Source organism: Hypanus sabinus, chromosome X2, assembly GCF_030144855.1.
Source record: "Hypanus sabinus isolate sHypSab1 chromosome X2, sHypSab1.hap1, whole genome shotgun sequence".
Taxonomy (NCBI): domain Eukaryota; kingdom Metazoa; phylum Chordata; class Chondrichthyes; order Myliobatiformes; family Dasyatidae; genus Hypanus; species Hypanus sabinus.
In genome coordinates, this window is record NC_082739.1 from 20427000 (window position 1) to 20499088 (window position 72089).

Genomic DNA, 72089 nt, shown 5'->3' on the forward strand with positions numbered 1-72089 from the left:
TAGGTATGTGAAGAGAAAGAAGATAGTTAAGAACAATGTTGGGCCCTTGAAGAATGAATTGGGTGAAATTGTTATGGGAAACAGAGAAATGGCAGAAGAATTTAATAAGTTCTTTAATCTGTCTTCACTAGGGAAGACACAAGCAATCTCCCAGATGTATTGATGGGCCAAGGACATAGGGTAACAGAGGAAATGAAACAGATTGACATTAGGAAGGAAACGGTGACGAGTAGACTAATGGGACTGAAGGCTAACAAGTCCACAGGTCCAGATGGTCTGCATCCTAGGGTACTAAAGGAGGTGGCTCTGGAAATTGCGGATGCATTGGTAATCATTTTCCAATGTCCCTTAGATTCAGGAGCAGTTCCTGAGGATTGGAGAATGGCTAATGTTATACCACTTTTTAAGAAAGGAGGGAAGGAGAAAATAGAGAACTATTGCCCTGTTTGCCTAACATCAGTAGTGGGGAAAGTGCTAGAGTCCATTATTAAAGATGAAATAGTGACATATCTAGATAGCAGTGACAGGATTGGGCCAAGCCAGCATGGATTTACCAAGGGCAAATCATGCTTGACTAATCTATTGGAATTTTTTGAGGATGTAACCAGGAAGTTAGACAAGGGAGATCCAGTGGATGTAGTGTACCTTGATTTTCAGAAGGCATTTGATAAGGTCCCACATAGGAGATTGGTGGGTAAAATCAGAGCTCATGGCATTGGGGGAAGATATTGATATGGTTAGAAAACTGGTTGGCAGATAGAAAGCAAAGGGTAGCGGTTAATGTGTGTTTCTCGGAATGGCAGGTGGTGACTAGTGGGGTGCCACAGGGCTTGGTATTGGGACCACAGCTGTTTATGATTTACATCAACAATTTAGATGAAGGTATTGAGAATAACATCAGCAAGTTTGCTGATGATACTAAGCTGGGTGGCAGTGTGACATGTGATGAGGATGTTAGGAGAATTCAGGGAAACTTGGATAGGCTGGGTGAGTGGGCAGATACTTGGCAGATGACGTTTAGTGAGAATAATTTTTTTAAAAACTTTTTTTATTGAGTTTTCAAATGATTACAGAAAGAAAAAAAATATACCCTTCCCCCTCCCCTTAGCCCCCCCCCTAACATCCCTATAGAAAAAAAAGGAAAAGAAAGAAAGAAAGAAAGAAAGAAAAAGAAAGAAAGAAAGAAAGAAAGAAAGAAAAAAAGAAAGAAAGAACGAGTGCCTGGATATCGGAAGATCCCCACAAGCTCCACGGAGTGCGTAATAACTTTAGTATATATATTTATTTCTTTCCCCAAATAACCAATTATTTTATCTTCGGAGCACCTAAATATTTAATCCTGTCTTTTGTAAATAAGGGCGCCAAATTTTCAAAAATGTTTCATATTTATCTCTTAAATTATAAGTAATTTTTTCAAGTGGAATACAGCTGGAAATTTCATTCTTCCAACGATCTATACTTAAGTATGCATCTGATTTCCAAGTAACTGCAATAGCCTTTTTGGCTACTGCCAGTGCAATTTTTATGAATTCGTTCTGATATCTATTCAATTTGGGTTTTGATTTTATCCCTTCAATATCACCTAATAAAAATAATATTGGATTATGTGGAAGTTGTGTTCCAATAATTTGATCCAATAAAACTCTCAGATTTGTCCAAAAAGGTTGAATTTTAGAACAAGACCAAGTAGAATGTAAAAAGGTACCTATTTCTTGGTTACATCGGAAACACTGATCAGATAAATTTGGATTTAATTTATTTATTTTTTGTGGTGTAATATATAATTGATGTAAAAAATTATATTGCACTAATCTTAACTGGACATTTATTGAATTTGTCATACTATCAAGACATAGTCTTGACCAATTTGTTTCTTCAATTTTAATATTCAAGACACTTTCCCATTTTTGTCTTGACTTATGGACTCCTTGTTTAATTGCCTGTTTTTGAATCAAGCTATACATACAAGAAATAAATTTTTTAATCTTTCCTTTTTGAATTAAAGTTTCTATTTCATTAGATTTCGGCAATAACATTGTTTGACCTAATTTTTCTCTTAAATAAGCTCTTAGTTGGAAGTAACAAAAAAGAGTATTGTTTGATACTTTATATTTATTCTTTAATTGATCAAATGATATTAATATACCTCCTTCAAAACAATCTCCTATATATCTAATCCCTTTTTGAAACCAATTATATAAAAGTTGATTCTCCATTGTAAAAGGAATAAGTCTATTTTGAATCAAAGATCTCTTTGCTAATAAAGATTTCTTTGTCTCATCATCAACATTTATCTGATTCCATAAGTCAATCAAATGTTTTAACATAGGAGATTCTTTCTTTTCCTGTATCCATTTAGATTCCCATTTATATATAAAATCTTCTGGTGTATTTTCTCCTATTTTATCTAGTTCTACCCTAATCCATATTTCTTTCTATCTTTCTCAAAAAAGATGCAATAAATCTAAGTTGATTTGCTTTATAATAATTCTTAAAATTTGGAAGTTGTAACCCTCCTAGATCAAATTTCCATGTCAATTTTTCCAACGATGTTCTTGACATCTTACCTTTCCAAAGAAACTTCCTCACATATTTATTTAACTCTTGAAAAAAATTCTGGGGTAGTTGTATTGGTTGTGATTGAAATAAGTATTGTAGTCTAGGGAATATATTCATTTTTACGGTATTTACTCTACCTACTAATGTTATTGGTAATATCATCCATTTATCAAGATCTTCTTGAATTTTTTTCATTAATGGTGTAATTTAATTTATATAAGTTTGTTATATCATTATCAACTCTTATTCCTAAATATTTTATACCATTTGCTGGCCATCTAAATTGAGTTATTAATCAACATTGACTATAATCTCCTTTAGTAAGAGGTCAAATTTCACTTTTATCCCAATTTATTTTGTAACCTGATATTTTCCCATATTCTTCTAATCTATAGGATAATTTACGCAATGAGTGCAATGGGTTTGTTAAATAAAGCAGATCTTCATCAGCAAATAAGTTAATCTTGCATTCTTCCTGATTAACTCTGAAACCCTTAATATCTGGGTCCATTCTAATTAATTCAGCTAATGGTTCTATCACCAACACAAATAAAGCAGGTGATAATGGACAACCTTGCCTAGTTGACCTTGTTAACTGAAATGGTGTTGAAATTTGACCATTTGTCACTACTTGAGCTTTGGGATAAGTATTTAAAGTTTTAATCCATTTTATAAAAGATACTCCTAATCCATGTTTTTCCAATAGCTTAAATAAAAATTCCCATTCCAATCTATCAAATGCTTTTTCTGCATCTAAAGCAACTGCCACACTCATTTCCTCCCTCTCTTCCAAATGAATAACCGAGTTACATTATCTGCCGATTGTCTATTTTTAATAAATCCTGTTTGATCCATATGTATTAATTTTGGTAAGTATTTAGATAATCTGTTAGATAAGATTTTTGCTATTATTTTATATTCAGTGTTTAACAAAGAAATAGGTCTATATGATGTTGGCTTTAAAAAATCTCTATCTTTTTTTGGCAATACTATTAAAATAGCTGTCGAAAAAGATTCTGGAAGTTTATGCGTTCTTTCCGCTTGATGTATTAACTCCATAAAAGGAGGAATTAATAAATCTTTAAACTTTTTATAAAATTCAGGTGGAAAGCCATCTTCTCCTGGAGATTTATTACTTTGAAATGATCTTAGAGCTTCTTCGACCTCTTTTAATGTAAAAGGCATATCTAATCCCTTCTGTTCTTCCGTATTTAATTTTGGAAGAGTTATTTGTGATAAAAACCTTTCTATCCTGACATTATCATTTTGTGATTCTGATTTATACAATTCAGAATAAAAAATTTTGTAAGTTTCATTAATTTCTAAAGGTTTATAAGTAATTTTATTTACTCTTGTTCGAATTGCATTTATCGTTTTAGAAGTCTGGTCTGTTTTTAACTGCCATACAAGGACCTTATGTGATCTTTCACCTAGTTCATAATATCTCTGTTTAGTTCTCATAATTGCTTTTTCTGTTTAATATGTCTGAAGTGTATTATATTGTAACTTCTTATTAATAAGTTGTCTTTGTTTTTCTTCTGTCATATATCTTTGAGATTCTTTTTCTAATTTTGTAATCTCTTTTTCTAATTGATCTATTTCTATCATATATTCCTTCTTAATTTTAGAAGTATAACTTATTATCTGATCTCTCAAATATGCCTTCATTTCTTCCCACAATATAAATTTATCATCAACTGAATGTGAATTTGTATCTAAAAAGAACTGAATCAGCTTTTTCATAAAATCACAAAAATCTTGACGTTTTAGTAATATTGAATTAAATCTCCATCTATAAATTGATTCCTCTTTATCTATCATTATCATTGTTATTATCAAAGGAGAATGATCTGACAATATTCTCGCTTTATATTCCATACTTTTCACTCTATCTTGAATATTCGTTGATAATAGGAAAAAATCTATCCTTGAATATGTTTTATGTCTATTTGAATAAAATGAATAATCACTTTCTTTTGGATTAATTCTTCTCCATATATCAATCAAATTTAAGTCTTTTTTCATCAATGATAAAGTTAATTTTACTACTTTTGATTTTGTGACAACCTTTGTTGATCTATCTAAAACTGGATCTAGACAAAAGTTAAAATCTCCAGCTATTAATATTTTGTCATGTGCGTTAGCCAAAATCAAAAAGACCTCTTGTATAAATTTTACATAATTTTCATTTGGTGCATAAATATTCATAAGAGTCCATAGTTCTGAAAAAATTTGACAATGTATAATTACATATCTCCCCGCTGAATCAATTAATATGTTTTGTATTTTAATTGGTAAATTTTTATTAACCAAAATTGCAACTCCTCTTGCCTTTGAATTAAATGAAGCTGCAATAACACTTCAAACCCAGTGTCTGTTTAATTTCTGATGTTCTATCTCTGTTAAATGTGTTTCTTGTAAAAAAGCTATATCTATTTTCATTTTTTTTAATGTATGTTAAGATTCTTTTTCTTTTCACCGGTCCATTAAGCCCATTAACATTAAAACTTTAAAAATTCAGTAAATTAGTCATTATTTTTAATTATGTTACTCCAATCTGTAATAATACCTAATCTGTCAACTTTTGTGGTATCTTGGGAAATCTTTTTAAAATTCTCCATGTTGCTTTGTGTGTCCCCACCAATCATCCCGGCAGAAAGATAGAAGAAAAATAGAGTATAAAGAAAAATTACCCCCCTCTGTTGTACGGGTCATGGCAATCACCATGATTACACACGTGAATCCCGCAGTAATCAATCCAAAGCTCCCCAGCCCCCCCGCAACATAAAAAAGTATATATATAAGAAGAAAAAATACTATTCTCAATTAGTATTTCTGAAATTTTGCTTTTGTCCCCTGTATCATTCTTAAATGTCCATCACTTCCATTCACTGTCTCTGTCTTCATCTTTAATCCATTATGCTTTGAAATCTCTATGTGTAATTAGTGAATAGTTGGCTGTTTTTGTGCAAACTCCTCCGCTTCTCGATAATCGGTAAAAAACCTTCTTTTTCCATCCTCCAAAAAAATTATTGATGTTGCCCCGCCCACGCATGCTCAATGGCTTAACGATATTATGGCCTGCTTGGACCTTGAAAAAATTCATTATTCAGTTCTTAATTCAGATTTAAAGTTCCATAAGGTCTGGGGACCTTTTATTGAGTACTTTCATAACCTTCCTCTTAACTAAGGTTTCTTTTTGGTCCCTTGCTATCAGCTCCTTTTTCTTTTGGTAGTAGGCATTATTATCTTCTGTTGCTAAGTATATTCACAGTTTGGGGGTTTGATTGTCCTGATTTATATTCTCCATATTGTGTTGTGGTTGGTCTAGAGTTTTTTTTGTGTTGTGGGGTTTGGGGAGGATACTAATTTTGCTTGTCTTCAATTTGGGTGCTTTCTCAATTATCTTTCTTTGTATCATATATTGTATATTGTATTGTATATTTTTGCACTGTATCAATGTTCTTCATTTTGATCTGGGGTTTTTTTTATCTGTAGTTATGTAGAAAATGTATAAAAAAACTAATAAAAAAATTATCAGTGTTGCTGGGTGACGCATTATAAATTTATAACCCTTTTTCCATAAAGCTTTTTTCGCTGGGTTAAATTCCTTCTTTCTCTTCAAAAGGTTATAACTTGTATCAGGATAGAAAAGAATTGCCTTCCCTGCTATCATCAATGGCCCATTTCTCTTTTTGGCATGTTGGGCAGCCACCTTCAGGATCTTTTCTTTATCTTGGTATCTTAAGCATTTTATCAAAATTGATCATGGATTTTGATCAGCTTGAGGTCTGAACCTTAAGGCTCTATGAGCCCTTTCAATTTCAATTAGTGTTTCTCCTTCCATTTCCAATTTTTCAGGGATCCATTTTTGAAAAAAAATTATTGGATCTTCTCCTTCTATATCTTCTTTAAGTCCAACAATTTTAATATTGTTTTGTCTACTAAAATTTTCAAGCTTATCAATTTTTTCCATGAATTGTTTTCTTTCTGATGTCCAGGCAGTAATATCATCTTCCATTTTATTCATTCTTTCAACCATCTCTTCCGTTGTAGTTTCCAAATCTATAATTCTCTTTTCCATTTTTTCCTGTCTTTTTGTCATTTTATCAAACATAATCTCCATATTTATCTTTTTTTGATTACTTTTAATGTGTTTAGTTTTTCTAATTTACGCATTATTTGCATCAAAGTCTTTTCTATATTTCCAGAAAAACTTTTACCTCCATCTTCATCTGATTTTTCCAGAGAATCTGAATTTACCTCAGATTCATTTTCACTTTCGGTTTCAATTGTAACTGGGATTTGTCGTTCAGGTTGCTCTCGTTTGTTCATGCTCTTTCCTTCACGTTTGCGCAGTTCATGTTGGTCTTTTTCTTTAGAAATGGTCGATGTTGCCGCAGTTTCCTGTTCTGTATTACCAGAGGTAAAATGTACCTGAGCCCGCGGTTCTTTGGCAGAAGTGGGTCTTGATTCTGTTCCAACTTGCGTTGTCTTCACGGTAGTAGTTTTCTTCATCTTCTGTTTGTGAGGCATAACTTGAAACAATCAAGAGTAGTTTATAAGTAACTTTTTAGAAAGTATTGACTAACTTTTCTTCACTTAAACATAAATTTTTTACAGGAGAGCTGGGTTCCAGCATCTTGATCCTACATCATCACGTGACATCCCCCCCCCCCACCGTTTAATGTGAATAAGTGTGAGGTTATCCACTTTGGGAGCAAGAACAGGAAGGCAGACTATTATCTGAATGGTGTAGAGTTAGGTAAGGGAGAAATACAAAGAGATCTAGGAGTCCTTGTTCATCAGTCATTGAAGGTGAATGAGCAAGTGCAGCAGGCAGTGAAGAAGGCTAATGGAATGTTGGTCTTTATTACAAAGGGAATTGAGTACAAGAGCAAGGAAAGCCTTTTGCATTTGTACAGGGCCTTGGTGAGATCACACCTGGAGTATTGTGTACAGTTTTGGTCTCCAGGGTTAAGGAAGGACATCTTGGCTGTAGAGAAAGTGCAACGTGGATTCACAAGGTTAATTCGTGGGATGTCCAGACTGTCTTACGCAGAGAGGTTAGAGAGACGGGGCTTGTGCACGCTGGGATTAAGGGGATTGAGTGGGGATCTGATTGCAACATTTAAGATTATTAAGGGATCAGACAAGATAGAGGCAGTAAATATGTTCCCGATGCTGGGAGAGTCCAGTACCAGAGGGCATGGTTTAAGAATGAGTAGGTCATTTAGGACAGAGTTAAGGAAAAACTTCTTCTCCCAGAGAGTTGTGGAGGTGTGGAATGCACTGCCTCAGAAGGCAGTGGAGGCCAATTCTCTGGATGCTTTCAAGAAGGAACTAGATAGGTATCTTATGGATAGGGGAATCAAGGGATATGGGGACAAGTCAGGAACCAGGTATTGATAGTAGATGATCAGCCATGATCTCAGAATGGTGGTGCAGGCTCGAGGGGCTGAATGGTCTACTTCTGCACCTATTGTCTATTGTCTATAATGCAGAACTCTGATAATCTGGCACTCGTGTGACAATGGAGGGGCTAGACTGGCATATTTTCCAGACTATTATGAACACAAGAGAATCTGGAAATACAGAGCAACACACACAATTACACAATAGTATAATCAATTTTACAAGAAGTCAGATAAGACCATAAGATACAGGAGCAGAAGTAGACCATTCGGCCCATCGAGTCTGTTCTGCCATTCAATCATGGGCTGATCCAATTCTTCCAGTCATCCCCACTCCCCTGCCTTCTTCCTACACTCTTTGATGCCTTGGCTAATCAAGAACCAATCTATCTCTGCCTTAAATGCACTCAATGACTTGGCATCCACAGCCGCTTGTGGCAACAAATTTCACAGATTTACCACCCTCCGACTAAAATAATTTCTCTGCATCTCTGTTCTAAATGGGCATCCTTCAATCTTGAAGTCGTGCCCTCTTGTCCTGGGCTCCCCCACCATGGGAAATAACTTTGCCATATCTAATCTGTTCAGTCCTTTGAACATTTGGAATATTTCTATGAACTCCAGGGAATACAGCCCAAGAGCTGCCAGCTGTTCCTCATATGGTAACTCTTTCATTCCTGGAATCATTCTTGTGAATCTTCTCTGAACCCTCTCCAATGTCAGTATATCCTTTCTAAAATAAGGAGCCCAAAACTGCATACAATATTCCAAGTGTGGTCTCACGAGTGCCTTATAGAGCCTCAACATCACATCCCTGCTCTTATAGTCTACTAGGCAGTGGGATGACCCATTGGGGCATCCTTTAAGAGAATTGAAATAGAGCTGCCCTGCCCTTTTGCTCCAGTTGGTGTTGCTGCTGAGGCTGGCCGAGCACATGCGTCGTGGTGTTGCATCCTGATTTCCATGATGGCCGATTGGCTCTCGGGTGAAAGCGAGCCTGTTGATTTTGGTGAATGAACAATTTTATATGAATATATAACCCTGCATTCTGTAAGTTAGCACATTTTAAGTTGATTTAGCCAAAAAAAGTGCTGCTGTGATGCCCCATTTGCGCTAATTGGAGTCACAAACGGACAGACAGAGTATAAGACTTTAAGAGGTATATACTAGATAGATATCTGTAGAAATGAATGCTAACATTGCATTTGCCTTCTTCACCACTGACTTAACCTGGAGGTCAACCTTTAGAGGATCCTGCACAAGGATACCTTAGTCCCTTTGCATCTCTGCCCGTTATTTCTTCCACCAAAGTGCTTGATCATACACTTTCCAACATTGTATTTCATTTGCCACTTCTTTTCCCATTCCCCTAACTATCCAAGTCTCTGCAGGTTCTCTGTTTCCTCAACACTACCTGCGCCTCCACCTACCTTTGTATCATTGGCAAATTTAGCCACAAATCCATTAATCCCATAGTCCAAATCATTGACTTACATCATAAAATATTCTGGAGATAAAAAATAGACAAGCACAGGAAAAAGCCGTTCGTCTCACAATGTTGCGTCAAACTATGGAAATGTCCATATTCTTTCATTTCCCTCACACTTATGTGTTTATCTAAATGTCTCTTAAAAGAATCTAATATCGATCACAGAACAATTTGCTGAATTTATGCAGTTATTTGATTCTCAGTTTTATTTGCTTGCAAAACATTTACACAAGAGCATAAGAAATAGGAGCAGGAGTAGGCCTTCTGGCCTGTCGAACCTGCTCCACCATTCAACAAGACCATGGCTGACCTGACCATAGACTCACCTCCACCAACCTGACCTTCCCCACAACCCTCAACTCCCCCACTATACACAAATCTATCCAGCCTTGTCTTAAATACATTCACTGAGATAGCCTCCACCACTTCATTGGGCAGGGAACTCCATAGATTATCAAATTCAGAGGGAGGATGAGAAACAGACTCCTGCTGAGTTTCAACAAAGCACTGAAACAGAACCTTGTGAGTTTCAAGGGGCAGTGGGAACCAGAATGAGGAAGAGTTTAAAGAAAGTACAGTGACCAGGGGCCCATGATTTGGAAGGGAGCACAATAGTCCCAGACCCTGGGAAATTGTGGAGACTCTAGGAACCATCACCCATGAGACAGATGCTTAACCATCATGAAGCAGGTTGTCAGAATTACATTGTACACAGCTTTTCATTTTTGAAATGTGAAGGTAATGATGGTAATAAATTATTTTGTGTTTATTTGAGAAAAAAATTGTAATAGGTACCATTTCCTAAGAAAACCTACCATTGAGAAATAAATACAATATTCAGTACACAATCTTTCTTCTAGTGTCTCCAGTTAGTGATAATGGTTGTTGATTAATAATCCCTAATTATCACTTATTACAGTCTTTGTGTTTTTATTCCTCTCCATGAAATCCTGTTCAACTCTACATATGTTGCAAGTAACTTTTGGTTACAGAAGTGAAAAAACTATACCAACCTTTCTCTTAGCTGTTCTGCATTTTAGACTGTCTATAGACAACAATCAGTCAAATTGACACACAGTACATATGCAGGAGAATGCTTTAGTTCTTTTACTTGTTTTTAAAGCTCTTAAAGGTCTGGGAAGCTTATATTACAGAATTGATTTTTGTTTTGTAATCCTGCTTCCATCAGTCTCTTAATTTTCTCTTTTATTTTCAAGTTTAGTCATAGAGTCATAGTACAGCACAGTATATATATATATATATATATAGTACAGCACAGAATCAGGCCTTTTGGCCCATCTAGACTGGGCTGAGCCATTTAAATGGCCTACAAACTGCACCGGGACCATGGCCCTCCATACCCCTACCATCGATGTACCTATACAAACTTCTCGAAGGTTGAATTTGAGGTCATGTGCACCAGTTGAGCTGGCAGCTTGTTTCATACTCTCGTGACCCTCTGAGTAAAGAGGATTCCCCTCATGTTCCCCTTAAACTTTCACCTTTCACCTTTAACCCAAAACTTCTCGTTGTAGTCCCACTCAACTTCAGCGGAAAAAGCCTGCCTGAATTTACCCTCTCTCTACCCTGCATAATTTCGTATATCTCTATCAAATCTCCTCTCAATCTTCTATATTCCAAGGACTAATGTCCTAGCCTATTCAATCTTCCCTTATAACTTAGGTCATCCAGACTCAGCACCATCCTTGTAAATATTCTCTGCACTCTTTCAATCTTGCTTACTTCTTTCCTGTAAGTAGGTAACCAGAACTGCACAAAATACACCGTGGATCTTCTACCCACCCCCCTTTCTCTTCTGAGTCACAGAGCCAGGCACAGTGCCAGGGACCCGACCACTGTTACTTTCCTCTGCTAGGTCATCCCTGCCCCCTAACAGCATTGTATGCCTGTTGTTGAGGGAAATGGCCACAGGGGTACTCTGCACTGGCTGTTTTGAGCTAGTGTTTTTACTCCCTTCTCTTTCCCCTTCCTGACTGCTACCCAGTCTCCTGTGTCCTGCACCTTGGGTGTAACTACCTCTCTATGTCCTATCTGTCACCTGCACTGCCTCCAGAATGATCCAGAGTTCAACCAGTTCCAGCTCCAATTCCTTAACACAGTCTGTTAGAAGCTGCAGCTGGATGCACTTCCCGCAGTTGTAGCCATCAGGAACACTGGAGGTCTCCCCACCTTCCCACATCCCGCAAGACCTGACCAAGGTGGCGGCGCAACGCAGGTTGCAGCGGCCACTCTGGAGCTGATATCTGTTATTTGTGCCGAGCACAATCTTAATCTGATGAAAAACAGACGTGGGAGCACGGAGGAACATCTGGAAATCTCCAGGAAGGCCCTCTTCATTGCTGCTGCTGTTGTGAGGTCTGGGTCTCTGCTGAGAAGAACAGACCCCCATTCCTTGGGGTCGTGTTGCTGGTGGCTGTTGGCGGGGGCGCTGTAGTGCGCTCGGCAGAGGATGGTGCTCGGAGAAGCTGTGCTGAAGGGGATGGTAAGAGGCTTGGAGGTTCGACTGACTCGGAGTCTGCTGTGGTTGGGGCGCTTTCACTGTGTGCTGTGTCTGCGAGGCTGGGTCAGATAGAGCTTTCACTGTGTGCTGCGTCCTGAGGCTGAATCAGGCAGTGCCTTGGAAGCCCAACATCCTGGTGAAACCATTCTGCTCCCTCTCCAACGCCTCAACATCCTTTCTACAGAGGGTTAACCAGAACAGTAAATAATACTCCAGATATGGCCCAACCAGACTTCTATAAAGTTACAATAAAACCTTTTGATTTTGATCTCAATTCCTAGAATAATGAAAGCAAGCATTCAATTAGCCTTCTTAACCACCTTATCAATCTATGTAGCCACTTTTACGGATCTATGAATTTGGTCCTCAAGATGAATCTGCCGTCAGGACTTATCCACCTTAATATTCATTAGGAGACTGAACACTTCCTGCTCCATGGCCTCCAAAAGTCCTAATGTATTTATACTGTACACTCAACATTGAACTCCTAGTCTTCCATATTCTTTTCCTTGGTAAATACGGAAGGAATATACTCATTAAGTACCTCACTCACATTCTCTGCATCCAAGCAAATGTTTCCCCCTTTATCCATGACTGGTCCCACCATCTCCTCAGTTATCTTCTACTTTTGATGTGGGTACTGGCAGTTAAACTCAACATGGAGGATAAACCGCAAAGTGATCTTGTCTTTGCAGAGTAGTTGTCTACAGTATAACCTCCATTTAGTGAGGTTACCTGTAGTTATCTATAATGGATCGGGCTTAAGATCTTTGTTTGAGTTCAGAACTTCACAAAGCATCACATTAGACGCTGAGAATGTTGAAGATTCAAGATTCAAAGTACACTTAATATCAAAGTGTGTATGCAGTATACAACCCTGAGATTTTTCTTCCTCATAGACAGCCATGAAACAAAGAACCATAGAACCAACCCACTCAAAGAAAAACATCAAACACCCCCTGCCCTCGCAAGCAGAAAATTGTCCAAATGGCAACAAAAAAAATAAAGCGAGCAAAATCACAGAATATAAAACATGGTTTTGTATTGCCATGTGCTCCTGTCCGCACTCTTGCTCTACCCAGCCCCTGTATTACTGAGTACTCCATCTCTCACGTGTTTCTCATTATTACCTGTATTGCTGCCACCTGTGTCTCATTGTGCTCCACCTATCATCTGCCTCTCTGTTTGTTGCTCAGTGTATTTCAGTCCTGTGTTTTCACCTGTTTGTTGCCAGATTGTGCCAGTGAATTTTCCTGAACCTTTCCAGCATTTGTATCTGTACTCTGTCTGTCTGAATATCGACTCTGCCTGTTTCCCAATTCTGGTTTTTGGATTTCTCTGGATGCTTTGATCTCTGCCTGAACTTTGACACTGACTTTGTTTGCACCTTGGGATTTGTTACTCAATTAATATCACTGTGTGCACAGCACTGGGTCTGCGGTTGGAACCCTGCTCTAGCTCATTATCTGCAGGCTACCTCGATTCAAAGGTAGCAACAAAAAAGGAGCAACCAGAGCTAGAACACATTATAAATCTGAACTAGAGTCCGAATCTGTAAAATACAGTGATTAAAACTTGCTCCTGCAGCAACCTCAGAGAGCACCAAGGAAAAGGGAGATCACTCAAACGTGTGGACCTTCTGTTGAGAGCAGTGAGCAAGAGGGAGTGAGAGACCACCACACACAGACACACTCCTCCCCCCAGTAGTGAGTGAAAGGCTGTTAGACAACACTCAACACTTGCTGGTCTTGATGTTTCAATCTTTCTGAACACTTTAATCTGGCGAGATTGATGAGAGATGGATTCAATCATGGGCTCATGCCCCTTCTCCTAACTTCCTGGCCTTCATGCTGTATGCCTTGCTCACAGCCTATTGGCCTAAAAACCAGTGTGTTAACAGGCTGTAATAGTAGCAGAACCATATCTAAGATGAAAAGAAGATGGAAAAGAAATGAAAGGAGTTTTGCTTTGTAAACCATCTTGAAGATGTTGCCTCAGTCCAGACTCTGAGGATATTGCTCAGGAGTCTGAGGATAATATTTAGTCTATAAAATAGTACTTTGGGAACTGAAAGCTGAGATGGACCATGGTTTAAAATCTCATCAAATCTCAAACCTCCAGCAGTACACCTGTCCCTACAGGATTCAAGCATCAATCCAGCCAATAGACCATGACACAGACTTTCTGACTGAGAAGTGAATGTGCTGCTCTCTGAGGCACAGCTGAGATAGTCCTTAGGTTGCAGCTTGACAGTTATTAATAGAATAGGCAGTATGCAAAATGTGGACTGACTTTAAGAAAATGCAAATAAAATATCAATTCCAGTCTCCTATTGGTGATCAGAGTCAAGCAGAGGATAATATTGTGGGACATTGATTAATGTTGCCTTTCCTGGAGGTGATCATTGCCGTGTAATGCTTTACAGTTCCAGTAACTGGGTCTGAGTCCATTGTTTTTTGTAAGGAGTTTGTACATTTTCCCCGTAACTGCGTGAGTTTCCTCTGGGTCCTCCAACATTCCAAAGACCTATGGGTTAGTAAGTTTTTGGGCATATTATGTTGGTGCCAGAAGCATGGCAAAACCTTTGAGCTTCCCCCAGAACACCTTTGGACTGTGTTGATCGTTGATGCAAACAACACATTTCACTCTGTTTCAATGTTTTGATATACATATAATAAATAAAGCTAATCTTTAATTTTTCAATGACATGCAATGAATGTGATTTGCCATTCACCCATCCAAGCCTGAGTGTTGTGTAGGTCTTGCTACATGCAACAGATAGAAATGCAATTAAACATAGTGCAGTCGCCAATGAAGACAAATGGTGGAAATACTGATGCTAGTAGCGAGAAGAGAACATGGCTTGGTTGGTGGTGGTGGCATTAAAGATAGATACTGCTTTCTTGTGGTTATGCTTTTTGTAAATGAGCTCAATGGTGGGGAGTGCTGAGGTGACTGATCTCCAATTCTTCATAGTATGAATCACTGCTCCACGTTTCCCCTTGATTTCCACTGAGTTTCACTTGACCAGTTTCTTTGATGCTATGCTTGGTCCATGATGACAGACAAAAGAAGCTTGTTTATCTTAACTGACGTCTTTATTGCAACAAGCACAAAGCAGATAGGGAGCTATGACCCTGGGAGAGAACCCACTCAGTCTCATACAGACAGAGGAGGTGATTATTACACACCCAGTTACAGTCAGGGTGACCCACAAGCACACATGCAAATAACTGTATAACCCAAGCTAACTGGAACAATAAATTATCTTGAACTTCCCATCATAATCCCATGAAAGCATTTTAACACAAGAACAATTAGGGAGATTGGGGCAGGGCAGACTGTTGATCACGTTCCCCTCCCCATACCCCAGGGCATCACAATATCACTCTCTCCATGGCCACAGCACCAGCAATAGGGGTTCAATTCCTCCCCTGTCTGTAAGGAGTTTGTACATTCTCTCCATGACCTTGTGGTTTTCCTCTGGGTGCTCCGGTTTCCATCAGACCACAAGACATAGGAGCAGAATTAGGCCATTCATCTCATTGAGTCTGATTCACTTCCCTCTCAACTCCAGTCTCATCCTTTCTTCCCGTAACCTTTCACACCCTGACAAATCAAGAACTTATCAACCTCCACCTTAAATGCCTGGGATGACCTGGCCTCTGACAACACATTCCACAACTTCATCACCTTCTGGTTAAAGAAGTTCTTCCTCATCTCTGTTCTAAGTGGATGTCCCTCTATTCTGAGGCTGTGCCTTCTGGCCCTAGACTCCCCACCAAAGGAAACATCCTTTTCAAATTGTCTAGGCTTTTCAATATTGATAGGGTTTAATGAGACCCCCCCCCCCCCATTTTTCTAAATTCTAGTAAGTACAGGCCCGGGACCTTCATTCGCTGCTCAAATGATAACCCTAGCATTCCTAGAATCATTCTCGTGAACCTCCTCTGAACCCTCTCCAATGCCAGCACATCCTTTCTTAAATAAATGGCCCAAAACTGGTCACAATACTCCAAGTGAGGCCTCACCAGTGTCTTGTACAGCTTCAGCATTACATTCTTGTTTTTTATGTTCCAGTCCTCTTGAAATGAATGCTAACATTGCCTTCACCTTCCTTGCCACTAGTTCAGCCTGCAAATTAACCTTTAGGGAATCCTGCATAAATGTATGGAGTTGAGTGGAATCCAAAATCATGATTAAATGGCAGAGCAGAGTCAATGGGTTGAATGGCCTAATTCTGCTCCTATGTCATATGGACTTATATGCTAGTCTTCTTGTAATGAAGGCTAACATTACATTTGCCTTCCTCACCACAGACTAAACCTGCAAATTAACCTTTAGGAAATCCTGCATAAGGACTCATAAGTTCCTTTGCACCTTAGTTTTTTTGTATTTTCTTCCCATTTAAAATGGACTATGCTTTCTCAATTGCTTCCTCCACCTCTTTCAGAACTCTGGGGTGTACACCATCTGATCCAGGTGACTGATCTACCTTCACACCTTTCAGTTTTCCAAGAGCCTTCTCCCAATTAATAGTAACTGCTCTCACTTCTGCCCCGACTCTCTCAAACTTTCAGTATACTACTACTGTCTTCCTCAGTGAAGACTGATGCAAAATGCTTACTCAGTTTGACTGCCATTTCCCATTACTATCTCTTCAGCATAATTTTCCAGCAGTCCTACTATTTCCTACTCTTTCCTCTTTTGTACTCTATATACCTGAAAAAAACTTTAGGGTTTTTTTGATATTATTGTCTAGCTTACCTTCATATTTCATCTTTCCCTCCTTATGTTATTTTAGCCACCTTCTGTTGGCTTTTAAAAACCTCCCCATCCTCTAACTTCTCATTAAGTTTTTCTCTATTATATGCCTCTTTAGCTTTTACATTGGCTTTGACTTCCCTAGTCAACCACAGTTGCATCATCCTGCCTTTAGAATACTTCCTCTTCTTTGGGATGTATTTGTCCTGCATCTTCTGAATTGGCCCCAGAAACTCCAGCCATTGCTGTTCTGCTATCATCCTTGCTAGTGTTCTCTTACAATCAACTTTGGCCATCTCCTCTTTCATGCCTCTGTAATTCCCTTTACTCCACTGTAATATTGATACATCTGACTTTAGTTTCTCCCTCTCAAATTGCAGGGTGAAGCCTATCATATTATGATCACTGTTACCTAAATGTTCCATTACATTCAACTCCCTAATCATATCCGGTTCATTACACAACACCCAATCCAGAATAGCTGATCCCCAAGTGGGCTCAACCACAAGCTGCACCAAAAAGCCATATCGAGGCATTTCACAAATTCTCTCTCTTTGGATCTAGTATCAACTTAATTTTCCCTATCCATCTGCATATTGAAATCCCCTATGACTAATGTAATCTTGCCCTTTAGACGTGCTTTTTCTATCTCCCATTGTAATTTGTGGCTGATATCCTTGCTACTGTTTGGAGGCTTGTAATTAACTCCCATCAGGGTCTTCTCACAGGATTTCTTAAATCTACTCGGAAGGACTCTATATCTTTTGATCCTATGTCATCTCTTTCTATAGATTTGATTTCATTTGTTACCAGCAGAGCCACTCTTCCTCCTCCTCTGCCTACATGCCTGCTCTTTTGATAGATATTGAATATTTAGCTTCCAACTACAATCATGTTTTAGCCATGATCCACAACGTTATACCTGCCAGTCTCTAATTCCACTACAAGATCAAATACTGTATTTTGTATACTGTGTGCATTCAAATGGAACACCTTCAGTCACTGTTTGTCACTGTTTTCAGTTTTGTAGCCCCTTTTCATGCAACCCATCCCACTGACTGCAATTTCACCCTATCATCTACCTGTCCTCCCTGACAGTCTCACTATAAACATGTCTGTTTGTAAGTCAACAGCCCTATCCTCAGCAGTAGGCATGTTGTGGGCATGCTGTGCAGGTACTGGATGCAGGACAACATCACATTCTCAGACTGTGCTGGTCATTGATGCCAACAATATATTTCACTGCTTTTCAGTTTAGGTAAGGGTCTGGACAGAGAACACTTGATACTGTAGGTGAGAAGGATTTGAAGTCACGGGAGATAGATGGCAAATCAAAAGGGTGTGTGAATTGTTGAGGTTGAATAGACTACTGACTTCAGAATGAAGAGAAGAAAGACTATTATGATCAGTGGAAATTGGAGATTTGTGACTCAGAGCTCCTGGAAATGGCTAAATATCGGAAGTTTATGTGAGGAGCAGCACTGTAACAGGATATACATTAAGCACATTGGAGAAATGAATAGTCAAAGCACATCATGTTCAGGACAGTATTACCTGACAACCACTAGACTCCTGAACTGAGAAGGATAACTTCACTCTCCTGAACTCTGCACTCATTCCGCAACCTACTGACTCACTTTCAAATAATATTTATTTATTTATTATTTACACAATAGTTGTGAGTCAGTATTTGTGGATAGTTTTTCACAGATTCTATTGTATTTCTTTATTTTCTATAAATGCCTACAAGAAAATGAATGTCAAGGTAGTAAATGGTGGCATATACTGTATGTACTTTGATCATAAACTTCAAACAGAAAACATTGAACATGGAACACTGCAGCACTGTACAGGCCCATCACAGGGTAAAAAACATGTAATTTCCTCCAATTACCTTAAATTATGCCCCTTGGTACTCGCCAAGTGATAAAATGTCTTGGGGCTCTCCATCATTCCACTTCTTTTAATCCTGTGCCATTGCACTTAAAAAAACTTTTGTATTTAAGAGTTGCATCATTCTTCATGTAACTGATTTAAGTGGATGCTGTCCCTCATGCATACATTGATGTACTGTGAGTTTACACTGCCAATTGAAAAGGCTGTCAATGATTTCAGATGCTTTTCTTCAAACTTATGTGTTCTCATTTCTGCTTCCCTTCCATCGTAAATAACCCTCCATTTGACATTCTACAAAGAGTTTCTTAAATGTCTGAAATGTATCTGCCTCTACCACCTACCTTAGCAGTGAGTTCCAGTCTGTGTAAAAATCCTACCTCTGACATCCTCCCTGTACTTTCCTCCAATTAGCCTTAAGTGATGTCCCGCTAGTATTAGCCATGAGCATATAGCAATTTTCTTTCTATATTCTTCATTTTCAGTAAGGGTCTGGACAGAGAACACTTGGTGCTGCGGATGAGCAAGATTTGAAGTATAGGGTGGAAGGTGATATGGATAGTCTGGGCTGAATAGACTGCTGACTACATTCAGAAGAGAAGAAAAACTATTACAGCTAGTGACAATTGGTGGTCCGCAACTTTGGGTTTCAAATACCCCAAACTATACCATTTTGGATACTGTTATGGGTGAGTTAGTTATTGTGGGAGAATGATGCCAGCAGAACTGGTGGAAGGAGGTTCAATTTCAGCCATTAAGAGAAACTTGGATAAGTACATAGATGGGAGGGATATGGAGGTGGGTGGGACTAGGCAACATAATAGTTTGGCATGGACTAGATGGGCTGAAAGGCTTGCTTCTTTACTGTAGTGTTCTAAGACTCTATCGTGCAGTCCAACAGTAGGCTACCCATTTTCAACCCACAACTCTGCGAGTTTCCAGTCTAGCTGAGAACAGATTAGCTCTGGTGTGTATTAATAATTGGTTCAGCTTTCCTTTGTGGAACACAATACATCCCATAAATTAGCTTAACAAAAATGAACAGCTATGAAAACAGTGTGGACCTTCTGTTGCCCAGGGTGCTACATTCTGAATAACAAGCTGAAGTAATGAGGTACCTGAGCTCATACAATGACGTCAGATAATGTGTAGATTACACTCAGTGGCCATGGTATCAAACTGGATTGAGAACTGAGCACAAAACAAACACAAAATCACTATTAAGGCTTGTGATTGAGCACTGAACCTTAAATGCTAATCCTTGGTGCCTGAAACATAATAGCTAATTAGTGAGATTGTTCTGAATCTTTAAAGGAGCCGCACTGAGCATCTAAACCTCAGAAGCTGACATAGATGGGTGTGTGTCATTGCATTCTCTCATTAGCAAGGCATTTTTGCCCATAGAACTGGATGCCAAACTCACTGGATGCCTTGTGTTTTTCAAACCAGTCTCTGTAATGTTACGTATTCAGGCAACAATAAATATATGAGTCAGGCAAGGATTTTTATAACAAACAATACGTTTATTAAACACTGAAAACAAACCCCCCAAAAGTAAACAAACACTAACGTAACTGGAAATCAGCTGCTGTACAGCAGCTTAAACAGTTCTTAAAGCGATGCAGCTCAAACAGTTCTTAAAGCGATGATGCAAAAACAGTTCTTTTAAGTAGTATTGCCAAAAGTTCAAAAATGCTCACAATCCATTTAAAAGGAGAGACTTCATAAAACGATTTAAATTCTCTTTCACATCGCTTTGCTTTGATCCCCGGCGTCGAACTTCCCACAAAGAATTTACGAAATGAAACGGCTTAAAGGCACTGACCTTTCCTTTATCACACTGTCCTCAATCTTCTGCTATCCCGCAGAGATTAACATGAGAACAGTCAACGAATTCCTTTTGAATAAGGATTAAATAAGGTCGAACCCATTTCACCGTCGTAAATCGATTCTCCTCGATCTTTAACTCCCGAACTCCGATCTTCACTCTCCACTGATTCTCAAACTAGCAGTATTGTAAAGAACCTGCTGGCAATGACCTTTTAAACTTTAGGCATTAGATAAAACTTCATCTTTCAACTAAACTGCGTCATCACATTAAATCACGCAGTGGCATGAAGTCAACTTGGCAAATCCAGCCACGAACTGCCCCTCCTCACAGGGTGGGGTCTTCCTTTTATAACCTGTAAAAAAAACCTGTCACATGATCTCTACTGGCGGGAAAATGACGTCACTCCACCATCACATGACCATTACCTCAAGTTCAGTATAGCTTCAACCCCAGTCATGTGACAAGGGTACCACTGTCATGTGTCATGAGTACATAACAGTAAATTCTAGAAATGTTGTGATGAATGGTCCCAGGACCATTTCTGAGTTAATTAAACCACCCCATCTGGCACCAACAATCATTCTACAGCTTACTTCATTGACCTGCACTGTGACCATAGCCCTCCATACCCCTACCATCCATATCCCTATCCAAACCTCTCTTGAACATTGAAATCAAGTTTTTCATTCATCACTTTGCTGGCAGCTCATTCCACACTCTCACAACCCACTGAGTGAATAAGTTTTCCCTCATATTCCCCTTAAACTGCACACCTTTCACCTTTAACCTATGACCTCTGGTTGTAGTCCCACCCAATGTCAGTGGAAAAAGCCTGCATGCATTTACCCTGTCTATAATCCTCATAATTTTGTATACCTCTACTAAATCTCCTCTCAATCTTCTACATTCTAAAGAATACAGTCCTATTTAATCTTTCCTTATAAGTTAGGTCCTCCAAACCTGGCAACATCCTTGTAAATTTTCTTTGTACTTCTTTCATTCTTGTTTTCATCTTTGCTATAGGTAGGTGCCCAAAACTGCACACAATACTTTAAATTAGACCTCACCAACGTCTTATACAACTTCAACATAACATCTTCTGTACTCAACACACTGATTTAAGAAAACCAATGTGACAAAAGCTTTCTTTCTGACCCTATCTACCTGTGATACCATTTTTAATGAATTATGGACCTGTGTTCTCAGATCCCTTTGTTCTTCCACATTCCTCAGTGCCCGACTGTTCACTGTGTAAGACCTACCCTGGTTGGTCCTACTGAAGTGCAAAACTTCACACTTGTCTGTATTAAACTCCATCTGCCATCTTCTAGCCCATTTTCCTGCTGATGCAGAACCCTCTGAAAGTCATGATACCCTTCCTCACGGTCCACTAATTTGCTGATCCAGTTGTAGGACTCTCAGTACCAGTAACTGTGCTGTTAACTGTTCAGGCTAACAAAATGGCTTCTCTGTAATGCTGTGATGGGTTTCTGTGTCTGGCATGTTTGGGTTATGACTACCGATAAGGGGGAAAATAACCAATGGAGAATTGTTATGTTATCTTGTATGTGTAAGCTGAGCGGGAGTTCACGGTCTTTTTCGGGAGAAGAGCGAAGAGGATGGATGTGAGGAGCAGACAGCGGTTCCAGAGCGGTGGATACTGGACGTCAGCGGTTCGGACGGTGGCCAAAGGCTCGAGAGTTTGTTGTGGATGGAACCAGTGGAATGAGCTCCAATGTATTAAAATATTATGTGCACAAACTGATAAACATTGATTTGGTGCCTTTAGGTTATCTGTTTCTACTAACCCATCACTGAGAAATAACTATAAAGTTGCAATTATTTACTCACCTTTGGTGTATTGTCTGATATTTGTGTTGCGGGCATGTACTGGGGGGGGCATTACACTGTATTTACTCCATAGTATTGCACTATTGGCAGGGCGACGGTGGTTCACCCTAGGTGAACGGGGGTAAATTGAGGGCACGGAGGCTACATTTGTGGTGTTTCTTGTCTGGGATTGTATTTGTCACATACGGGGTAATTCGCCCCAGTTTAAACGAGGGGAGATGGATTCGGATAAGATTGAACTCTGGTGTGAGATTGAGGGAGTCATGCCTACGTATTAAGTGGGGTGCACATGCGTACCTCAGACAAAGTGTTAATTCGTTGTTTGAGTATGGTTAGAGCTATCGGTAGGGTCGAAATTGTAGTTTGGTAAAATGGGGGATTTAGCCTTTGTGTTAGCGCGGATTGGGACTGCCGCCGTTTCTCAGTGACCTCAGTGACGCAGGGCCATGGGGGTTTGACGTGTCTGATGGGACACCAGAGGAGTTGCCAGCAGCTGGGGGTGGAGATTTTCGAGAGCAGGTCCTATCGTTTTTGAAGGATGAAGGAAGGGAGTGGTCAGATTTGGAAAAGCTAATTGGTTCCCCTCTCCCACGGAAGGGGGAGGGTTCAGAGTTGGCGTCAACCATTAACTCCTTGGCAAACAAGACGGCAGGTCCCTGTCAGAAGTTAATGAGGGGAGGATGCCTTTGTGAGCTGGACAGAACATGTCTCTCAGCTGCTGGGTGAGTGGCAGTGTTCAGGAAGAGAAGCAGCAGAGATTGGTTGACAGTTTGAGAGGGGTGGCAGTGGAGGTAGTAAAAGATGTGAAAGGCAGCAAACCCTTAGCTACCAGGAAGGAGTATCTAGAAGCATTAGAGGAGTCTTTTGGTCTGACAGTGGAGCTTTCAGGGGGGGCTTCGGAGCCTACGTCAGGAGAAATGGGAAAAGCTTTCTGAGTATCCTTTCCAGGTAGAGCGAAGGATAAATTGTTTGAGGTGACGGGAGGTCATTTCAGAGACGGAGGTGAATCAGATCAGGATAGACCAGGTAGCATGATGTGATTGCTACGAGTATCCAGCAGTCCCATAGATCGTGGGCGCCCCCATCTTTTGTTCAGTTGCTCAGAGAGGTGAGGGAGGAGGAGGACGCATTGGAGTCAGAAGAGGACGGTGCAGTCCTCCATGGTAGCCCCTTGCAGTGAAGTGACTGGGGCCAGCTCCAATCGGGCAATAATAAGGGGGGTCACGACAGGTGGGGTCCCTCCACGTGAGGGGACTGGCAGAGAGGGCCCCTCCCTGAAGGGACGGAGGCCTGGGGATGGCCGGGGTCCCACGAGATGAGGTGTGTGTTATAACTGTGGGAAAGAGGGGCACTTCAGGCGGGAATGTGACTGGCCTGGAGCCCCCCGGAGGGAGATTCCACTGGTGTTCCAGCAGGAAAGGGGAGTTGGGAAACTTAGAGGAGACCAAGTGAGAGAACGGCCTGGAGTATCTGGGAAAACATGCTCCTAGCAATGTGCAACGGGACCTCCGAGAGGGAAAGATCCTATCCCAGAGGGATTGGTGGTACCCCAATCCAGTGTGTCAATCCGGATAGAGGGAATAGATGCAAAAGCCATACTCGACACTGGGTCGCAGGTCACGCTATTGTACCGTTCGTTCTATGATCAGTATTTGTCGCATTTACCCTTGATGCCTTTCGGTGCCCTGGAAATTTGCTGTATCAGTGCTGATGATTACTCATACGCTGGTTATTTGTCTGTGAGGCTGGAGTTCCTCGAGGCCGAGGTGGGAGTGTCTGAGGCTCATGAGGCCTTGGTGTTGGTTTGCCCAGACCGAGTTGCGACTGGAGGTGTGTCAGTTCTGTTAGGGACCAACACCCCAATTGTGTGGAGGATCCTGGGGGAAGGAGAAGGCTGGTGAGGACGTTTTGGAGACCCTGTGGTGTACCCAGTGTTTCAAGCTGCCTTTAAGGAGGTGTGTGGTCACATGGGGCGGGACACGGCATTAGAAAGAGGAACTGGATGGTGTGCCCAGTCGAAGCCCAGTGTTGTACGATCCGGTGAAGTAGCGAGAGTGATGGGGATCCCCAGATACTCCGGAGTGCCTGAGGGTGAGGCCTTTTTAGTGGACACCCCAGAGGATCTCGAGGACGAATCGAGATTCCTGGCTGGGATGCTGGGTCCCGAACTGCAGAAGCTCTTGGTGGTACAAGACGCTGGGTGGTGGTGATCGTCAGGAACACCACACGATGGGAGGTCACTTTTAAACGAGGGATGCCCCTGGTGCATTTGTTCCCAGTGACAGTGATGCATAGTTCCCCCGTGAGGCTGGCGGGGGGAGGGCCATTGGAAAACAGGGATAAATTGACTGCTGGGGCGTTTAACTTTGGGGTCTCGCCTGTGCTGGAGAGTTGAAAACGGAGGATGTGGAGAAGATGTTGATGCTGAAAGATGTTTTTTCCCTATGTGAGTTGATATGGGCTGTTCCAGGAGCAGTCGGCACACCATCCGGGTGACTGAAGACACCCCGTTTTCAGAAAGGTTGCGGCGACTGGCCCCTGCAGACGTGGAGGATGTGCAGCAGCATTTGAGTAAGTTGAAGGAAGCTGGGATCATTACGGAGTCCCACAGCCCTTATGCGTCCCCAATAGTCGTGGCCAGGAAGAAAAATGGGAAGATTTGTGTGTGTGTGGATAGGTGCACCATCCCTGACCAGTATATGGTCCCAGGGTCGAAGACACGCTGGGCTGTCTGAGTGGAGTGAAGTGGTTCAGCGTGTTGGATTTGAGGAGTGGATATTACCAGATCCCAACGAGAGGGGCGGATAAGGAGAAGATGGCCTTTATATGCCCTCTGGGATTTTACCAGTTTGAAAGGATGCCCCATTGGGGGCCCCTGCCACCTTCCAGAGGGTCATGGAGAAGACCATGGGGGATATGAACCTGCTTGAAGTGTTGGTATATTTGGTACACACACTACAATTCCACAGACCACTCCCACTCCGATATGTCTATCCATGGCCTCCTCTACCGTCAAGATGAGGCCACACGCAGGTCGATGGAGCAACACCTTATCTCCCGCCTAGGTAGCCTCCTACCTGCTGGCATGAACATTCAACTCACTGACCTCCGTTGATACCCCTGCCCCCCATCCCTATCTATAATTTTAGTCTGGTTCTCTTTCTCTCTCTTTTTCCCCCCTCACTATAATTTCCCCCCAACCCTACCTTTCCTTCTCTTTTATTTCCCATAATTCTCCACCTCTCCCCTAGCCCATTTCCCTTCAGCCTATCACTTCCCAGCTGTCTACTTCATCCCCCCACTTCTTATCCCCCCCTCGGCCATCCCATGTTACTTCACTCCTGATGAAGGGATTCGGCCTGAAACATCGTCACTACCACCTCCCAGATATGCTGTCTGGCCTGCTGAGTTCTGCCAGCATTTTGTGTTTTTATTTATTTCCAGCATCTGTAGATTCACTCGTGTTGTCTTTAAATTTTGTTATTTTTCAGCTTAAACCTTTTCAAAAACGATTAATAACTATCATTTATAAACAGTTAATGAATGATCGCATGTCACCTAATGATAGGGTTCAACGCATCTGGGAAGTAGAACTTCAATATTCACTTTCAGATAATCAATGGAGTAAAATTTATTATCTAGTCAATAATTCATCTATGTGCGCATGCCATACTTTAATTCAGTTTAAGATAGTACACAGGGCCTGTATGTCCAAAGATAAACTGCCGCATATTTTTCCTAATATAAGCCCCATTTGTGACAGATGTAATGCAGAAGTGGCTAGTTTAACTCATATGTTTTGGTCATGTGTAAGCTTAAACAATTTTTGGAGGAATGTGATTGGAATATTATCTAAAGTTATAGATGTGGATGTTCAACCCAATTTACTTACAGCAATTTTTGGGATTATTCTAGAGGAAGCAAGCAAAGTGTCTGCTTCCGCTCAACATGTGATAGCCTTTTCAACTTTACTGGCTAGGAGAGCTATCTTGTTACATTGGAAAGATTCTAATCCACCTACTGTTTTTTATTAGCTCTCCTCCATTATGTCATGTCTAAGCTTGGAGAAAATTAGAAGCCAGACATTTGATACATCCTTTAATTTTAAACAAGTCTGCCGACCCTTTATTCAATATTTTCACATGATTTAATTTTATTTATTTATTTATTTATCTATCTAGCCATCTATTTATTTATTTATTTATTTATTTATTTATTTTTTCTTTATTCTCTTTTGGGAAAATCCTTATCCGTGAAGGTTCAGAGATGACTGGAAGGATGTTTATTTTTCTCTCTTTCTCTTTTTTCTAATTTTATCCTCAATTGGACTGCCCAATCTTTCTTTTCCTTTTTTTTTCTTTTCACTTTTTTTTTGTTTTAGTTTAGTTAGAGGGTTTTTTCCCTTTATCAAACAAAATTTCCAACTTTTTTTTTAAGATTGCTATGAGGAGTTGTAGTTTCTTTTGACTATATTGTATATATAACAGCGTAACATTTTACTTATCTGATCTTGACAATATATACTTTCTGTTTTTATTATTGCTGTTTACATGCCTTTTATATTATCTGTTTGCAAAACTCCTCCTCTGATTTGTATATTCTTTATTTGAAAATCAATAAAAAGATTGAAAAATGAAGTGAAATGCAAGTCCTGCATATGTTGCACATGCTGGAAGACGCTGCCTGTACAGGCTGCTCCTTTGTGGCACTTGCAGAGAGCGGGGCCTTTGGATCTGGTGTGTATGGATTTCCTGGCCATAGAACCCGATACCAGCAACACGACGAATGTCTTAGTCATCACGGACCATAGCACCAGTGTTCCCCACCAAGGATCAGAGGGCAATTACAGTGGCAAAAGTACTATGGGAGAAGTATTTTGTGCATTATGGCCTTCCCCGGTGGATACATAGTGACCAGGGGCGGGACTTTGAGAGTAAGCTCCACTGGATATGCTGGGAATTGAGAAATCGAGGACCACGCCCTATCATCCACAGGGTGACCGACAGCCGGAGTAGTTTAATCGGACCCTGCTAGACATGTTCGGGACTCTGGAGATCAGCAAAAAGAGTCGATGGGGTCAACATATTGGACATCTGGTTTGCTGTTACAATTGTATATGCAATGACGCTACTGGCTACTCGCCCTATTATCTGATGTTCGAGCGTGAGGCAAGGTTGCTCATTGACCTCTGTTTTGGGACGGCTGGGGGTGAAGTATCGCCAAAACCTTACTTGAAGTGTGTGGCTGATATGAAGAAGGAACTGCAAAGGGCTTATGAGTTGGCTGGGGAGGCGGCCACCAAGCAGAATTGGGGAAATAAGAAGAGGTATGATCAGAAAGTTTAGTTCTCCCAACTCCTACTGGGAGATCAAGTCCTCATAAGGAATCTGAGATTGCCTGGGAAGCACAAGCTGGCTGATCGCTGGTCGGGCATGCCCTATGGGGTGGAGAGTCAGTTGCACAACTTACCGATCTTCCAAATGCGGCCTGAGGATGGGAAGGGGCCCGTCAAGATTCTCCACCGGAATCACCTATCGTCTCTGGGGTGAGATGCACAAGTAGAGTGGGAGCCGGCTGCACCTCGTACCAGGGCTTTGTGTCCATGCGAGGTGGAGAAAGAGCCCACACCAGGAGAGGCGGGCCTGGGCCCAGCCCCTGTGAGTGATACTGACTCGGAGTATGATAACTCGGATGACTGGTACATGCTGCCGTTCGCTGATGCCCCCGTGGTGGAGGGGGAAGACTCCTGGCCCTTCCCCCAATGGGTTAGAGGGGGTAAGGGGGCTAGAGATGGGCTGTCAGGAGTACCACAGGGTGTTGGCAGGGAGGGTGTGGGGCCTCAGCAAGAGATAAAGGGTTCTGAGGTGCGGAGGGGTTTGGGTGACTGCTCATAGGAGGGTTCACCTCATAGTTTCCATGAGTCTCCTGTAGTGTCCAAGGTGGAGGAGTTAGAAGAGGGAGTGTACAGGTCTCAGAGAAGTAGGTGCTCCCCAGATAGGTTAGCCTATGTTGCGCCCAGGGAACAGGGTGTGATCTCCACTGTTTTGGGGAGTTATGTCACTGCTTTCTGCACTTGGGTTGGGCTTTGTGTTTTGCAGGAGGGGTTGGCAAATTATCTGAGCGTTATGAGGGCATTACTAAATTTGGTGGGGGGAGAACGTAGGACTCTCAGTACCAGTAACAGTGGTGTTAACTGTTCAGACTAACAAAATGGCTTCTCTGTAATGCTGTGATGGGTTTCTGTGTCTGGTATGTTTGGATTATAACTGCAGATAAGGAGGGGAATTAACAAATGGAGAATTGTTATGCTACCTTGTATCTGTGAGCTGAGCGGGAGTTCGCGGTCTTCTTCGGGAGGAGAGCAAGGAGGACGGACGTCTGAGGAGCTGACAGCGGTTCCAGGGCAACGGATACTGGACGTCGGCAGTTCGGACAGTGGCTGAAAGCTCGAGAGTTTGTTGTGGATGGAACCGGAGGCGTGTGCTCCAATGTATTAAAATATTATGTACACAAACTGATAAACATATTGATTTGGCGCCTTTAGGTTACCTGTTTCTACTAACCCATCACTAAGAAATAACTAAAAAGTTGCAATTATTTACTCGCCTTTGGTGTATTATCTGATACTTGTGTTGCGAGCGTGTACTGGGGGGGGTGCATTACACTGTATTTACACCGAAGTATTGCACTATTGGCGGGTCGAAGGCGGTTCACCCTAGGCGAACAGGGGTAAATTGGGGGCACGGAGGCTACACATTATCACCCAGATCATTGATATAAATAACAAACAACAAAGGACCCAGCGCCGATCCCTGCAGCACACCACTAGTCACAGGTCTCCAGTCAGAGAGGCAACTCTCTACCACCACTCTCTGGCTTCTCCCACAAAGCTAATGTCTAATCTAATTGATTGCCTCATTCTGAATGCTGAACGACCCTGAAACTTCTTGATCAGCCCCCCTTGTAGAACCTTGTCAAGTGCCTTACTAAAGTCCATGTCGACAATATCCACTGCCTTGCCTTCATCAACTTTCCTGGTAACTTCCTCAAGAAATTCTATAAGATTGTTTAGACATGATCTACCTTGCACAAATCCATGCTGACTATCCTTAATCAGTCCATATCTATCCAAGTATTTATATATCTGATCTTGTAGAATATCTTCCAATAATTTTCCACAACTGATGTCAGAATCACTGGCCTATAATTTCCTGGTTGATGTTTAGAGCCTTTTTAAAACAGCGGAAAAACATTAGCAATCCTTTGGTACCTCTCCTGTCACTAAGGTAGATCTGTCAGTCTTTATTTCTGTATAGTTTTTCATAAACTCTATTACATTTCTTTATTTTCTTGGAATGAAGGTAACATCAGATGTATGACAACTCTGGCACGGTTTGCAAGACATTACTTCCTACAAAGTGAAACCCAATAGCATGAATGGCAGCGATGCTTCACTACCAGATGAACTCAACGGTTTCTATGCCCACTTTGAAAGGGAGAATATAACTACTGCTGCGACGATCCCTGCTGTGATGATCCCTGCTGCTCCTGATCACCCTGTGATCTCTGTCTCAAAGGCCAATGTTAGGCTGTATTTGAAGAGAATGAACCCTCGCAAGGCAGAAAGTCCCGATGGAATACCTGGTAAGGCTCTGAAAACATGTACCAACCCAGCTGCCGGGTGTATTCAAAGACATTTTCAACCCTTCACTGCTCCGGGCAGAAGTTCCCACTTGCTTCAAAAAGGCAACAATTATACCAGTGCCTAAGAAGAATAATGTGAGCTTCCTTAATGCCTATCGCCCAGTCGCACTCACATCGACAGTGATGAAATGCTTTGAGAGTTTGGTCATGACTAGACTGAACTCCTGCCTCAGCAAGGACCTGCACCCATTGCAATTTCAATGTCAATGTCAGGATGTTGTTCATCATCTATTGCTCAGCATTTAGTACCATCATTCCCACAATCCTGATTGAGAAGTTTGAGAACCTGGGCTTTTGTATCTCCCTCTGCAACTGGGTCCTCGACTTTCTAACCAGAAGACTACAATCTGTGTGGATTGGTTATAATATCTCCTCCTTGCTGATGATCAACACTGGCACACCTCAGGGGTCTGTGCTTAACCCACTGCTCTACTCTCTCTATACCCATGACTGTGTAGCTAAGCATAGCTCAAATACCATCTATAAATTTGCTGACGATACAACCACTGTTGGTAGAATCTCAGGTGGTGATGAGAAGGCATACAGGAGTGAGATATGCCAACTAGTGGAGTGGTGTCACAGCAACAACCTGGCACTCAACGTCAGTAAGACAAAAGAGCTGATTGTGGACTTTAGGAAGGGTAAGGTGAAGGACCACATACCAATCCTCATAGAGGGATCAGAAGTGGAGAGAGTGAGCAGTTTCAAGTTCCTGGGTGTCAAGATCTCTGAGGATCCAACCTAGTCCCAACATATTAATGTAGTTATAAAGAAGGCTGTACTTCATTAGGAGTTTGAAGAGATTTGGTATGTCAACAAATACACTCAAAAGCCTCTACAGATGCACCGTGGAGAGCATTCTGACAGGCTGCCTCACTGTCTGGTATGGTTGGTGGGTTGGGGTGGGGGGGGGGCTACTGCACAAGACCAAAAGAAGCTGCAGAGGGTCGTATGTGAATTCATAGAGACTCAGTAGATTGGGTTTGAAATTGGATTGGTTGGCAAATAGAAATCAGAGTAATATTAGAGGGGTATCATTCTGACAGGAGATCTGTGACTAGCTGTGTTCTGCAAGGATCAGTGTTTATGATATGTATGAATGATTTGGGCAAAAACGTAGGTGGGCTGATTTGCATGGCTGCAGATGACACAAAATTGAGAGTTGCATATAGTGAGGAAAATTGTCAAAGTATTCAACAGGATAGAGATCAGTTAGAAATGTGGAAATGTGGACAGAGAAATGGCAGAGGGAATTTAATGCAGACACATCTGAGATGTTTAACTTTGGGAGGTCAAATGTAAAAAGAAAGTATACAATAAATGGGAGGAGCAGATGTACAGAGGGATCTTAGGATGATGAAGAAGGCATAGAGCACAACAAGTATCATTTTCCCCCAGGGTCAAAATATTTAACACTAGAGGGTATGCATTTAAAATGAGATAGAATAAGTTCAAAAGAAAAGTGTAGAGAGACTGGACGAGATGTACCCTAGGCTACGTTGGGAAGCGAGGGAGGAGATTGCTGGCGATGATCCTTGCATCATCAATGGAGATGGGAGAGGTTCCGGAGGATTGGAGGTTTGTGGATATTGTTCTCTTTTTCAAGAAAGGGAGTACAGACAGCCTAGGAAATTATAGACCAGTGAGTCTTACCTCAGTGGTTGGTAAGTTGATGGACGAGATCCAGAGAGGCAGGATTTATGAACATTTGGAGAGGTGTAATATGATTAGGAATAGTCAGCATGGCTTTCTCAAAGACAGGTTGTGCCTTACGAGCCTGATTGAATTTTTTGAGGATGTGACTAAACACATTGATGAGGGAAGAGTAGTAGATGTAGTGTATATGGATTTCAGCAAGGCTTATTTCAGATAAGGTACCCCAGGCAAGGCTTATTGAGTCTCTTATTGAGACTCCTGGGTAGGTCGATGGAGCTTAGAAAAATAGAGGGCTATGAGTAACCCTAGGTAATTTCTAAAATAAATGCATGTTTGGCACAGCACTGTGGGCCAAAGAGCCTGTATTGTGCTGTAGGTTTTCTATGTTTCTATAAATTTAGTCGGCTCCATCTTGGCCTACAAAGAACACAGGACATCTTTAGGGAGTGGTATCTCAGAAAGACAGTGTCCATTATTAAGGACCTCCAGCACCCAGGGCATGCCCTTTTCTCACTGTTACCATCAGGTAGGATGTACAGAAGCCTGAAGGCACACACTCAGTGATTCAGGAGCAGCTTCTTCCCTTCTGCCATCCGATTCCTAAATGGACATTGAATCCTTGGACACTACCTCACTTTTTAATATACAGTATTACTGTTTTTTTTGCACAATTTTTAATCTATTCTATATACATATACTGTAATTGATTTACTTATTTTCTTAGTTTTCTTCTATATTATGTGTTGTATTGAACTGCAGCTGTTCAGTTCACACTTTTCATGACACATTCCAGTGACAATAAACCTGATTCTGACATGCCTGTAAGAAAATGAATCTCAAGGTAGTATATGATGTCATATGTACTTTGATAATAAATTTACTTTGACCTAGATTTCTGAATGACATCTGATGCGATGACTGTTATCATGTGGGAAACAGAAACATCTCCCACAGACAGCTGTGTGATAATTACTGACGGGGCCATTTATGGTAGTGATCTTAATTAAGGGATAAAATTCCCATTCATCATCAGTGGTCAGTTAATTTGTTTCCTTGCTGACTAATTCTGCTAATATCATAGTTTCAGTGACTACAATAATTAGACAATGTTTAGGTTAGGATTTTATTCCTTGGAGAGTTGGAAAATGAGGGCCAATTTGAGAGAGGAAGGGGTGGACACATATAGAGTATGGCAAAGTGTCAGAGAGACTCTAATTCAAAAGCAAATCAATTTTCTGTATTGTTACTAAATGAAGTGCCTTATAATTAACCTAAGAGGAACACATTTCAGCACCAAACAGTTATGTGCAATTTTATACATCAGTAAACATCAGCAGAATTCTGGAGCATTTAAACTAATTACCCACAGGGTATTAAAGAACAGTGTTCAACAAAGGCAGCTAGAATTGTCTGAAGTCCAATTAAATATACAGAGTAGCTTTATTTGTCACATGTGCATTGAAAGATTGAAGCATATAGTGAAATGTGCCATTTCTGTCAAAGACCTACACATTCTGAGGACGTGCTGGGGCAGCCCACAAGTGTGTTGTCATGCTTTTGGTGCCAATACATCATACCCACAACTTACTAACCCTAAACTGGACATCTTTGGAATGTGGAAGGAAACCAAATTACTCAGAGGAAACCCAGACGTTCACAGGGAGGAATACAAACACCTTATAGACAGCAGTGGAATAGAAATCTAATACCTGGCTCTGTAAAGCATTATGCTAAACTGCTAAAATGCTCAGAGTTACATGTCAATTGAAGTTGCATCATCATTAACTGAGAACTCATTCCAGCTGCCCAATGCCTCACTGGTACCAGCCTACCTGGCATCAAGGTGCTGGAAAAATAATATTAATAACTTTATGAATATTATGAATAGAGCATTTTTCATACAGATGATGCATTTCAAAATGTTTTAGAATGAGATAGAAGAACAAATGTGAAAAATAAAAATTAAACATGAAAATAAAAGACAAAAAGATGACAATGAAGAGAAAGGTCAATGAATAGGTTTTGAGCTGGTGTTTAAAAGCGTCAACTGAGTCTGCATCCAAGATAGCTTTATGTATTGAATTCCAAAGCTTAGGAGCACAGTTTGAAAAAGCTAACCTGCCAATGATCTTTTGGGGGAGGTTGTTTAAGTTTAAGAGACTGGCAGAAAACATGCAGGAATACAAAATGAAAATGGTTCTGTGATCTAGTCTGGTCCAAGACCATTAGGAGCTTTAAAAACAAGCAAGAGAACATTTTGCTAGGTCAAATATGATGGCAGAATATAGTATTAATGGTAAGTCACTTGGCAGTGTGGAGGATCAGAGAGATCTTGGGGTCCAAGTCCATAGGATGCTCAAAGCAGCTGCACAGGTTGACACTGTGGTTAAGGCAGCATATTCTGTATTGGCCTTCATTAATTGTGGAATTGAATTTAGGAGCTGAGAGATATAGGAGATATAGGAATTTAGGAGCTGCAGCTATATAGGACCCTGGTCAGACCCCACTTGGAGTCCTGTGCTCAGTTCTGGTCACCTCACTACAGGAAGGACATGGAAACCATAGAAAGGGTGCAGAGGAGATTTACAAAGATGTTTTACAAAGGCATTTATGAGAATAGGTTGAGTGAACTTGGCCTTTTCTCCTTGGAGCGACGGAGGATGAGAGGTGACCTGTTAGAGGTGTATAAGATGATGAAAGGCATTGATCGTGTGGATAGTCAGAAGCTTTTTCCCAGGGCTGAAATAGTTGCCACAAGAGGACACAGGTTTAAGGTGCTGGGGAGTAGGTACAGAGGTGATGTCAGGGGTAGGTTTTTCCACTCAGAGAGTGGTGCGTGCGTGGAAAGGGTTGCTGGCAACAGTGGAGGAGGCTGATATGATAGGGTCTTTTAAGAGACTTTTGGATAAGTACATGGAGCTCAGAAAAATAGAGGGCTATGGGTAAGCCCAGTAGTTTCTAAGGTAGGGACATGTACAGCATAACTTTGTGGGCTGAAGGGTCTGTATTGTGCTGTAGGTTTTCCATGTTTCTAACTTTAAAATCAACTCTAAAAGATACAAGAAGCCAATGCAGAGTAGCTAGTATGGGGGCGATATGTTCCCTCATCCTAGCTTTGGTTAAAAGTTTAGCAGCAGCATTCTCAATGAGTTGAATTTATCAATAGATTGCTTTGGAAGGCCAGTAAAAAGTGTGTTGCAGTAATCTAGTCTATTTGAAATAAAGGCATGAAAAAGGTCAGTAATATCATGAAACATAGCACAATACAATGCAACTTATCCAACTTGAGGCTTTCCAAAAGCTCCAGCACATCTTCTTTCTTAATATCTACATGCTCAAGCATTTCAATCTGCTGCAAGTCTGCACCAAGATCCTTTTCCATAGTGAATACTGAAGTAAAGTATTCATTAAGTACCTCTGCTATTTGCTCTGGTTCCATACACACTTCCCCACTGTCACACTTGATAGGTCCTATTCTTTCACATCTTATCCTCTTGCTCTTCACATACTTGTAGAATGCCTTGGGGTTTTCCTTAATCCTGCCTGCCAAAGCCTTCTCATGGCCCCTTCTGGCTCTCCTAATTTGCTTCTTAAGCTCCATCCTATTAGCCTTATAATCTTCTAGATCCCTAACCTTACCTAAATCTCTGAACTCTTTGTAAGCTTTTCTTTTTTTCTTGAAAAGATAACAGCTTTTGTACACCACGGTTCCTGTACCCTACCATAACTTCCCTGTCTCATTGGAAAATACCTACACAGAACTCCACACAAATATTCCCTGAACATTTGCCACATTTCTTCCGTATCCTTCCCTGAGAACATCTGTTCCCAATTTAAGCTTCCAATTTCCTGCCTGATACCTCATAATTCCCCTTACTCCAATTAAACACTTTTCTAACTTGTCTGTTCCTATCTCTCTCCAATGAGATAGAATTATGATCACTATCTCCAAACTGCTCTCCCACTGTAAGATCTGACATGTGACCAGGTTTATTTCCCAAAACCAAGTACAGTCTCTCCTCTTGTAGGCTTATCTATATATTGTGTCAAGAAACCTTCCTAAACACATCTAACAAACTGCACCCCATCTAAATCCCTTGCTTTAGCAGGATGCCAATCGATATTTGGGAAATTAAAATCTCCCATCACGACAACTCTGTTATTATTACACCTTTCCAGGATCTGTTTCCCCATCTTCTGCTTGATATCCCTGTTATTATTGGGCAGCCTGTAAAAAACACCCAGTAAAGTTATTGACCCCTTCCTGTTCCTAACCTCCACCTGCAGAGACTCCATAGAAAATCCCTCCATGACTTCCATCTTTTCTGCAGCTATGACACTCTCTCTGATCAACAGTGCCATGCCCCCACCTCTTTTGCCTCCCTCCCTGAAACATCTAAAACCTGGCACTTGAAGAAACCATTCCTGTCCCTGAGCCATCCAAGTCTCTGTAATGGCCACCACATTATAGCTCCAAGTACTGATCCACGCTCTAAGCTCATCCGCTTTGTTCACAACACTCCTTGCGTTAAATTAGACACATCTCTAACCGTTGGTTTGAGCGCGATCCTTCTCTATCACCTGCCTATCCTTCCTCACACACTGTCTACAAGCTTTGTCCATTTGTGAGCTAACTCCTCTTCCCCAGTCACTTCAGTTTGGTTCCCACCCCCCAACAATTCTAGTTTAAACTCTCCCCAGTAGCCTTAGCAAACATCCCTGCCAGGATATTGGTCCCCCTGGCATTCAAGTGCAACCCGTCCTTTTTGTACAGGTCACTCCTGCCCCAAAAGAGGTCCCAATGGTCTAGAAATCTGAAACCCTGCCCCCTGCTCCAATCCTTCAGCCACACATTTATCCTCCACCTCATCCTATTCCTATACTCACTGTCATGTGACACAAGCAGTAACCCCGAGATTACTACCTTTGAGGTCCTGCTTCTCAACTTCCTTCTAAACTCCCTTTGGTCTTTTATCAGGACCTCTTCCTTCTTCCTACCTATGTCATTGGTACCAATATGTACCACAACCTGTTCTCCCTCGCACTGCCGGATATCTTGGAAGCAATCTGAAACAACCTGGACCCTGGCACCTGTGAGGCAAACGACCATCTGAGTTTCTTTCCTGCGTTCACAGAATCGTCTGACTGATCCCCAAATGAAAGAGTCCCCTATCAGTACTGCATTCCTCTTCCTTTCCCTACCCTACCCTTTTGAGTCACAGGGCTGGACTCTGTGCCAGAGGCACAGCCTCTGTTACACGGTGGGCATTGATGGGGGACCCAAATGCAAGACACAGACACTGAAGTACTAAGAACAGGGCTAGGTTCATCAAGATAGCAAGGTGAGCAAAGAAGAAATGACGCTGGACACATAGTTGCTGGATGAGACTAGAATTCAGGGCCAGGGCTAGGCCTAAGACTAGGAAAGTGGGACCAGGACAAGGAACTAGGAACTAGGTGCCTGGACAAGGACTCCGAGCCAGAGACTGGACAGGGACCTGGAACCTGGGTCTTGACTCGGGCTCAGACCCCGGGTCTAGGCGAGAATGAGACGTGGCTACAGGACTGCCGTGGAACTCTTGCACAAGATGAGGCATGTGGACAGGACAAGAACACAATGCCGCAACTTGGACAGGATGAGGTTCTAGGACTTGGCTTGGACAAGACAAGAGACTCCTGGACACAATGAGGAAACTCTAGCACCAGGCTGGGCGAGGTACTCTTGGGCTAGTTTTGGCTTGGCTCTTGGACTCGGCTTAGGTAGGCTCTTGGGTATGGGACCAGGACTCATCCATGGAGCGCAGGGCCAGGATGACTGCCAAGGATACTTGTTGAGGTCAACTGCTGAGGATTCAGATGGGGACAATCCAGCACAGGACAAGGTACTCCTGGGCTGGATAAGGCCCCACAACTGGATGAGGACACGAAGCTCAGACTTGGACAGGGAACACAGTACTCTGGAACAGAGCCTGGACAAGGACCTGGAACCTAGGTCTTGGTCAGAACTTGGAACCTGGGCCTTGACTCAGAATCAGAACCTAGGTCTAGGCTAGGACAAGACATGGCTACAGGTCGTGGCATGGCTACAGGACAGGACAAGACACACGGACAGGACAACAACACAAAGCCTTGACTTGGTCTTGGAAGACAGGAAATAGAGCCTTGGCCTGGGCAGGACATGGGACTCCTGGGCAGGCAGGGCTCCCAGCATGCCAGCATGGCTTCAGAAGGAAGGGGAAGGGAACAGTCCAGCCACCTGAAGCTTCTTCTTCCTCCTTGAGTTTTTACGGCAGTTGGCATCCACATTGTTGCATTGCTGCCATCTTCAGGATTTACTGTCCCTCATCGTCCGTTCACTTGACTGCCTAAAGTCATCTTTCCAGTCCCGTCGCCCTTAAAAAAGCTAAACAACCATTTCCTCCCCTGATCTCTCTCCCCACATTCCAATAAACCTTTAACACTGTTCTCTACCAGTCCTATTTTGTGTAATTGTTGTAGCATTTGTTGTCTTTCCAGTGCAAATTTCCTGCATGAAATAAGGATATGCTCTTCTGTTTCAGTCTCCTGACATAGATCACAAAAACCTGTCAGATGTTTATTTATGATGGCCAGAATACCATTAAGGTTGTTGTGCCCAATTCTCAGTCTACTTATAATTACTTGCTCCTTCCGCTTTACTCCCCTACTCCTTCCCATATCTACTCTGTTCTGAATTGAATGTAAATGTCTTCCTTTTATTGCTCTATCCCAAGGCTGCTGCCACTGTTGATTTATCCTTCTCCACACTATGCTCTTCCCCTCTGATTTTGATAGTTTAATATTGACCTCTCCAGATCCTTTCTTGACTGCTGCTTTTGCCAGCTTATCTGCCGTCTCATTTCCCATAATACCCAAATGTGCTGGAACCCACATGAATGCAATATTTTTGCCTTGTCTAGCCAGTCTTGAATTTGCAAACAGGATTTCATAAAGCAGATCCTGGTGTCTTCTAGCTGTACCCACCTTAATGCTTGCGAGGGCCGATGCAGAATCGCTACATATCACAATATTATTACAATCAACCTGCTCACTCCATTCTAGTGCTAACAATATGGCAAACATTTCAACTGCATAAACACTCAAGCAATCTGGTATTCTCTTGCTAATTTCCACTTGATGATTTGGCACAACAATTGCAGACCCTGTTGCACCCGTTTCTGGATCCTTTGATCCATCTGTAAAAATGTGTACGTCTTTATTTTTACGTTCCCTATAGCTATGATATTCACTGAGTATATCAGCTGTTTTATTACTGCATTTAATCTTAAGCAATTCCAAATCTACAGAGGGATTTTCTAATACCCAGAAAGGTCTGACAGGCCACACCACACTTGGACAAAACTCTTTATCAAATACACCCATATCTTTTGCTGTTTGCTCTCCTGTCCAGCCAAAACTTTCTTTTTGTGTCCTTTCCTTCTCCCAGCATGTCTCCAACACCCTTTTTGTAGGATGGCTATCACCATGCCCCCTTAAATTAATCCAGTAATTGGCCTCCAGCTGTTTATGACGCAGCCCCAATGGCATTTCATTTGCTTCAACTTGGAGTACACACACTGGGGAAGTTCTAACCGCTCCCAAGCACACCCTTAGAGCCTGAGCTTGCATGATATCCAGTCCTGCTAACAGATTTTGCTGCTGACCTGTAACCAATACTTCCATAATCTAGTCTTGATCTTATTAATGCTACATAAATATACTTCAGCAATGCAAAATCAGCACCCCATTCCAAATCAGTAAGACACCTCATGACATTTATCACTTTGTTACGTTTAGCAACTACATATCTAATATGTTCTCTTCATGTTAATCTCAAGTCAAAGAACACTCCCAAAAAACAAAAACTTTCAACTCTCTCCAGGTTACTTCCATTAAGTCAGATTAAGTCCCCTGAGCTTTTCCCTTGTAAAGAACATGGTTTCTGTCTTCTCCACTGAAAATTTAACACCCCACTTTGTCCCCCACTCTTCAACTCGATTAATTCCATCTTGCATTTTCATAACTATATGTTCAATATTTCTCCCTCTTTTCCACAAAACCCCATCATCTGCAAACAATGACCTCCCCACTTCCGTTGGTATATTTACAAATATATCATTTATCAAAATGGAGAATAAAGTTGGACTCAATTCACTCCCCTGAGGAGTCCCACTTTCTACAACATACTGGCTTGATAGTTCTGATCCTATCTTCACCTGAATAGTTCTCCCGTTTAAAAAGTCCTTAACCCAATTGAACATTGCCCCCAGATTCCCATTAAATGCAGCTTGATTAGGAGCCCCTCCTTCCATAACATACCATAAGCTTTCTCAACATCAAGAAAAACTGCAACCACTGTCTTTTTATTTACTTGTGCTTTTCTTATTTCGTCCTCTAGACACACCACTGGATCCATAGTATTCCTTCCTTTCCTGAACCCGCTTTGATACATAGCCACTCTACTTTCCAGAAAGTACACTAACCTCTCATTTATCATACATTCCATAAGTTTACATATATGAGCCATCAAGGCAATTGGCCTGCTGGCATCTTTTCCAAGTTTCCTTATTGGAATAATCATTGCCTCTTTTAAGCTCCCTGGTATTCTCCCTTCATCCCAGACCTTGTTATACAGAAGCAGTAGTTTCTCCAGACTTCCTTCACTCAGGTGTTTTATCATACTATAGTATATTTCATCTTTACCTATGGAGTCTTTCCTGTTCTATCTAGTGCCTTTCTTAATTCTCCCATGCTGAGAGGGACATCTTGCACACCATCAAGGTTAGTTTTCCTACATAAAGCCTCCATATTTTCAGCTTTTGTTCTCTCTCTACCTCTTTTTCCCTTCTCAGACAAATTATCAGAACTATGTACCATAACAGAAGTATTTGCCAACAACCTCACACTGAGGTTCTACATTTTGGCAGGAATAATCCAAATAGAACATACAGAGTAAATGGTAGGGCATTGAGGAATGCAGAGGAACAGAGAGATCTAGGAATAACTGTGCATAGTTCCCTGAAAGTGGAGTCTCATGTAGATAGGGTGGTGAAGAGGGCTTTTGGAACGCTGGCCTTTATAAATCAAAGCATTGAGTACAGAAGTTGGGATGTAATGCTAAAGTTGTACAAGGCATTGGTAAGACCAAATTTGGAATATTGTGTGCAGTTCTGGTCACCGAATTATAGGAAAGATATCAATAAATTAGAGAGAGTGCAGAGACAATTTACTAGGATGTTACCTGGGTTTCAGCAATTAAGTTACAGAGAAAGGTTGAACAAGTTAGGTCTCTATTCATTGGAGCGTAGAAGGTTGAGGGGGGATTTGATCGAGGTATTTAAAATTTTGAGAGGGATAGATAGAGTTGACGTGAACAGGCTGTTTCCATTGAGAGTAGGGGAGATTCAAACGAGAGGACATGATTTGAGAGTTAGGGGGCAGAAGTTTAAGGGAAACACGAGGGGGTATTTCTTTACTCAAAGAGTGATAGCTGTGTGGAATGAGCTTCCTGTAGAAGTAGTAGAGGCCAGTTCAGTTGTGTCATTTAAGGTAAAATTGGATAGGTATATGGACAGGAAAGGAGTGGAGGGTTATGGGCTGAGTGCGGGTAGGTGGGACTAGGTGAGATTAAGGGTTCGGCACGGACTAGGAGGGCCAAGATGGCCTGTTTCCGTGCTGTGATTGTTATATGGTTGTTATATGGTAACACTGCCTTTTCCTTGTTTGTTACTGCAGTCACATTTCCATCCACCAGAACTAGGTACCTCCACTCTCTCCTGTCCCCTCCCATCCTTTTTATCATCCCCCACACCTCTCCTACTTGGGTTGTGTTTCCGATTGAATAGCAATACTTTTTCCAGTGCATCCTTTAGGCATTTCTTATTGTCCTCCTTACTACTGCCTGTGCTTGTTTGTACTGAATCATATGTTGGAAGTTATGAGTTCTTTTAACCAATTTAAAAGCCTTATTTCTATTTCTCATTGCTTCCTTACAATTATCATCCCACCATGGCATTACTTTGTTCCTCCTTTACTTTTAGGAATGGATTCTAATGCAGCTGATATTATACCTTGTTCTAATATGCTGTCAAGTGTTTCTATGTCCATCTCATCACTGACCTGACTTCGATATCTATCACTTTTTTCCAGAAACTTCTCCCAATTGCCTTTCTCAAGGATCCATTTCCCACCTATATCCTTTGTGACCAATGAGGCAGAAATATTTATCTTGCACCAGATTGGGTAATTATCATTCCCTACAGTTCCTTCTTGGTACACTCACATACTGATGCAATAGAGTTTGATACTAATGTAAGAGCAAGCACAGATTCTTTACCTGTATTAACATCAATTCTAGTACGACTGCCATCATTTAGGCACACTAAATACTTCTCATCTAGCAACTCCTCTATTACTTGACCATTGATGTCTGTTCTGTCGCTCCCCCATAATACATTATGTCCTTTAAAATCACCACGCTAAACAACGTTACTATTATTCTGCCCTTCTATCTCCTCTAGCCTTTTGCATGAATTATAGTAATTCACAATCACCAACTCTTTCCTTTCAGCCCATACTTTTACTACCACATATTCTTGTTCACTTCCTATACCTAGTTTTCTATAAGGAATACCTTGCTTTACACAAGTTGCACATCCTCCTCCTCCCCCCTTTCTCCTGTCTCACCTTACTGCTTCATAACCATAAAACAAAATCTAAATTAGGTTTTAACCAGGTCTCCTGGATACATCTAGCTTTTCTCTCCTACTAGCTATAAACTGCTTGAAATCTTGTCCGTTACTAATCAGGCTTCTTGCATTCCATTGAAGAAGTAGCATTATTAGTAATATCAACCCACACATACTGTTTCTTGACTTGACTGTACCCTGAGTTCATCATTTACCTCTTCCTATTTTAATCCTATCATACCCAAATGGTGCTCTGCAGCTTTCACAATAATCTGAATCCTTTCAGTTTTAGATTTGATCTCACAAGTTGCATTTACCACTCCTGCTATAAAGGTCACCTATTTCTTCTTCTCTATCCATGCATTCTTCTTATCTTGCCTTTCTTTAGCTGCCACTTGCTCTTTGCTACATCCTCCCTCATTCATTTTTTTCTGTCCTACCAACTTGACTGCCTCAGCATGAGACTTTTTCCTTCACCCTTATCTTCTGCACCTCCACCTCTTTTCTCTCCACTTCACATCCGCAGTACGCTACACTATGGTTACCTCCACAATTACAGCACTTTGGTCCCACTCCCTCTCCACATTTTCCATATTCATGTTTCCCACCACACCTTGCACATCTTCTCTTTCCTTTGCACACTTTGGCCACATGCCCAAACTCCTGGCAATTGAAACACCTCATAGGTTTTAGTATATATTCTCTTACATTGTATCTCAGAAATCCAAAATATAACTCCTTCCACCGAGATGCAACACTGAGCGTCATAGGAAGTCATTCCTGCCTGTGGCCATCAAACTTTACAACTCCTCCCTCGGAGTGTCAGACACCCTGAGCCAATAGGCTGGTCCTGGACTTATTTCCACTTGGCATGATTAACTTATTATTATTTAATTATTTATGGTTTTATATTGCTATATTTCTACACTATACTCGGTTGGCACAGCTGTAACAAAACCCGATTTCCCTCAGGATCAATAAAGTATGTCTGTCTGTCTTTGGAGGCGCCTTATCCTCAAATTCTACCAGAACAGTTTCAGTCTCCCTTTTCTCTGCTCCCCTTGTCATTCTTTTCACACTCTTCACTGAACTATTCCTCACCCTTAAGTTCTTCACTAGCTCCTTCATATTAACACTGAGGGGAACCCCGGAGATCACCCCCTTGCAACCATTGACCCTTTGTGCTCCAACTTTTACAACCCTGGACACTTTGACTTTCCCAATATTAGTCACCTTCATTGCCTCCTCCATCTGCTCTTTAGTTTTACATCCTATCAGCAGGTTTCCATCTCCTAAAATTCACATATGGCTCACTTCCCCGACTTGCCCTCTGATGATTTTTGTTAAATTAAGCAGATTGATTTTCTTTACTCCCCCTTCCCCCTCAAATCTTAATACTCCATTTAGCCATTTTGACCTCAGGCCCTCCTCAACTTCTCTTCCCTCATTTTCCAATCCACCTACACTAGACCCACCTCCTTTCTTTTTCACCTTCCTATTCTTAGTCCCTCTCCCCACCTCTTCCCACTCAAACTCCATGTTGCTGCTGTCACCATCAGTCTCCCTCCCTGCCATCCTATCAGAGCTTACAAGGAACCGTGCACAAATATCATTCCAGACCTATACAGGCCATCAGTCAATATTCCCACAGAATGTTCCCCACAACACCCCAGCAGTTCATCAGCCCCAATTCCAAGTCCAGCTCACACCCCCATCATCACCACCCACTTCAACTCCTCAGACATTCACCACCACAGACCCAGCCTCACCACCTGAAGCTGAACCCCGAAGCTATTTATGGAGCCAGCCTAAAATGAGAATTTTAGGGAAAACAGGAAAACCCAGAATAAGGATCAATGGACCGGACCATGAACTGGAATGCAGATTTCATTTTTGGTTGCCTCATTATGGTAAGGGTATTATAAAGCTTTAGAGAAGGTGCAGAGGAATTTTACCAGGATCTGGGGTACAAGATGATAAAAAGTATATGATAGCCAGATATTTTTCCTGGGGCGGACATGGCTTAATACTAGGGGGTATCATTTTAAGGTGTTGGAAGCACAGGTGGACTATCTGAAGTAATATTTTTACACAGAAAAGGGGTGGGTGCGTAGACACCCTGCAAGGACTGGTGGTAGAAGAGGATACATTAGGGACTCTTAGGCACATAGATGATAGACAAAATGAAGGAGTATATAGGAGAGAAGGGTGAAATTGAACATAAAAGGGTAGCACAACGTTGTGGATGAGTGGTCTGTACTGAGCTCTAATGTTCGGTATTCTATGTTCTTTGTTTGATGATCCTAATGAATAGACAAGTTGATTCATGAGGTTGTATGATATAGTACCTATCTCTTGTATCCTTGTTATCGCAGGAAAAAATCTCAGGAGCAGCAGAGAGAATAGATCAGGTCGACTCAGAGAGTTGTTCCAGACTAGAGGACTTTATTTCATAATTATCATGGAGAGCTCAAAAAGCAGTGATTAGAGGCTCTGCTTATCTTGCAGACCCTTTTTCTTATATAGGCACAGCGTACGTTCTGGACTTCGCTGGGCAAAGATTAGTTATCTTTAGATAATGAACATAGGGTGATAGGTTTAATTTCATGCAGATCATAAACTGAAACATTGTGGATTATTTTCATTGCAATGACATATATGGGCCTTTATTTTTTAAAAACTTTATTTTAGAAGTACTGCATGCAACAAGCCCCTCCAGCCCAACAAGCCAAACCGGCCAGCAGCCCACCTGTTTAACCCTAGCCTCATCACAAGCTGTTGGCCGGTGGTACAGTGGCATCCATGCCAGACTTCAGGGTGCATGGTCCTGGGTTCAAATCTACTTCCATGCCTTCTATCCATGCTGGATTGAATGTTAGGCTAGCAACTCAGCCTCGTAAAACAGACAAGTGGTAAAGTAATGGAAAGGTTGCCACCAGATAGCCAAGCAAGGAATGGGGAGGAAAAAAATTACAGGACAATTCACAATGACCAATTAACCAAATAACCGGTACATCTTTGGAAAGCGGGAAGAAACCAGATCAGCTGGAGGAAACCCATACAATCATGGAATTCAGAATTGTTCTGTTGTTATGTCAAGAAAAAGAAAGTAAAACTTAAAAAAAATATTTTTGGGAAGATATCTTTAAAGTAGAAGTTAGCAAACTTCTGACATGCAGGAGTAGAACAAGAACATGTTTAAGTTCTGAGGTTGTACCTTAAATAAGACCATAAAACCTTAAGACACCCTTCAACAACTGGCACACTGCTAGTGTCTTCCACAGTGAACACTGATGCAAAATAATCATTTAGTTCATCGGCCATCTCTCTGGCCACTATTATTATTTCTCCAGCCTCGTTTTCTAGTGGATCTATATCCAATCTAATCTCTCTTTTGTTTTTTACTTTTACTTTGTTTTACTTTGTTTTTTGTTTTTGCTTTTAGACCATAAGACCATAAGACCCAGGAGCAAAATTGGACCATTTGGCCAATCATGTCTGCTCCACCATTCAATCATGGCTGATCCATCTTTTCCCTCCTCAGCCCCACTCGCTGGCCTTCTTCCTGTAACCTTTGATGCCGTGTCCAATCAAGAACCTATCAAGCTCTGCCTTAAATGCACCAAATCAGTTGGCCTCCACAGCTGTCTGTGGTATTAAATTCCACAAATTCACTACCCTCTGGTCACCCTGACTGCCCTGTGTAGGGTCAACCCATGGAAGGCTGCTGGACCAGACAATATTCCTGGTAGAGTGCTCAGAGGATGTGCAGACCAGCTAGCAAATGTTCTCACTGACATCTTCAACATCTCCCTGAGCAGTGCCATCTTTCCAATGTGCTTCAAGGCCACCATCGTCCCCATGCCAAAGAAGTCTTCAGTGTCCTGCCTCAATGACTACCATCCCGTTGCACTCGCATCCATCATCGTGAAGTGTTTCAAGAGGCTTGTCATGAGGCATATCAAGACCCTGCTGCCCCCCCTCACTGGACCCCCTGCAGTTCGTGTCTTATCCCAACCGCTCAACAGACGACACCATTGCCATCACCCTCCACCTGGCCCTAACCCACCTGGACAAAAAAGACACATACGTTCGGATGCTGTTCATAGTCTTCTGTTCAGCATTCAACACAATCATTCCTCAGAAACTGATTGGGAAGCTGAGCCTACTGGGCCTGAACATCTCCCTCTGAAACTGGATCCTAGACTTCCTGACTCAGTCAGTCCGGACCGGGAGCAGAATCTCCAACACCATCACACTGAGCATGGGGGCCCCCCAGGGCTGTGTGCTCAGTCCACTGCTGTTCACTCTGCTGACCCACGACTGTGCTGCAACACACAGCTCGAACCATATCATCAAGTTTGCCGATGACACAACCATGGTGGATCTCATCAGCAAGAATGACGAGTCAGTTTACAGAGAGGAGGTGCAGCAGCTAACAGACTGTTGCAGAGCCAACGACCTGTCTCTGAATGCGAACAAAACAAAAGCGATGGTTGCTGACTTCAGGAGGGCACGGAGCGACCACTCTCCACTGAATATTGACAGCACCAAATTTCTTGGTGTTCACCTGGCAGAGAATCTCACTTGATCCCTCAACACCAGCTCCATAGCAAAGAAAGCCCAGCAGCATCTCTACTTTCTGCAAAGGCTGAGGAAAGTCCATCTCCCACCCCCCCCCCCCATCCTCATCACATTCTACAGGGGTTGTGTTGGGAGCATCCTGAGCAGCTGCATCACTGCCTGGTTTGGAAATTGCACCATCTCGGATCGCAAGACCCTGCAGCGGATAGTGAGGTCAGCTGAAAAGATCATTGGGGTCTCTCTTCCCGCCATTACAGACATTTACACCACACGCTGCATCCACAAAGCAAACAGCATTATGAAGGACCCCATGCACCCCTCATACAAACTCTTCTCCCTCTTACCATCTGGGAAAAGGCACCAAAGCATTTGGGCTCTCACAACCAGACTATGTAACAGTTTCTTCCCCCGAGCCATCAGACTCCTCAATACCCTGGACTGACACCAACTTACTGCCCTCTACTGTGCCTATTGTCTTGTTTATTATTTATTGTAATGCCTGCACTGTTTTGTGCACTTTATGCAGTCCTGGGTAGGTCTGTAGTCTAGTGTAGTTTTTTCTGTGTTGTTTATACGTAGTTCAGTGTAGTTTTTGTACTGTTTCATGTAGCACCATGGTGCTGAAAAATGTTGTCTTGTTTTTATTGTGTACTGTGCCAGCAGTTATGGTCAAAATGACAATAAAACGTGACTTGACTTGACAAAGAAATTTCTCCACATCTCTGTTTTAAATGGACACCCCTCTATCCTGAGACTGTGCCCTCTTGTCCTAGACTTGCCCACCATGGGAAACATGCTTTCCACATCTACTCTGTCTAGGCCTTTCAACATATGAAAGTTTTCAATGAGATCCCCCCTCATCCTTCTAAACTCTAGCGAGTACAGACCCAGAACTATCAAATGTTCCTCGTATGATAATCCTTTCATTCCTAGAATCATCCTTGCTTGTTCATGAATCGCAAAAAGTTGGCTTGCAGATACAACAGGTTATTGAAAAGGCAAACGGAATGTTGGCCTTCATTGCTAGAGGGATTGAATTCAAGAGCAGGAAGGTCATGCTGCAACTGTGCAGGGTACTGGTGAGGCTGCATCTGGAGTGCTGTGTGCAGTTCTCGTCTCCATACTTGAGGAAGGATATTCTGGCTTTGAAGGCAGTGCAGAGGAGGTTCACCAGGTTGATTCCACAGATGAAGGGGTTAACCTATGAAGAGAGATTGAGTTACTTGGGACTATACTCTCTGGAATTCAGAAGAATGAAAGGGGATCTTATAGAAACATACAACATTTTGAAAGGGATAGATAAGATAGAAATAGGAAAGTTGTTTCCATTGGTAGGTGAGACTAGAACTAGGGGACATTGCCTCAAGATTCAGGGGAGAAAATTTAGGACAGAGATGAGGATAAACTGTTTTCCCAGAGAGTGGTGAATCTGTGGAATTCTCGGCCCAGGGAAGCAGTTGAGGCTTCTTCACGAGATATAGTTAGATAGATTTTTACATAGTAGGGGAATTGGGGATATGGGGAAAAGGCAGGTAGATGGAGCTGATTTTATGGACAGGTCAGACATAATCTTATTGAATGGCGGGGCAGGCTCGATGGGCCGGATGGCCTACTCCTGCTCCTATTTCTTATGTTCTTATGTTCTAACCTCCTCTGAATCCTCTCCAATGCCAGCACATCTTTTCTTAAATGAGGAGCCCAAAACTGTTCACAATACTCAAGATGAAGCCTCACCACTGCCTTCCCTGATCTCGTACCCAAGACCTCTTGAAATAAATGCTAACATTGCATTTCCCTTCCTCACCACCAACTCTACCTACAAGCTAACCTTTAGGGTGTTCTGCACAAGGACTCCCAAATCCCTTTGCATCTCAGATCTTTAGATTTTCTCCCCATTTCATATGGGAAAAATGGTTTAACTACATAATGCCTCATAGGCCTGATTTTATTCTCACAAATCAATGAATCTGTTGTAAAAAAAAAGATCACTCCCTACTTGTACATAGTTCTTTCTTTTTGCTTGGTTTTTCTTTCTACTCTTTTCTATAAGTGAATACCTCAGATAAGTACTTTGTGGAGATTTGCGATATATATGATTATATGATATATATGTACAATGTCTGAAATACATCTTATGGAAATATTTGTTTGATGATGAATTTCAATAAAAAATAAATTACAAAAAATAAATAAAACTAAAATAAATCCTCAAAAAAAATATTTTCTCCTCATTTAGAAAATAGTCTGCACATTTATTTCTTCCACCAAAGTGCATGACCATGTATTTTCCAACATTGTATTTCATTTGCCACTCCCTTTCCCATTCTCCTAAACTGTATAAATCCTTCTGCAGCCTACCTGTTTCCTCAATAATACCTGCCCCTTCACCAATCTTCATATCATCTGAAAACCTGGCAACAAAGCCATCTTTTCCACCATCTAAATCATTAATATATGATATAAAAAGAAGTGGTCCCAACACCAACCCCTGTGGAACACCACTAGCCACTGGCAGCCAATCAGAAGGGGATCCTTTTATTTCCACTCACTGACTCCTACAAATCAGACAATGCTCCAAACATGTTAGTAACCTTCCTTTAATACCTTGGGCTCTTAACTTGGTAAGTATGTGTGGCACCTTGTCAAAGGCTTTCTGAAAGTCCAAATATACAACATCCATTACATCCCCTTTATCCATCCAGCATATAATCTCCTCAAAGTATTTCAACAGGTTTGTTAGGCAAGATTTTCCCTTAAAGGGTCCATGCTGACTTTGTTCTATCTTGTCTTGCATCACCAAGTACTCCATAACCTCATCCTCAACAAATGACTTCAACAGCTTCCCAACCACTGAGGTCAGGATAACTGGTCTATAAGTTCCTTTCTGTTGCCTCCCTCCTTTCTTAAAGATTGGAGTGACATTTCCAAGTTTCCAGTCCTTTGGCACCATGCCAGAGTCCAATGCCTGGTGCAATGCTTGGAACGTGCATGACCTCAATTCCTTTAGTTCCCCAGATCTGGAGTACCGAGTGCTGCTGTGTAGACCTTCCTGGCTGCCTAGGGATTTCATGGCTGTTACCACAGCTGTGTGTATTCCACTGCAGGCTGTTACTGACTTGGCTCTCAAGGAACTGTATGAGACCATCAGCACCTTGGAGACTGCACACCCAGAGGCTATCTTCATCATTGCTGGTGACTTTAATAGAGCATCGCTGTCTAAGGTCTCTCTGAAGTTTTGCCAATGGATCCAGGCAAGCACATGGGAGATAGCATACTTGACCACTGCTATTCTCCCTTCTGCAGCGCTTACAAAGTGCTCCTTCGCCCTCCATTTGGAAAATTGGATCACTCTTTCATCTTCTTGCCAAAGAACAGGCAGCAGCTGAAACAAGAGGCAGCCATAGTTAAAACCATCCACTGTTGGTCTGACCAATCGGCCTCCATGCAGCAAGACTGTTTTGATGACGTTGACTGGAAGGTATTCCATGATGAGGATGCCCCTGAGTTCAGGGAAGGGGTCACAAATTTCATCCGGAAGTGTATTGAGGATATTGTCCCCCCAGAAATCAGTCAGGGCCTATCCAAATCAGAAACCCTGGATCAACAGCAGCACTTACTATGTGACACAAATCTTACATTGCCAGCAATCAGCTAGAGCTCAAGAAATGCAGCTATGATCTGTGCAAAGTTATCAAAGCAGCGAGACAGCAATACAGGAACAAGATGCTTGATTTGATGTTGCCAATACGGCTATGCCTACAGTTGATGCAAATGACAGCTTGGTCATCTCTGAGGCTGAGGTACGCAGATGTTACCAATGAGTGGACAGTCACAAGGCTGTGGGACTGGACAGCATCCCAGGGCTCACGATGTGCGCAGCACAACTAACAGGTGTGCTTACAGACATTTTTTGATCTCTCCCTTTCCCAGTGTAGAGTGCCTTCCTGCTTCAAATTATCCACCATTGTCCCTGTACCAAAACAGACCAAGGTAACATGTCGGAATGACTGGTGTCCTGTCGCACTCACCTCAATAATAAGCAAATGCTTTGAGAGGCTGGTCAAGGATTACATCTGCAGCATGCTGCCACCCAAACTGGACCCCCTACAATTCGCCTACCTACACAACCCATCAACAGACAACACAATAGCCACTGCTCTACGCACCGTCCTTACACTTCTGGAGAAGAAGGATGCTTGTGTGAGAATGCAGTTCAGCATTCAACACCATAATTCCATCCAGGCTTGACAGGAAGCTCAGAAAGCCTTGACCATGCCTTGTGCATCTGGATCCTGCAGATGGTAAGAGTGGGCTTTCTCACCTCTCCCCCTCTGACCCTCAACACAGGTGCTCCTCAGAGCTGTGTACTGTTATGTACCCCATAACTGGGTGTCAGACCAGCAGAGAAAGAAGAATCCATTGGAGTCTGGTGGTACCAAAAACTAAAGACGTTTATTAGTAAACTACACAATACAGTATCAAAAATGCAAATATACATATAAAACAAATTAGCAGTAATAAACCTAAAAGTGTAGGAATAGTAATAAGTAATAATAAACAAGCTCTATCAATGTCTAGGGGTAAATGAATTGTCATAGAAGAGTATAAAGTTCAGTTGAGTTCATGCGTGCTGAGGTAGTTATGGTTGTGTTGCAATTGTTGGAGAGAGACAGAGCAAAAGATTAGGCAGCTGCTGCAGGCAAACCTTCTGTGGCTTTCTTAACCCATCGTGTCGTTGTGGCTATTCAGTTATGACCCCTCCAACCTTCAGCTAGACCTTTCTTCTGTGGTGGACTCGTCACTCTGGCATGAGTGGACACACACACAAGTCCCCACTGGCCCTGCTGTCACACTATGAGCTTTATTGACCGATCTCCTGATTCGGTCTCTGAAACCCCCACCTTTCTGTGGGTTCACAACACTCAGTCAGTTTCCACTGGTGTGTCTGAAGGGTGTCTCTCCAGACCTGTCTTTTATCCCTACTAACGGGGTCTCCACTATCCATCAACTCTGAATGACTGCGTCCATCAAATCAGGCCACTCCTGCTGTCTCCTGAGGAATGTTAATGAGCAAAGTAAAGTCCTTGTAGTGAAAAGTAAATAATCCAGGAAGAGTCAAAATACAATAGATCAACAGTCTCTCTCTCCCTCTTATCTACAGCAGATGTCCTTGCCTGGGCTTCATCTCTCTTTCTCATTAGCAGCATAGCAACAGCAATAGTTCATAGTTCTCATTCTTTCTTCATTGTGATCAGGAGGAGTACAAACCAAGTGTATGTTCTGAACCTTTTATTTGAATGAAGTCCTTCTTTAGTGGAGTCCCTGTTTGATTTTCAATCATTTCATTAATTTACTTTTTCAAATATTTCATCTGTATTTGACAGTTAAGCGAGTATATTAAAGTACAGTTAATTTTACAGTAACATGTATTTTCTAATTTTAATTTTTAATCTCTCCCTCTCCCAGTGTAGAGTGCCCTTCTGCTTCAAAACATCTACCATTCTCCCTGTACCAAAACAGACCAAGGTAACATGTCTGAATGACTGGTGTCCTGTCACACTCACCTCAATAATAAGCAAATGCTTTGAGAGGCTGGTCAAGGATTACATCTGCAGCATGCTGCCACCCAAACTGGACCCCCTACAATTCGCCTACCTACACAACTGATCGACAGGCGACACAATAGTCACTGCTCTACACACCGTCCTTACACATCTGGAGAAGAAGGATGCTTGTGTGAGAATGCTGTTCTTGGACTACAGTTCAGCATTCAACAAGATAATTCCATCCAGGCTCAACAGGAAGCCAGAGACCTCGGCCTTTGACTCTGCCTTGTGCAGCTGGATCCTGAACATCCTGTCAGATCGCTAGCAGGTGTAAGAGTGGGCTCCTTCACCTCCAACCCTCTGACTCTCAACACAGGAGCCCCTCAGGGCTGTGTACTAAGGCCCCTTCTTTACTCGCTGTATACCCATGACTGCGTCACCATAGCTCTTACCTGTTAATTATATTTGCAGATGACACAGATTTGCAGATGGCTTTCTCTCAAACAATAATGAGGTGGCCTACAGGGAAGAAGTCATCTCTCTGACACAGTTGTGTCAAGAAAACAACCTCTCCCTCAATGTTGCATAAACAAAGGAGCTGGTTGTGGGCTACAGGAGGAATGGAGACAGGCTAGCCCCTATTGACATCAATGGATCTGGAGTTGAGAGGATGAACAGCTTCAAGTTCCTCAGCATAAACATCACCGAGTATATCACGTGGTCTGTGCATATTGGTTGTGTGATGAAAAAGGCACAACAGCACTTCTTTCACCTCAGATGGTTGAAGGAGTTTGGTATGGCCCCTCAAGTTCTATAGGGGCACAACTGAGAGCATCCTGACTGGTTGCATCACTGCCTGGTATGGGAACTGAACCTCCCTCAATCGCAGGATTCTGTGTGGACAGCTCAGTGCATCTGCAGTTGTGAACTTTCCACTATTCAGGATACTGTATTTACAAAGACAGTAGTGTAAAAAGGGCCTGAAGGATCAATGGGGACCCGAGTCACCCCAACCACAAACTGTTTCAGCTGCTACCATCTGGGAAATGGTACCACAGCATAAAAGCCAGGACCAACAGGCTCGGGGACAGCTTCTTCCACCTGGCCATCAGACTGATTTATTCATGCTGACATAACTGTATTTCCATGTTATATTGACTATCCTGTTGTACATACTAATTATTATAAATTACTGTAATTGCACATTTAGATGGAGACGTAACGTAAAGATTTTTTACACCTCATGTATTTGAAGGATTTAAATAATAAAATCAATTGGATTCAATTCAAATTCACAGTGAAGGCAGATAGAAAATACTCATTGGGTTCATCTGCCATCTCCTTGTCCCCTGTTATTATTTCTTCTGCCTCGTTTTCTAGTGGTCCTATATTCACTTTCCTATATCCATTTTTTAGCGGTCCTATATTCTAGCGGTCTATATCTTATCTACTTGAAAAAACTTTTTCTATCCACCTTGATATTATTTGCTAGCTTGCTTTCATATTTCATCTTTTCCCTCTGTATGATTATTCTAGTTGCTTTCTGTAGGTCTTTAAAAGCTTTGCAATTCTCTATCTTCCTGCTAATTTTTGCTTTGTTAAATGCCCCCTGATTTGCTTTTCCATTAGCTTTGACTTCCCTTGTCAACTATGGTTGTACTTTTTTGCCATTTGAGTAATTCTTTGTTTCTGGATTAGATCTATACTGCATCTACCTCATTTTTTCCCAGAAACTCACACCATTGCTGCTCTGCTGTCATCCCTGCCAGTAGCTCCTTCCAATTTACTTTCACTGACTCCTCTCTCAGACCACTGTAATTTCCTTTACTCCACTGAAATACTGTCACATCAGACTTTACTTTCTCCCTATCAGATTTCAAGTTGAACTCAATCATATTGCAATCACTGTCTGCTCAGGGTTCTTTTACCTTAAGCTCCCTAATCACCTCCAGTTCATTACATAACACCCAATCCAGTATAGCTGATCCCCTAGTATGCTCAGCAATAAACTTCTCTGAAAAGCCATCTCATAGGCATTCAACAAACTCACTCTCTTGAGATCCATTCCAACTTTTCCCAATCGACCTGCATATTGAAATCTCCCATGACAATCATACCATTGCCCTTTTGACATGCCTTTTCTATTTCCTGTTGTAATCTATGGTTCAGATCCTGGCTATTGTTGGGAGGCCTTTATATAACCGCCAACAGGGTTCTTTTACCCTTGCAGTTTCTTAATTCAACCCACATGGATTCAACACCTGCCAATCCAATGTCACATCTTTCTGCTGATTTAATGCCATTCTTTACTAGCAGAGCCACCCCACCCCCTCTGCCTACTTTCTTATCCCTCTGATACAACATGTAACCTTGGACATTCAGCTCCCAACCTCAACCATCTTTCAGCCAAGATTCAGAGATGGCCACAACATCATATCAGATAATCTGTAAAAGTACTACAAGATCATCCACCTTATTTCTTATACGCTGTGCATTGAGATATAACACTTTGAGTACTGTATTTGCTACTCTTTTTGACTCTACATCCCGAATGCACTGATACTCACCCAGCTGAATGCAATTTTGTCCTAACATCTGCCTGCCCTTTCTGACAGCCTGAATGTATCATGCTATCATTGCTTTTTCCCCACCTGTCCTATTTTGAGTCCCTTCACTCCAGTTCCTGTCCCCCTGCCATATTAGTTTAGACTCTACTCAACAGTGCCTGTGAGAACATTGGTCCCCCTCGGGTTCAGGTGCAACCTGTCACTTTTGTACAGCTCATACCTCCCCCAGAAGAGATCCCAATGATCCAAGAACCTGAAACCCACCGCCTGCACCAGCTTCTCAGTCACACAGTTATCTGCCAAATCATCCTGTTTCTCCTCTCACTGGCGCGTGACACAGACAGTAATCCAGAAATTACTACCCGGGAGGTCCAGCTTCTCAGCTTTCTACCTAGCTCTCTAAATTCTCTCTCTTTTCTTTTGCTTCCAATGTCATTTATTTCCTCAATATACAACAGAGGGTGCTGTGACTGCATTCAGTTGCTGCATTAGTTCACATTTTAATAACATTGAACAGCCAATTTTTTAGACATGTTGCATCCTCAGAAATGTTTTATGGTTATCATAAGTAGATTGAAATTGAATGCAAATATAGTTTCAGACTACTTGTATCATGTAGGAATTTGGAGAAACAAAAAATTAACTTTTATTGAATATAATTGTAGTGTTCTCGCTCGGGTGTAATGGAACGCCGAACTAAACACCGAGATAGACCGTAGTCAATGAAAATAGGGTCACAGTAAGATTAACCATTTACTGTTCACTCTTCCACATTAACGTATAGTGAAAACTGTTGATAAAACAATACAAGATTTGTACAGCATTTGTTTCCTTCTTGATATTACATTTACATTGTAAATACTTGCAAAAGTAAAACTACAACAACTAATCACATTAAAGTGCAGCATACAGTCAGAATCTACCTATGCCATTGACTGCTTTAAATACACTTCAACACAAACTATCTGCAACTCTTTAACTAACGAAAACATAAACCTTATCGACCGTCGTTACTTTTAACAGGATCGGCGTTAACATTTTAATTCAACATATTGATTATCTCATGACTTACGGCGTTGCTCCCACTATGTTTCTAGTGCATAGAAAGACAATCTTTCTTGCACTGGATTCGCACATGTATGGTCCCCACCTTCCTGTTTCTCCAAACTGGTATTTTCCCACAGGACGCGGCGAAACTGGATGTGACGTCATCGCATGCCGCAGTATATCACAGACAACGAATTTACTTTAAACAATCCTAACTTTAACTAAAATGCTAACAAGCGAATTACTAAGGTGAAAATATTATAAACTAAATAACTGCCATAAAGGCAACACAATAATGCCTTTAATTGCAAATTGATACTGACACTTTGCAATAGTTCAACTAAGCTAAAAAGGTTGTGATGATAATTTTCATTTGTAGTCAGTCTCTGAGGCTTCTCACTTAAGTGGCCAACAATAATCAACCAATATTGATGGATTCCAGTTGCTCTGATAGCACTTCTCAATGTCCTGGTGAAACCTTTTACCATGCTTCTCATTGACAGCGTAAAGTTTTACAGGGAAGTCTAAATGGGAATGCAGAAAATGAATCATTAGTGACATGGTGCACTTCATGGTTTTGTATTCTTGAAACATAGAAACATAGAAAATAGGTGTAGGAGTAGGCCATTTGGCCCTTTGAGCCTGCGCCACCATTCAGTATGATCATGGCTGATCATCCAACTCAGAACCCTGTACCTGCTTTCTCTTCATATCCCCTGATCCCTTTAGGCACAAGGGCCATATCTAACTTCCTCTTAAATATAGCCAATGAACTGGCCTCAACTGTTTCCTGTCGCAGAGAATTCCACAGATTCACCACGCTCTGTGTGAAGAAGTTTTTCCTCATCTCGGTCCTAAAAGGCTTCCGCTTTATCCTTAAACTGTGACCCCTTGTTCTGGACTTCCCCAACATTGGAAACAATCTTCCTGCATCTAGCCTGTCCAATCCCTTTAGAATTTTATAAGTTTCAATAAGATCCCCCTTCAATCTTCTAAATTCCAGTGAGTCAATCCAGTCTTTCTTCATATGAAAGTTCTGCCATCCCAGGAATCAATCTGGTGAACCTTCTCTGTACTCCCTCTATGGCAAGAATGTTTTTCCTCAGATTAGGGGACCAAAACTGCACACAATATTCTAGGTGCGGTCTCACCAAGGCCTTATACAACTGCAGTAGAACCTCCCTGCTCCTGTACTCAAATCCTTTTGCTATGAATCCAACATACCATTTGCCTTTTTCATCGCCTGCTGTACCTGCATGCCCACCTTCAATGACTGGTGTACAATTACACCCAGGTCTCGTTGCATCTCCCCTTTTCCTAATTGGCCACCGTTCAGATAATAATCTGTTTTCCTGTTCTTGCAACCAAAGTGGATAACCTCACATTTATCCACATTAAATTGCCCACTCACCTAACCTATCCAAGTCACCCTGCATCCTCTTAGCATCCTCCTCACAGCTAACACCACCGCCCAGCTTCGTGTCATCTGCAAACTTGGAGATGCTGCATTTAATTCCCTTGTCTAAATCATTAATATATATTGTAAACAACTGGGGTCCCAGCACTGAGCCTTGCGGTACCCCACTAGTCACTGCCTGCCATTCTGAAAAGGTCCCGTTTACTCCCAACTCTTTGCTCCCTGTCTTCTAGCCAATTCTCTATCCACATCAATACCATACCCCCAATACTGTGTGCTTTAAGTTTGCACACTAATCTCCTGTGTGGGACCTTGTCAAAAGCCTTTTGAAAATCTAAATATACCACATCCACTGGCTCTCCCCTATCCACTCTACTAGTTACATCTTCAAAAAATTCTATAAGATTCGTCAGACATGATTTTCCTTTCACAAATCCATGCTGACTTTGTCTGATGATTTCACCTCTTTCCAAATGTGCTGTTATCACATCTTTTGATAACCGACTCTAGCATTTTCCCCACCACCAATGTCAGACTAACCGGTCTATAATTCCCCGGTTTCTCTCTCCCTCATTTTTTAAAAAGTGGGGTTACATTAGCCACCCTCCAATCCTCAGGAACTAATCCAGAATCTAAGGAGTTCTGAAAAATTATCACCAATGCATCCACTATTTCTTGGTCTACTTCCTTAAGCACTCTGGGATGCAGACCATCTGGCCCTGGGGATTTATCTACCTTTAATCCCTTCAATTTACCTAACACCACTTCCCTACTAACATGTATTTCCCTCAGTTCCCCCATCTCACTAGATCCTCGGTCCCTTACTATTTCCAGAAGATTATTTGTGTCCTCCTTAGTGACGACAGAGCCAAAGTAGTTATTCAATTGGTCTGCCACGTCTTTGTTCCTTATGTTCAATTCACCTGTTTCTGACTGTAAAGGACCTACATTTGTCTTGCCCAATCTTTTTCTTTTCACTTATTTATAAAAGCTTTTACAGTCAGTTTTTATGTTCCCTGCCAGCTTTCTCTCATAATCTTTTTTCCCTTTCCTAATTAAGCCCTTTGTCTTCCTCTGCTGGTCTCTGAATTTCTCCCAGTCCTCAGGTGTGCTGCTTTTTTTTGGTAATTTATATGTTTCTTCTTTGGACTTGATACTATCCCTAATTTCCCTTGTCAGCCACGGGTGCACTACCTTCCCTGGTTTATTCTTTTGCCAGACTGGGATGAACAATTGTTGTAGTTCATCCATGCGATCTTTAAATGCTTGCCATTGCATATCCACCGTCAACCCTTTAAGTATCATTTGCCAGTCTATCTTAGCTAATTCACATCTCATACCTTCAAAGTTACCCTTCTTTAAGTTCAGAACCTTTGTTTCTGAATTAACTATGTCACTCTCCATCTTAATAAAGAATTCCACCATATTATGGTCACTCTTACCCAAGGGACCTCACACGACAAGATTGCTAACTAACCCTTCCTCATTGCTCAATACCCAATCTAGAATGGCCTGCTCTCTAGTTGGTTCCTCAACATGTTGGTTCAGAAAACCATCTCGCATACATTCCAAGAAATCCTCTTCCTCAGCACCCTTACCAATTTGGTTCACCCAATCTATATGTAGATTGAAGTCATCTATTATAACTACTGTTCCTTTATTGCACACATTTCTAATTTCCTGTTTAATGCCATCCCCAACCTCACTACTACTGTTAGGTGGCCTGTACACAACTCCCACCAGCGTTTTCTGCCCCTTAGTGTTATGCAGCTCTACCCATTTAGATTCCATATCCTTCAGGCTAATGTCCTTCCTTTCTATTGCGTTAATCTCCTCTCGAACCAGCAATGCTACCCCACCTCCTTTTCTTTCCTGTCTATCTTTCCTGAATATTGAATATCCCTGGATGTTGAGCTCTTATCCTTGGTCACCCTGGAGCCATGTCTCTGTGATCCCAACTACATCATATTCATTAATAACTATCTGCACATTCAATTCACCCACCTTGTTACGAATGCTCCTCGCATTGACACACAAAGCCTTCAGGCTTGTTTTTACAACACTCTTAGCCCTTATACAATTATGTTGAAAAATGGCTCTTTTTGTTTTTTGCCCTGGATTTGCCTGCCTGCCACTTTTACTTTTCACCTTACTACTTTTTGCTTCTACCCTCATTTTACACCCCTCTGTCTCTCTGCACTTGTTCCCATCCCCCTGCCACATTAGTTTAAAGCCTCCTGAACAGCAGTAGCAAACGCTCCCCCTAGGACAGGGGTTGGCAACCCGCGGCTCCGGAGCCGCATGCGATTCTTTCATCTCTGTGCTGTGGCTCCCCGTGGTTTGTTAGTTTTTGAAATGTAATTCGAAATTTGAAGATTATGGTGATCTTTTACAATCTAAATAAAACGTTGTGGCGACCCCATTTGACATTGACATCCGAACCGGCTCACAATTAGCCACCGTTCCGGCTAAGGGAGATAGCCTACGGGGGTTTGTGAGTACGTGTCTTTTGGAACATCCGCGCCCACGGGGGGGGGGGGGGCGGGTTGAGGGAGGCTTTAAAGCAAGGCTGGTTAGTTCGAATAAAGTTATCTTTGACTGCAGTGTCATTATTTTAGCGCTGCGTGTAGCACACCGCTACAACGTGTTTTTTATCGCTATTAATATACATCACCACTGCCAATGCCAGACAACCACCAATGCACGCTTTCTTTTAATTCTTCGATCCAAGGTAGGCTAACTATGGAGTAACCTTCAACCCAACATCTTTTTTTCGGAGTTCAAAATGTTTTTGTTGCATGCAGAAATGTAATTTCGTTTTCTCTGCAGGAGTTCATCAATTTCATAAATGCAACACATTATAGTTTGTTTATACATAGCATGAAGGCAAAAAAAAACCATTGTGTGCAGTGTTATTTCATTTTAAATGTCAAACGGGTTTTGTGGCTCCCAGTGTTTTCTTTTCTGTGGGAAATGGGTCCATATGGCTCTTTCAGTGGTAAATGTTGCCGACCCCTGCCCTAGGACATTGGTTCCAGTCCAGCCCAGGTGCAGACCGTCCTGTTATACCGGTCCCACCTCCCAGAACTGGTTCCAATGCCCCAGAAATTTGAATCCCTCCCAACATGAAGCATGTTGTCAACAAGCTGCATGTAGTTTGATGCTCTGTCATTGCCAAGACATTTTTTAACAACATCCTTGAATGTCTTCCATATGATTTTCTCCAGTCCCACTAGAAGTCCTTTGAATTGCCTGTTATTGATGACCTGTTTGATTTGTGGACCAACAAAAATGCTTTCCTTAATCTTGGCATCAGTTCTTCTGGGAAACATCTGTTTCAAATATCGAAATCCACAGAAATTTTTGGCATGGTGACAACTCGAAGTCTTGAACTCAAGCCTTGTCTTTGACAAACCCAAGTGTCACTTAACTCAGGACAAGTTATCAGATGAGGCTTGCTCAACATAAAGGGTTCAAAATCTCTATCAGTATCTGTTGTTTTCCATTCCTGGCTCATGCATCATGATATCTTCATCGACCTCCTCTAGACTCTGTGTCTTGTGTCTCTGGTGGGTTTGGTAGTGGAAGTATATCATCATGAGGTACAGGTCTCATGGCTGAAGGGAGATTGGGGTATTCAATAGATTCCTTGTTTTTGGTAGCGTAACCAGACTCACTGGTCAGAAAGAAGTAGTATTCTGTCACATGATCCTTCTGCTCTCGTCAGATCTTTGGGCAGCGAACAGAATTGGCTTCCAAGTACCTCTGAGCCAGCTCCAAGATTGACAGTGCATGGTGTGCAACAAATGTGAGAAGTCTAGGCTTTGACTTGGTCATTAATTTTGCACAAAGTAGAGCTCATAAGCTTTCTTAATAAGAGAAGTCATGGTCCATCTTTGAGAACTAAGTGTATACTCGCCACAAATATATGCAGAAAGTGTTGTGGCTGTTGCAACATTGGTGAGACATTTTGCTGTCACAAATACTCCTGAAAATACAATCACTATTATAATGAGTACACACAATATGATAAGCATGTAGAGCATGCACGTCAATGTGATCACAAACCAATATACATGTAAACGTAATGCATAGAACAGTGAGTGCCTGATGCTTTTATAGCCTTTCTAAACCTGTCCTGCCATGCTACATCTATCCTGCCTAAGCCTGCCCAGGAATGCCTAGACAAGACAGAAAACCTTTCAGCATACATTGTGGGGAACATTTTAATTGACTTGAATGATGAATTGAGATTGCAAACATCAGTGATATTTAAAAAAAAGGTGCATGTTAGGGAAACTTCTCAGTGATTTTCATGATCAGCAGCCCAAAATCCATAAGGTAAACCCAGATCAAAATCTTAGTTGTCCAATGTAATCTGCTTGGTTTAGTCAACATTAGGATGAGTAAGTTTGCTTATAATTTTAGTAGGAACAATTAAAAGAAACCCTGCAGCTTTGTCTTCCTGCTTTCAGTGGGTTCTATTTGCAAGATTAGTTGTTCTATTTACTTTGACAGGGCAAATATTTTTATTTAGAGATACAGTACGGTATAGGCCCTTCTGGCCCCATGAGCCACTCTGCCAGCAAACTCAATTTAACCCTAGCCTAATCACAGGACAACTTACAATGGCTAATTAACCTAAGTACACCTTTGGACTGTGGGAGGAAACCTGAGCAGCCAGAGGAAACCCCCGCATTGTATGAAGAGAATGTACAAATTCTTTACAGAGGATGCTGGGGTAGAACTTTAACTCCCATGCCAGGAGCTGGAATAGCTTCGCAATATCCGTGGTTTCATAATTAGTAAACCATCTGAGAAAGGGGACTTCTCAACTCAAAGACAGCTACCATCAATGGTGGTCTTGAACCATAAGATGGACTTGACTGCACAGTGACTGGCACCTTACGTTAATGTGCAGTGCACTTTCTCTGTTCTGCATTTTGATTCTGTTATTGTTCTGATTCACATCATTTACTTAGAATATGTACATTGAAGCATACAATGAAATATGTTGCTTGTGTTGACAACCAAAAAAAACAAAGGATGTGCTGAGGGCAGCCTGTAAGTGATACACACACACACACACACACACACACACACACACACACACACACACACACACACACACCTCTAACCTCAGGCCTCCAGAGGTGGACATTTGGGTTAAGCTTGATGAGGAAGCTGTAAACTTGATATGACATTATTCCATTCAATCAGATCATGGCTGATCAAATTATACACCACCACTCAGTAATCCACCCCTCCACAGTCCCAACCACCACTACCTTATTGTTTCCTGTCTGTCACCTTATGTACAGATGCTCCTGTGCCTGGTATCACTTTATGCACATCTATATATATATATATATATATAAAAGCTATCTTACATATTTATTATTATTAATAATAATAATAATAATAATAATAATAATAATAATAATAATAATAATAATAATAATAATAATAATAATAATAATAATAATAATAATAATAATAATAATAATAATATTTTCCTTATCTCATTGTGTAATTTTGTGCTGCATTGGGTCCAGAGTAACAATTATTTTGTTCTCCTTTACTATTCTTGAAAGAATCTTGAATCTATAACTTCAGCTTCCAACTCCTATCTACCTGCACTGATCTTTCATCTTCCAGTTTAAAAAGAGTCCACCTACCTCTGCCTTAAAAATATCCAAGGCTCTGCTTCCACTGTCCTTTGGGGAAAAGAGTTCCAAAAGCAAATGAGAGAAGAAATTTCTCCAGCATTGTGTGTGCATTACAACAACAATACTAGCACTGTCAAGTTGAAGTTTCAAACAATCTGCTGGAGGAATTTGGAGTATCCAGCAGCCTCCAAGTGGTAAAAGATGTTGCCATTGTTTCAGGTTGAAACACAGCCCCAGAACAATTACTTTCCTTCAGCAGAACACAGAGCAGGAACAGGAGTAGGCCTTTCAGCCCACAAACTAATTAAGATAGTAATTAATTTTGGGCGGCACTGTATTGCAGTGGTTAGCATAATGCTGTAAAAGCACCAGCTGTAAGATGGGGCTTCGATTCCTGCCACAGTCTGTGAGGAGTTTGTACATTTTCACCATGGCCGTGTTGGTTTCCTCCGGGTGTTCCAGTTACCTCCCACATTCCAAAGTTGAATGGTTAGGGTCAATGAGTTATCGGTATGCTATGTTTGCAACATTTACGGGTTGCCAAGCACAATCATCACTGATCTGCATTTCACTCTACACTCAGTGGCCACTCATTAGGAACACCTGTACACCCGTTTACTAATGCAAATATCTGATCAGCCAATCACGTGACAGCAACTCAATATATAAAAGCATGCAGATATGGTCAAGATGTTCAGTTGTTGTTCAGTCCAAACATCAGAATGGGGTAGAAATGTGATCTAAGTGATTTTGACTGTAGAATGATTGTTGGTGTATCTCAGAAACGGGTTGTCACGCATAACAGTCTCTAGAGTTTACAGAGAATGGTGCAATAAACAAAAACATCCAGTGAGTGGCAGTTCTGTGGTGGAAAGGCATTGTTAATGAAAGAGGTCACTGGGAAATGGCCAGAATGGTTTAAGATGACTGGAAGCAACAGTAATTCAAATAACCACACATTACTACAGCAGTATGCGGAAGAGCATCTCTAAATGCATAACATGTCAAACCCTGAAGTGGATGGGCTACAGCAGCAGAAGACCACGGGCATATACTCTATGGTAACTTTATTAGAAAGTAACCACCAAGTGCATGTTTCAATGTACAAACAATGTGACAAAGTAATTTTTTAATCTTTAATCATTAATTAGCTAGTCTAGCTAATCTAACCCCTTCTACTCACACAATGCCCATGCCCCTCCATTCTCTGCACAGTGATGTGTCTACTTATGAGCCCCTGAAATGCTTCTGTCATACTTGTCACCACCACTGTCCCTGGCAGCACCTTCCAGGCATCCACCACTCCCTGCTAAGTTGCCCTGCTGAGCTCCTCTAGCTTCTTGTTGCTCCAAATTCCAGCGCCTGCAGTCTGTTGTGTCTCCTCAGACTTCACTGAGGAACTGACAGTGATGAGGATGTGGCAGGAAAATAATGTCTGTGGTGTAAGAGTGTGGTGAACTACATATACCTGTCTGGACATGCCCCCCCGCTGACTGCTCCTGTGGCTCCTCCCACTGACCGTGGCTCCTCCCACAGACCCCGGTATAAAGGTGATTGGGGCCTGAGCCCTGCCCTCAGTCTCCAGGATGTAGTATGGTGGTCAATTGCTGCTTGTTGTTTGTTCTTTCTTCCAGTCAATAAAAGCCTATATTTCACCTCACATCTCAAGACAGTTATTAATGGTGCATCAAAGAGCAGCCATGGTCTTGTCACCTACTGGATTTCTTGAAGGCGAAATGATCTGTGCCTTTGAACTTCTAAAATTGTGCTCCTTCAAAGAGCTGATCTTTTAAAGGTGAATAACCTCCCATTTCATACCACATTAACCAAGCTGTACTTTTGAATCCTAAAGCCAAAAGTGTCGACGAGTTAAATGCAATGTCAAATTGAATTATTGATATAATTGCATGATATTATTACGCCATTGTTTCATGATCATACTGGAGAATTATTTTTCAAGTTTGAATTAATAGCCATTAATTTTTACTGCTTGGTAATTTTAAATTATTGTTATTCTACTGGGAAATGCAAATTAAAACTTTCAAACATGAAATCCTTTTAAAATAATTAAAACTGCAAGGATTTATCTGATCAAAGATTAGCAAATTTCTCAGTCAGCAACTATAATGATGGCTTCCTGATCTTATACACATTATCACTTACTGTTTGGTGGTGTATTAACTGAAAGACACTTAAAACCCTTCTGCACCAATGCACACTACATGAGATAAAGATTATATTGGCATTCGCATTGGCTTGTTGTACTGGGTTCAAGTGTGCTAAGGCAGACCAGGAGAAAATAATGGATAAATGACACCCACCATCCAGGCCATGTCCTCCTCTTGTTGCTGCCATCAAGGTCAGGAACAGTTATTACCCTTCGACCATCAGGCTCCTGAACCGGCATGGACATCTTCACTTAGCTCAACTCTGAATGGATTCCACAGCCAATGGACTCACTTTCAACTCATGTTCTCAGTATTTATTTACTTATGCACATACAGTATAATCTTTCCACACCCAGTGTACAATCCACAACACATGCACAATTTGTACACAGTCTGTGTATAATTTATCCACAGCTAATGTACATTCAGCAGTTCATATACAATCTACACGTGGCCACTATGTAATGTTGGCACAGCTCGAGGAGAGATAGTACATGGGCATTGTTAAGACTATAATGTTACACACTGTATCTAGCTCTGCTGTATGATGGCATTCCTGAAGTTGTTTGAGTGTGGCTTCTGAGCTAGGGAACTGGGAGGGGAATCAAGACAATAAATATTGAGCCATAGACTCATAGTCTATTGAGTCATAGTTACTCAATACCTGCGTTATTTAGACGAAGATTTTCTAAATGGGGAGCAAATTCAGAAACCGGAGGTGCAAAGACCATAAAACCACAAGACAGGAACAGAGATATTGAGTCTGCTCTGCCATTTAATATTCTACTCAATCCCATTCTCCTGCCTTTACCACCAACTCAACCTGCAAAATAACCTCTACTGACAAGGGCTGTGCTCTCTGGTCCTAGACTCTTCCAAGTCTCCACGTCTTTCAATAAAAAAGCTGTTATGAAAATCATATATAGGCCTCCAAATAATAGCCAAGATGTGGGGTTGAGATTGCAAAGGGAGCTAGAAAGCATATGTACGAGTAGTAAGGGTAATGTTAGAAAAGTAATGGGAGACTTCAACATGCAAGGAGATTGGGAAAATCAGGTTGGCTTCGGATCGCAAGAGAGAGAATTTGTTGAATGCCTATGAGATGGCTTTTTCGAGCAGCCTGTGCTTGAGCCTACTCAGGAAAAGGCTATCTTAGATTGGGTGCTGTGTAATAACCCAGATCTTATTAGGGAGCTTAACGTAGGAGACAGTGATCATAATATGATTGAATTCATACTGCAATGTGAGAGGAAGAAGCACAAGTCATATGTATCAGTATCACAATGGAATAAAGGGAATTACAGAAGCATGAGAGAGGAGCTTGCCCAGGTGGATTGGTGGGGACGATGGCAGAGTAGAGATGACAGAAGTTCCTGGGAGTATTTCACAAGGCACTGGATAGACATGTCCCACAGAGGAAGAAATTCTCAAATGGCAGAGCTAGGCAATCATGGCTGACAAAGGAAGTTAAGGACAGCATAACAGCCAAGGAAAGGGCATATCATGTTGCAAAAGTGAGTGGGAAGTTAGATGATTAGCTTTTAAATTCCAACAAAAGATAAGCTATAAGAATGGAAAAGATGAAATATGAAGGCAAACTAGCCAATAATATAAAACAGGATGCGAAAAATAAAATTTCAGTTATATAAAGAGTAAAAGGGAGGTAAGAGTTGATATTGGACCACCGGAAAATTATGCTGGTGATGTTGTAATGGGGGAAAAAGAAATGGCAGATGAACTTATTGAGTACTTTGCATCAATCTTCACTGCTGAAGACACCAGCAGTGTGCCAGAGGTCAGTGAATGTCAGGGAGCAGGAGTGAGTGTCATTGTTATTACAAAGGAAAAAGTGCCAGGCAAACAGAAAGATCACCTGGACCAGATGGACTACATCCCAGAGTCCTGAGAGAGGTTGCTGAAGAGATAATAGATCTTTCAAGAAATACTTGGTTATGGCATGATCCTGGAGGACTGGAAGATTGCAAATGTCATTCCACTCTTTAAGGAGGAAGGGAGGCAAAAAAAAAAAATTATAGGCCAGTTAGCCTAACAGTGGTTGAGGAAGTGTTGGAGTCTATTATTTTAATTTCACTCTCCATTCCCATTCTGTTATGTCCATCCATGGTGAGGCCTCATTTAGAATGGAGGAACAACACCTCATGTTCCGTTTGTGTAGCCTCCAATCTGATAGCACGAACATCAATTTCTCATTCTGGTAATGCCTCCCACCCCACCTCCTTCATCATTTCCCATCCCCTTATCCCTCTCCCACTTCATCTCTTTGTCTGCCCATTGCCTCCCTTTGGTGGTGCTGAAACATTGACTGTTTACTCTTTTCCATAGATGCTGCCTGGCCTGCTGAGTTCCTCCAGCATTTTGAGTGCAGGTTGCAGGTTGAATCAGTGGTGAGGAAGGAGAGTGCAATGGTAGCTTTCATTTCAAGAGGACTAAAACATAAAAGCAAGGATGTAATGCTGAGGCTTTATAAGACATTGGTCAGACCACATTTGGAGTATTGTCAGCAGTTATAGAGTGATAGCAAACTACAGCACAGAAATAGGCCCTTCATCCCATCTAATCTGTGACAAACCATTTAAACTGCCTACTCCATTCGACCCTTACTGTAGCCCTCTATACCCCTCCCATCCATGTACCTATCCAAACTTCACTTAAACATCAAAAATGCATTTGCATGCACCACTTGTGCTGGCAGCTCATTCCACACTCTCATGATCGTCTGAGTTAAGAAGTTTCTCCTCATGTATCCCTTAAATTTTTTACTTTTGACCCCTAATTTATGACATCTGGTTATAGTCCCTAGACTGGAGGGCCTGAGTTGTAGAGAGGTGTTGGATCTTTATTCCTTGGGGAGTAGGAGAATGAAGGGTGACCTCACTGAAGTTCATAACTTCATGAGTGAGTATGGATAAGGTGGATAGTCAAAGTTTTCCCCAGGTTTGGAGAGTCCATTACTAGAGCACAAAATACAAGGCAAGGAGGAAGAGATTTATAAAGCAAACCTGAGAGGAAACTTCTCTACAAGTGTAATAAGTACCTGGAATGAGCTGCAATAGGAAGTATTGGGGGAAGGGAGTACATTTACAATATTTAAGAGGCATTTGGGTAGGTACATGGAGGGGAGGGGCTTGGAAGGTTCTGAGTCAGATTTGGATAGCTGAGACTCACAAGAAGTAAAAATATCTTCTGGTTCCATCTGAGGTTCAAGTGCAAATATTGTGGAAGCCAAGATCGGAAAGAAATCTGTATTTCCACTGAATATGGAAAGTTTCAGTGGAAGAAAAGTCAGTGGCTGACAGAACATTGCAAAGTGAATATTCAAAGGCTTAGTAGGTACAAACAAACTCACAAGTAAAGTACATCAATCTTTGAAAGAAGAAAATTCCTGGTCAGATTTTATTCTGACTTTTATTCCGACTTTCAATATGAGACTTACCACTCAACCAGGATATCTATTAGTTGTAAAAAGAGTGAGAAGAAACAATGTATGGTAGAAAAATGATGCTTTACAGTTCCAAATTGAAATTATTAAACTGCTGCTACCTAGAATGGATATCGTAGCAAGTGTAGTTGCAATCCACTGGGGATTTAATTCTATTTATAAAATAAAAAGTGATACATGAAATGAAAAGGTGTTTAAATCAGAGGGTAGATTTACTGGAGAAATTGTAAAATTGGTACTGTAAGTGTTATAGGGGAAAGAATAGTGAGGGCTAATAACGAATAAATAGCAATGTGGGTTGCGCTAATGTGGTAACAGGGAACAGTAGAGAAAAGTAGAGACATGGAATGTAATAGCACTGGCTCTTGAATTTCAGGAACTTTACTAGTAATGCTATAAAGTGTTGTAACAGAAAACTGGATTTACTGACAAGCAACACACACAAACTGCTGGTGGAACACAGCAGGCCAGGCAACATCTATAGGAAGAAGCACTGTCGATGTTTCGGGCCAAAACGTCAACAGTGTTTCTCCCTACGGATGTTGCCTGGTCTGCTGCATTCCACCAGCATTTTGTGTGTGTTGCTTGAATTTCCAGCATCTGCAGATTTCCTCGTGTTTACTGGATTTACTGTTAGGCCTGTGGATAATCACCTTATTCTATAATTAGGACCTAGTCAATTTATTATGTCTCTCTGCAGCCATCATTCTGTTATCAAAGTGTAGTTTTACTGGTAATCTCAAAAACCGAGAATGTAAAAGCAATCAGGGTGGCACAGTAGCATAGCGATTAGTACAATGCTTTACAGTACCAGTGACCTGGGTTCAATTCCTACCGCTGCCTGTAAGGAGTTTGTACATTCTCCCTCTGACCGCTTAGATTTCCTCTGAGTGTTTTGGTTTCCTCCCACAGTCCATAGATGTTCCAGTTGGAAGGCTAATTGGTCATTGTAAATTGCCCCGTGATTAGGCTAACATTAAAACAGGGTGGTATGGCTTAAAGGGCTGACTCCATGCTGTATGTTGGTAAATAATAAATAAAAAGCTGTACATATTTCAATGTTCATGCGTATTAAATGTACAATGACATTTGATGTTTTAATGTACATATGACAAATAAAGCTAATGTTTAATTTTTAATTTTCAGAAGTGGTACAAAGTGGAACATTTAGAGTGTTACTGCTTTTGGAATTCATTCAAAACGTCATATAGATAATACGTTATTAGTTTGGCGGCATTAGGAAGCCGTGGCCTTGTGCTCCTGAGCCGGCACTGTGGTTCATCATTGCAGCAGTGGGTTTCATTCATCGGGGCCATATAGCACCAGTGAACTGTTAGGATGATAAACAGCTCACTAAACATTTCCTGAGCGAGTCTGGGGTTGCAGTGCATTGTGACCATACTCCTCTAAGTGAAAACACAAAGAACAATAAAAATGGAACTTTCTACAGGGGCACAATTGAGAGCATCCTGACTGGCTGCAACACTGCCTGGTATGGGAACTGTACTTCCCTCAGTCGAAGGATTCTGCAGAGAGTGGTGTGGACAGCCCAGCGTATCTGTAGTTGTGAACTTCCCACTATTCAGGACATTTACAAAGACAGGTGTGCAAAAAGGACCTGAAGGATCATTGGAGACCCAAGTCACCCCAACTACAATCTATTCCAGCTGCTACCATCTGGGAAACGGTACCACAGCATAAAATCCAGGACCAACAGGCTCTGGGACAGCTTCTTCCATCAGGCCATCAGACTGATGAACTCACACTGATATGAGTGTACTCTATATTACATTGACTGTTCTATTTAATATAAATTATTATTTTATTATGATTGCACATTGCACATTTAGATGGAGACGTAATGTAAAGATTTTTACTCCTCCTTAATGCGAAGGATGTAAGAAATAAAGTCAATTGAATTCAATTCAATTCCTGCATTGCATTCACAACATTTGACTCAGTAAACCCAAGCCAGTATTTCTGTTCAAAAAAATTCAGTCCTATTTATTTTTCCCCTTCTCTCAGTTACCCCTAATATATTACCCCTAATATGAGATTTGCACATCCTTATTGCCATGGGGTTGAATAGATTTCTCATGACTTTCTAGCTGGGTTTCACTGGTGTCTGCCTTTATGTTGGTGGTCTCTTCTGATACAAACTTTTATTTCGTTTTAGAATTTAATCCATGATTTGTTCCCTGTAGCGATAGTGATAGGAAAGCTCCAAAGATATGATGCTGTTGGACAGAGATGTGAATATGTCATTAGAGTTTTTAATTTTTCCATGAATGGAGAGATATGGATCATGTCAAGTCGTCAAGTCAAGTCACTTTTATTGTCATTTTGACCATAACTGCTGGTACAGTACATAGTAAAAATGAGACAATGTTTTTCAGGACCATGGTGTTACATGACACAGTACAAAAACTAGACTGAACTACGTAATAAAAAAAACACAGAGAAAGCTACACTAGACTACAGACCTACACAGGACTAGATAAAGTGCACAAAAACAGTGCAGGGATTATAATAAATAATAAACAGGACAATCGGGCAAAGTGTCAGTCCAAGCTCTGGGTATTGAGGAGTCTGATAGCTTGGGGGAAGAAACTGTCTGGCCGTGAGAGCCCGAATGCTTCGAAGCCTTTTCCCAGATGGCAGGAGGGAGAAGAGTTTGTATGAGGGGTGTATGGGGTCCTTTATAATGCTGTTTCCTTTGCGGATGCAGTGTGTAGTGTAAATGTCCGTAATAGCGGGAGAAAGACCCCAATGATCTTCTCAGCTGATCTCACTAGCTGCTGCAGGGTCTTGCGATCCGAGATGGTGCAATTTCCGAACCAGGCAGTGATGCAGCTTCTCAGAATGCTCTCAATGCATCTCCTGTAGAATGCGATGAGGATGGGGGTGGGAGATAGACTTCCTGCAGAGGCAGAAGTGTGTGGAATGCGCTGCCAGGAGGTGGTGGTAGAGGTAGATACATTTAAGAGACTCTTAGGTTGGCACATGTGAAACCCCTTTTTTACCAGGCATCTCTAGAGATGCGGCTCGTGAGCCCCTCATGAACAGCCACTGGCCTCAGCGGTGAGAAAATCACCTTTCTCAAACCCCATACATTTAGGGTCGATATGACTTGGGTCCCACCGGGAAGTTGGGATGTTTCAACTGCCTACACCCCAATCTGAGTGAATACTGTGTAAATACTGCTTTATGCAATTAGCAGTCAGCAAGAAATAACAGACTGTA